This window comes from Eurypyga helias, unplaced genomic scaffold (assembly GCF_000690775.1).
Source record: "Eurypyga helias isolate BGI_N326 unplaced genomic scaffold, ASM69077v1 scaffold22922, whole genome shotgun sequence".
In the NCBI taxonomy this organism is placed as follows: Eukaryota; Metazoa; Chordata; class Aves; order Eurypygiformes; family Eurypygidae; genus Eurypyga; species Eurypyga helias.
Window position 1 is genome coordinate 38,362 of NW_010236888.1, and position 68,129 is coordinate 106,490.

Genomic DNA, 68,129 nt, shown 5'->3' on the forward strand with positions numbered 1-68,129 from the left:
GGGATCAGCATGAAAACTGTAGTTGTTGGGTGAGTAACCTTTGTTTTTTCTTGGAAAAGTTTCCCACTGAGATCATCTGACAGTAAGTTGTGGCAAGTTAGCTTGCATTTTTATCAGTTTGCTAGCAAACAGATAAAGACAGAAAACCAGTCAAGATAGACGCTCGGGCTGCTCACGGTGGGTGTTGTGCTTTCTCAGGCTCGCCCCTTCCTCTCCTCTGCAGGTATTCTTACAGGGCGATACATTTTTTTAAAATTGGAAAAGCCTTTGGCAGCAACTGTTATTTTCAGTAGTGATGGTTGGACAGCACCTAGCCCAGCAGTTAACAGATTTTCTTTCTTTGACTGTCTTCTGCATGTTCTTGCCTCTCAACCTGGATCCCAAGGGATGTGTAGAAGGGTGAAGAGACCAGAAAAGTAGGCAGTTAAAGCTGTCTGCCTCTGGAGCACTGACGTGACATATGTAACTATATTTCTGAATAGAATCAAAAATAAAAGGTGTTTTTCTTCTATTAGTTCAGAGGTTAAGATTTTTTTTTTTTTTTAACTTGTTGAAGTATTATAAAAGTGGACTTTCCTGGAATTACTTTTTTTTTTTTTTAACTTCAGGTTTTTGATAAGGAACCCAAATCTGTGTGGCTGTTTTATATATTCTGTTCTTTTAAATTTATTTTTCACAATAAAGGCAAATTATGAAAGGGCTGATCTTGCAGCAATTTGAGCATTCTGTAAACAACCAACATCTCAGATGACCTTAGTCCCACACAGCTACCACGTGCAACTGATTTTTAAACCTTGGCAGTGTCACTAGGAGCAGATACATTGTTATTTCACAAGGCTGTAGCATTCTGTCCCATTCTCTCTTGAAAATGGTAGTACTGTGATGATTTTTTCTCCTGTTGATTTCCAAAAAGTTAGTCAGCTCCAGTTCTCTTCGGGCAGTGGAGTACTGTCCTTTCATACATTGTTTCTTGGCCAGTCCCATGTCATGGAGCAGAGAATGCAGGACAGATGCTTCACGGCTGGCATACTCAGCTGTTCCTGAGAATAAAACTACTACGTGCGACTGGCGAGTACTGCTTGAGGCAGCATATGCTAGCTGTTAATGTGTGACCTTTTTGTCCTCGGTAACCTGACTAACTTGACTCATTTAGAAAGGAAAAAAAAATAGATAGGAAATATAGGCAACTGAGTTTCTGAATGTCAAGCCCCTGCTTTATAATAAATGTATTTTTGACTTCAAAACTCTAGTTCCAGATGTAAAGCATTAACTGACCAGTGCACAGAGAGGTGGGTGAGTAGCATGGACTGCTCGCCAGGTTACTGGAGTATGTGGAGCTGCAAGTGATTGAATTACAGTGGCTTAAGAAGTTCCTGTCTCCTCAGCTGAGAGTTCTACCGCCACTGAGCTGACACGCAGCTCGACTGATCCTACACGCCCTACCAGACCACTAAAAAATAAGCCAAGTTGTGCTATTTTAGTTATTGCTGCCACAGAATAAACTGGGAGTCGCTGACAGACTGCTTTTCTGGATGGTGCAGCTATTTATGGTTGTCTCAGCCTAAGAGAATTTTGAATTTTGAATCCTTACTGAATAGTAGCGGCCTTAGAAGAGAGACACCTATCTGAGTGTCTTGGTTTGTCTTTCTATTACCCAGTCATCTGCGATGGTGAAACAAGGAAACAGTGTTTTTGCAGTAAATCTGCCTTGCTGAAACATGGTTTCTTCGGGGACAGTGCTGCAGAATGGTCAAATAAATGAATCCTCAGTGTGGAGATACTTTGTACGTGTACAGTACCTTTAACAATTTGCAATTACGTATGCTATAATTTAATTTTAAGTTCAAAATCTGTTTTCCCAAAAGACCAATCTACTCCACCTTGCATCTTTTTGCTACCACTGCTTTCATGGGAGTTAAAGAACTGGATGAAACCTAGTTGTTGAGATACATAGTACAAATTCTTACTGTGACTGGATGTTTGCTGAGCTGTACTACTGAATAATGCTTAAGTGCCTTCTAATTACACATCAAGCTTTCCCTGCATCTTATAAAATGATTGAAGGGAAGAATGAAAATACTATAAATAATATATTCACTACAAATGTAGGATTTATTTACCTTGGACTTGATGCCTGTCTGAAGAATGTACTGTTTGGGTGTGTTTACTTTTCCTAAAGAAAAGATGACAGAGGCATATCAGCATGATTGTGTCCTTTCATTGATGTGATATAAACGAAAAGCAGTAATCATATAGATAAAACTTAGGAGTGCTTGGGATACTACATTTTTGTAGTTTGTTGATTAAATATTGATGTAAAAATCCGTATGCTTTTTGTGGGTGGTTTTGGTTTTGTTTTAATGAACAACCCCAAAGATTTTTCAGGGGATCATGGGTATTTATTTTTGTGGTCTCTTTGTATGTTTTAGAATGTTCCTGCTGGACATTGCACAGGGAGACTTTACACGCAGCGTTGCTCCTGTTTACAGGCAGTGTTTCCCAGCATGGCTGGTCAATCACATGGGTTTTACTCTGCCCTTAGTATTTGTGTTGGTGGTCATTAATGAAGTTGTGTGAAAGAGACTGAAGTGATAGTTGCTGAGCAAAAAGAAGTAAATGTTGGTGCAGTGGCTGGATAACATGTAGGAAAAAATAGAGAGGGTCAATGGAAAGAGAGTGGAAAAACCCACTGAATTAGGTGGACACTGGGTTGGTTGGCAGTCTGTCTGAAAAGGTTTAGGATCTGGAAGCAATTAAGCAGTGCGTGTAGTTGCTGAAGAAACCAGCTAACAGTTGCGTAACTTATGCTTGAGGGCAAATTATGGGGAGTATGACGTGAAATTTTTATTCTGCACCTGTGAACTTCAAACATTTACACATTCATTTTGAAACATCTGCTGAGGATTTTTTGTCTTCTTTATGAAAATAGCTTTGGGATAGACCTCATTTTTATTTCTGACTGTTGGAGTATAGTTTAAAGAACAGATAGGTGAAATTCAGAGTGGTTTGGAATGTAGGTTTTCAGAAGACCTTAATCATCTTTTTATTAAAGTTAATATTTTATGCATAAAACCATTGACAAGAAATACTTCTCTTTCTTTGTCTAAAGCTGCGCAGAGTGAGGAGCGGCTGTGTGCATTTAAGGACCCATATCAGCAGGACCATGGAATCAGTGAAAGCCGAATCTCCCAGGAGAATGGCACAATTTTGTGCATGAAAGGTAGTACCTGCTATGGACTTTGGGAAAAAACACGAGAAGGAGACATACATCTTGTAAAACAAGGTACGTGACATTGCAGTGTACGTGCAGTATTTTTGCTACTCTTCACTTTTTTGTGATCTAGCCAGCTGATAGGAAGATGTGCAGCTGCAAAGCTTGACATTTGGTTTGTGCATTGCACAAATGCCCAATTCGAAACTTTCCCTTTAGCCGTTTTCAATATGAACAGAAAGTGTGTTTGAAATAAATGACCTCTAAAGGAGACCAAAGAGATCAATGCACAGCTGAAGGAAAGCACACTCCAATTGCTTGTTAATTAGGATGTCCAGAGGAAGATGGCTTTCTTGAGTATATCTCAGTGTATGTATTGATGTAATGATAAATTTAGAAATAAGTGCTTCACTAAATATAAATGTATAATCATATTGGCTGGATGTTTGTTTGCAAAGGCAATGACAGCTATAGCCCCAAACTGTCACATATCACAGACTGTCAGTTCGGTGCTATTCTGTGGAGAGAGTGATGGTAGGGAGGGGTGAAGGGTCTTGTAGTTGCTGGAGACGTGTTTTGTTTACCATTCTCAGGGACTCTGCTCTTGGTTACTTGGTCACAAGTTACTGTAGTATAAGGCTGAATGAAAACTGGTATTTACAAACATCCTGTGCAGTTGTACTCAGTGTTGTTGTTTCATGTTTGATCCAGTAATCTGCTGAAAGAAACAGTCTGATCGCTCACCTCTGACCCCACACTGCCTCTAGCCCTTCCAGGCATTTGTGCATAAATGACATTTAACTGCAGTTGACCATACTTGGGAAGGAACAGTTGCTGCAGGGAGAAAGGGGCCTGCCCTAACTGAGAAATAAGTTGTGATCCTGTAGAAGAGTCCAGTGAAGTTGACAATGAGGAAAGATGGAAATTTTAGAAATTATCTAAGAGGCACAAACTATGGACGCAGTCTGTGGCCCAGCTCTAAGGAGGAGACTAGGTCAGAATTTCATTTAGACTGTGGCCCAAGGAGTAGTGATATTGCCTGCGGTATCAGGAAAATAGGGGATGGCATACTTCTGCTTAGAAGGCTCAAGAATTCAGGTTTTGTCATATTGAGGTTGACAGCTGGACACCTCTGATACTGGCCTTCATCGCTGCCTGTATTTCTTCGTCTTGGTAATGGTAAATTCTGATTCTTCAGTTTTCAATTTAAAAGGTGGTAGTTTTAATTAGGTAACATATGTATTTCTGTAGGTGTGTTTAATTGTTCATGCAATAGAATTAATTTTACACCTCCTTTAAAAAGATTTCTGTTACTAACCTCTTTTTACAGGTTGCTGGTCTCATATAGGAGACCCTCAAGAGTGTCACTTTGAGGAGTGTATAGTTACAACCACCCCTTCGTTGATTCAGAATGGAACATACCGCTTCTGCTGCTGTAGTACGGACTTATGTAATGTCAACTTCACAGAAAATTTTCCACCTCCTGACCCTACTGATACAACACCTTACAGTAAGTCAGGCATTTCTATCTCTGTCATTTCATGGTTTAGGGACGTGGTACTGTGAAACACAAAACCTATGACCTTTCTATTTATATGCAACAGAAATGGCAAACAGAGCAGAGCTTTTCCGTATGAGGTTTATTATATTTACATATTCCACAGTGCTCTGCAAAGAACAAGTTAAATGCTTCCGAGATAATTGCTTGTATAGGCAACTGCTGAACGCAGATTCTATTTTTCAGAATGGTTTCTAATCTTGGGTGCTTTGGTATTTGGATGCCCAGCTTCAGAAGCCTGTGTATTCAAAAGGATTCAGACTTCTGTGAAAAACAGGCCAGTAAGTTCGTTAATGTTACGGTGACGTTGAAAAGCCTGGCCTGACTATTCAGTCGTGGTTCGCATATGGCTTTGAGCGGTAGAACCGGTCTTGTATCAGGCTGTTGAGATTCTCTCCAACAGTCTTACAGTGCTTTGAAATCTTTCTTTTGCATATCTCTGATAGAGATTAGCTTTGGCATAACGTTCAAAGAGTGTTAGTTTGAGCAATGTAGTTTTCTTCCACATTAGACTATCTGTTCTTTATTAGGAAATCAGCATAGCTTATGGATCCAAATCAAGGGATCAGACCCCTTAACCTCCTGTTACAGAAGCAAGATCACGACGAGCAGACACACTGTATGCTGTATTTCAAGATTTAAGAGCCTGTAAAGAAGCTGAGTTAGTGGCCTAATCTAAACATTTGGATAGCCTTTTCTAAGTAAGATTTTTGAAAGAGAAGTTGAATAGAGGTGGGTCAATGGAGGCACAACTGTTTCTGTATGTCACGTGTTCTTTGTCAATGGAAAGTGTTTTGTGAAATGAAGATGTCTTTAGTTTGATAGTATTTACAGCTCTAGAATGCAAAAAGAATAGTTTATGTTTAGGAATTACCTCTAAGATAGTGAAAATACTGCTGCTTTCAAACTTAGCTGTAGGATGGAGTTTTGTGAACAGGTTTGGTCAAATTGAGGGCTTGGCGTGCTAAAAAGAAAGCAGCCTTTTACTGGGAAAGTGTGGATGGTATAAATGGTTAGAGAGAGTTGATAAGGCAGGCTGCCTTTTGGCTGATAGCACAATTTGTAGAACCAGTAAATGATCACCATTTGGAACTGGTGCCTGAGCTCAGTACTGTGCATTGCAGAACAGACTCTCCTTGACTCTGATAATAGTCATCTGATTGGGCTCCTCAGATGTGACTGGAGTTAGTGCTATGCAGGGGAGTTAGACAGGAGGGAGAAAAGGTGTACGGGTAATTCCTTGCCTCTTTCTATCCCCCAGAATAGGAAGACAGGGTTTATACAAAACAACTTGTGCTCATGCCTCTCCAAGGGTGGCAGTTACAGGCTGTATTATTAGTTCAGTTATTGGGTGATGAGATCTTCACATAATTTTTAAGTGGAATGTCTAATACTGAAAGATCAAGCTTGACTTGCAAAGTCGGGGGGGGGGGAAATTAAATTTGTAACGCAGTCCTTAATTCACCCAGCTGTAATTGAGTGCTGCAGTATACATTTCTCCTGACGCAAACTGTCCTGTGTTCTTGTGTCACCTTCCATTTACATGATACACACATTTGGCTTTAGGCATAAGCACAAGCAAAGTAGGTTGCTGCCTGGCACAGTTGTCTGTCTGCTTCGACTAGGTTAGGTGATGGAGATTGGCCGTTCCAGCAGCAAGGATGGCCTCATCCGCCACTCTGGTGTAAAGCACTACTGCTACTACATCCCACTGAGATGGAGCTGCTCCTGGCCATGTAAATCATGTTCACTCGCAGCACTGTGGAGACAGAGGATGTTCTAGGAAGCTGGAGGGGTGAAAAAACAGGGAGGCTGTGGCAGACCAACTTGCGCAGCATTACTGACTCCCTTTCCCAGCCCCCTCGACTCCGTCTAGAACCCACTTTGATGCCGTAAGATTTAGTTTTGCCACCTCAACACTGAGGACAGAATTCTTGCTTTGGCAAAATTCAGTTTTTATGGAATTGTTGGGAAGCTTTGGATTACCTGCTGGATACCTTGCTTGGACACACTTGCAGGCTTTCTATTAAAGCTGTCAGAATGCTTTAGGGACATTAGCAAGCTTAGCTGCACAGGCTGTGGCAGTCTGTATTACCAAACAGGTCACAGTCACATGGGAAATCTTCTGCAGTGGGTTATTTCAGCATAGCCTGTGAACTGTAAGAGCATTATTTCAGCTATATTTTTGATAAGGCACTAAAAATGCTGTACATGAATAGTTCTTGCATGACAGAAAGTAAGGTGTGTGGTCTCCTACAACTCCATTTACGATCCTGTGAATTACAGAGCAGGTGTGAGGGTGTATGGTTACTTCTGTGAAGCCTGATGAATTCAGCCAACAGTTAACTAAGTATTTGTAAATGTTCCTCTGCTGATTTCCAGTATAATCACCCAGAATAAAAAGTTCCTGGAACAACAATTGGGAATTCAGTTATAGTTTAAAAACAAAAGAACATGGAAGCACTACTGATGAACCTAGTCAATTTAAAACTTCATTAGTAAGGAAAATTTTTAGTGTTCCTTTAAAACTGTTTCCTTGCAGCTGTATGAAGATCTGGGGAAAGAGCAGAACACAGGCTCTTGAGCTAATTCCATCTAGAAAAATAATGGAGGAATAAGAAAATTATATGATCTTTTGGTTGCATTTTTCTGTAGGACAACTAACGGTGTATTGAGAGATGTAGCTAGACTGTAAATGATTCAGAAAGACTAAAAGTAAGTTAAATAAGATCTTAATAAATGTTAAATATAACAAATTATTGTTATCGTAAAATGTAGCAATTCTCTTAAATGCTACACTTAATTTTTATGTTGTTCTTGTCTTACAGGATGTCAAAACATGTTTATCTTCCAACTATATCTGTGTAGAATGAAATAACTTTTTTTTTTTTTTGTTCATACTTGGTCAGGGCATAATTTTAAGAAATCCATATTATCTTGTAACAAAACTTTTTCTAAAAATGAGAAATATGATTAAGGACAAACAGGTTCTTGAAGCTTTAAATTTAATCCTTACTGCTTCTTAATGTGCAGCTGGTAATTTAAAACAATCATACATCTGAGTAGTCATAATATCTTTCTATTCTATCTTAAAGATAAACCAGGCAGATTTGAGTAGCTGTTGGTTGCAAGTCCCTCCAGCTAGAATTTTGCAAATGCTGCAGGATGGGGTGTAGTCTAGAGCCCACAGTCAGGAGATACTGAAAAGGCAAAGATGCAGATAGCTGTTTCCTGATGCCAGGAAACCTACATGTTGGAGGATGGTGTTTATGTCTTACCTGAAGATTTGCCTGTGGAGTTTGTTGAAGCCTCTGAAGTAGTAGTTCAAAACCAACCTCTCATCCCAAACCTAAGCTTGCACTTCTGGGGAAAAATACACTCTTTTATGCATTGCTAAGTCACTCATGGGTAGAATCATTATTCTTCCATCTTCTGCTTTCACAAAAAATTGACTTAAAAAAAAAATCCCTCTTAGCTTCAGCCAGTATGTGTATATACCCCTTAGCCCGACATAAAAATGACCAATGATGGCTTCCTGGGTAAAGGTTTTGAGATATGTGTTTTCCCTGTTGGCTCTGTCAAATGTTTATTTTGAGACTTGTTAAATACCTGCCTTTTATGTTTACAAAATGATTCCTAAATTCCGAGTCTGTTTTGAAGACAAATTCATTAGTTCTACAATCATTCCTAATGGCCATTTAAATAGAATTTAAGTAGCTAAAGAGGTAAATGATCTCCCTCATTGGTCATAGATCTATTGCTGTAATGAAACATTCACATTAAAATAACATCAAGATGAAAGCAACAAAGCCATTTAAATTTTTTTTTCCTCAAGGCTGCATTCCTGGCACTGCAAATAAATTGATCTTACAGCAACTGAGTGTTAAGAGTATGTTTTTGTATGACAGGTGATGTTATTCATGATGTATGGAAAAAATCCCTGGCAGCAACAGTTGAGCGTTACTGGTACATATTACTGTTGAAGTGCTGTAGGGTTTTTCCTCGTGGCAACAAGTGGTGGCTGCAGTTTTAAGAGGATTTTGAAACTTCTGTTAAGTAAGAGGACTGAGATTTGGATTTAAAGAAACTGTCTCACACAGTGAAGAAAGTTGGTATTTCTTTATTCTAAAACACGGATAGATGGGTTTGTCTTTCCACTGCATCATCCTGACCTGTCTTTGCCAGCCTTCTTGCTACATATATAAAATACGTATATAAAAGTCTGTCTTTAAGTACTCACAGAATTCTGGAATATTTGAGGAAAGCTACCATAAAAAAAAAAAAAGGTACTTACTCATGTGGGTGGCTGAGTCAGGTTAACCAAGGTAGTAATAGTTTTATTTAACTATTGCTCTTGAGAGACAGCAGTTAGACTCATGTTGCTGTGGGCACATGGCCCACTCTAGCTCCCACTGAAGCTGAATTAGATCATGTTAGGCTAATTTTGGAAAGCTGTAACTCACTCTCAGTTGGTATCTTGAGCTCCGTTTTTCCAGAGAGCAGTATCCGATATTCATTTGTAATTGAAATGCATTTACTTCATCTGAGTTCTGCTTGCAGTACCTGATCAGCCAAGTTTGTAGCCAGTGTTGGATCTGGTCTTTCATTTCTGATCTGCCTACTCTAAGAAAATGCTCTGTATATAAACATTTCCCCTTACTTGCACTATAGGTTTTTTTTTCCTGGTGATTTGGATGTGTAGTAAAGGGGAAATTGCAAAACTTTTCAAGGAGCCAGACCTTAAGTCTTGAAAGACGGAGATGAGACTGATCCACATGAAGATTAAAACTAGTACCCTTGAAATGACTGGGAGTCAGTCAGGCACATCTTCCCTTCAGTGAAGAAATAAGGCATTAAATGTCATTAATGTATCTTCACTATATTATAAGGCAGACGAGGAAATACGAAGACAGTAATTAAGGGCCTTAATATCTATTTTTTAAAAAAGTTTACTTGGAGGCAGCTAAGTTATTTGGTGCAGGAGGCCGATAGTGTGCCTCCTGGGAAGTCATTCTAGGGCACTGCAGAAAAGGAAGATGCTGAACTGCTGAAGGAGATAGAGATGAATGTGCATGGAGATTTCTAAATATGTATCTCTGTTAAAAGAGATTATAGGCAGAGCACCTAGTAGAGGGGAAAAACGAAAAGTGTTTTTTTTCTTGGGAATAATTCCTTAAGATACTGACATAATGATGAAATATTTGACACTTTTGGCCAGCTATTTACGTATGTGCATTTTCTTGAAACTTCAGTTGACTTTCTGTCTGAAATATAATGCATGTTTAAAAGGGATCCTTGTATTATTTATTTTTTTCTGTTTATCTGGTTACAGGAAATGAATTAACTGTGGGAGGGGGTTGTGACACAGGGTGCACATTGCTAGATACTTAGCGATAACACTGTGGAAATGTGAGGCAATTAAGGCTATTTCTTGTGTTGTTGCAACTGAAGGAAAGGTGATAGTATTGTGGATTAATTTAGGGGAGAAAAGGTAGAAGTGAAGGTTGTTGCAGGGAGCAAACCAAGTATTAAAGCAATTAGTATAGAAGGCTCTATAGGAATTCAACTGAAAACCTGAATTTCCATAGAATCAGTGGAAGGTTTTGCAAGTCACCCAAGCTAACTGGTAATGCTTGTTGAGCAACTTCAGTTCAGGGATTCTCATTAGAAATTGATGTATCAAAAGCAGAATCTCTTCAAGATTGTTGGTAGCAGCACTTAGTGTTTTAACTTCTAAGACATCACAGTCTCCTGAGGTTAAACTTGCATCTTTACAGAATTTAAAAGTAAAGCTTTGATGTGCAATTGGAGTCTGAATATGAAACATCAGCTGTGAAGGCAAAGCCTACTTAGACAGAAAATTGTACATGTAAATTTTTTCTCTTGCAGAAATGTTTATTCACGAAGGTGAAATTGGAGTGTTTTACTTGCACCGAGATTGAAATGTTCTGGATATGTTTGAAAATATTTTAAAATTTTTATTATGCACCAAACCCACAAAATGCTGAAATGCTAAAGTCAGAACAAACATGTTTGAAGAAGGAGGAACATTTCAAATATTATTTTTACGCCAAAAATGCCCCTCTTTTCCTGAGTACATTTCCTATTGCTTTGTCAAGCTGCTGTTTGGAGTATACTTGACAGGAGAGCTGTACAAGGTAACTGCAGACCTGTGTACTGTGTTAGGACTTGGAGGTCCGAGAACAAAGACGTTGCAAAGTTCTTTTAAAAATCTGCTGCAATCTAAAAAAGAGCTTTTTGGGTGCAAGGTGGGATTTTGTCTTTATCTTGACATTGCAGTAGTGTGTTTGTGAAGTGTTAGAGCCATACCTGTGCTTCGTTTCAGAGGGCTAAAAACATTTTACTTTAGAGATCTCAATTCTTCAAGTAAATGTGAATGTAACTTTTAGCTTACTTGTTTGGTGTGATTGTCTGTTCTGCATCTTTGTTATCTTTGGAGTGACCTGCATATTTCTAGAACTACACAGCAAATATTTTATTCGAGTTTAAGGTCTAGAATGAAGAGAGGAAACATCCATTTTCTGAAATATAATCAGTGATTTTTGCTGCCTTCAATAATGGTGAAAACTATTTTAATCCAACCAGTATCTGTAAATAGGCGATTTGCGGTTCTTGTATCATGTGCTGTTCTTGAGATGCTAATTTGCATCTCTGCTGGAAATTAGTTGCTTATCGTTAATATGCTTTATGCACTTCTGAGAGTTTAAAGATCTGCAAATATCCTTGGGCAATACAAATACAGTAAATATATCTTTTCCACTTCCTAGGAAAGCTGAGTGTTGTCTGACTTTCAGATTGTTGTGTAATAAATTCAGTGTCTTGATATTTGTTGTGACAGCGCACGTTGGTGCTTTACTGTGAATGCCTTAGAGGTGTGAGGCTAAAGTAGATAAGGCTCCTAAGAATGGGACTCTCCAAATACGTTGGTGGAAAAGGTAGTAGATACAGAATGGTTTTGCCTCATCTCAAGGCCAAATGGAGAGCAGGCAAGGATGTTATACTTTTTATGTCTTTATTCAGATGCTGCAGTACGCAATGTAATACATGCATACAGTATGTACAATGTCAGTGTTACTCTAAACAATCCTAGGCTGCTGTTATTTAACAACCCAGGTAATTTGAGCGATAGGTAGGAGCTCTCTGGAAGGCAGGTTGACGTGTCCGTGTGCTTTCCGGGGACATTCTAGATTGACAGGCTTTGTGTTGTGATAGCAGGAATAGGGTCCCAATAACTATTCCGCCTACCCCAAAAATTTCAAGACTGGGTGCTGTAAATTTCGACCCTTCATAGTGAGTTACCACTACACCACCATGGAAGCAATCCTCCTTGGAAGACTTGTGAACGTGGTTAGGTAACTCATCCCAAGAACGCGCACTGGCTGAGTTAGCCAAGGTACTGTACACTGTAGTCATTACTGAGCAAAATTAAAATGCTATTTGTGTTTTGCAAAGGTTCGACTTGCCTGTGTCCCCGTGCTTTTTCGAACAACATGTATTTTCACATCGGCTTTGTTGATCTCCCCCTCTCCCTGTCTTGTCATGCGGAAGGCTATTGCCGTGAGCAGGAGTGGTGGAAATGGCCGTGCGCAGGCTTCTCCGCTCCTGCAGCCCCTGACAGAGGGCATTAGCTTCAAAATGCTACAGCTGCATCTCCCTGGGCAGGCTGGGCCTGCTAGGCTTGCTGAGAAGGCTGCTCCTCATAATCCCCTTCTGCAGTGTTACCCTTGGAGCGTTCCTTGAATTTGATTTTTAGCATGGCTCTACTCTGGTTTTCTTTAACAGAGTGGAAATGAATGGAATTACGATTGAAAGGTCCAAGAACTCGGCAAAGCTCCATTATAAAGCGCTGCCGGGTGCTGCCAGCTATTGCTAATGAATTCCCACCCCATCAGTGGTTTTGTCTGTCCCCAGTACAGTAATGGTGAGCGGGGTCTTTGTCCACAGGCTACAGACGTAGTGAGAGGCAGATGTGGGACTGGGACTGTTAAGCACAAAGCAGAAGTTTGCTTATAAATATTGGATCTGTTGCTGGCTGTTCAGCACTATTAAGCTCATCTGTGCAGACCAGTGTTTAGGTCTTGGAAATTCATGTCGTCTTCTTGCTCCTAAATTAGGCATTTTCACTAATCCTCACTTGTTTCTGTCCTGTGTGCTAAGCTTCCTGACTGAAATCTTATCCTATATCATGGTTTTGTCCAATACATTTTACCCCCTTGATTTTGGAACTGGTACAATTTTGAAAGCAAGCTGTACATTCTTGGCATTTGACATACACTTAGGATAGGCCCTGTTAACCCAGCTGCTTTGAGTCTTACCCGAGTTGCATCCGTAGCTCAGCACCATGGAATTCTGCCTTCTCAGAGGAGACTGAAAGTCCAGACAGACGATTAAAAGATGTTGGCTCTTCAGAGTTGGTCATTAATCACTGTTCCTTTTTGAGCCTTTTTTGGTTAAATTTTTTTTCTTTATCAGGAAAATATAGTTATCCTGAAAACCCATTACATTACTTAACATTGATTTCTGGCTCCTTTCTTTATGGTACAGCACGCAGCGCATCTTCGGAGCAGGCACTGTCTGGAGGTAAAACACTACTGATACTTCAGTCTGGCATAGTCTTAGGAGCTGTAGGTGAATAAAGCATTTGTTTTTGAAGTGTGGTACATGGTTTCTAAGAACACCTGAATTGCTTTCAGACAAAGCATATGAACAGCCGGAGTTACGTCAGGGAGATGTGGGGCAGCTCGTGCAGAGGCTGGAGCAGTGCAGGCAGTGGGCAGAGGGGCACGTTTCCCCCAAACCAGGGAGCTAACGCCGCGGGGCAGCACCATGCCGGCCTGGCTGCTGGGTCAGGTCTGGCTTGCAGGTGCTGCAGTCAGAGCATGAACTGTCTGTGCTTGTCTTTGTATATATGCACAACATGATTGTTCTTTATGTGAGTGGATTTCTTTTTATTTCTTCCACAATGGTGCTGCTGAAGCATCTTCTACTGGGAGTATGGAAAAGGTTGGGAGCTGGACTTGATGTAAGCTATAGTTTGTCTCCCTCCACTGTACAGACAAAATCTCAGCGTGTGGATGGGTTTTAATTGTGTTTTCCTTACAAAGAAAGGCTTATGTCCTTTTTATTAGCAAAGTGAATGGCAAATTCAGGTAAGAGTCACAGGTTCACAATTCAAACACCTGAGGCAAACTCTGTAATTCTGAAGTTTCAATAACTGGGCATCTAGTTCCTGGCATGTGTCCTCCTGGCTATCGATGTTTCCATTATTTCTGAAGAACTGAGCTGTCAGGGCTGTTTTGAAGCCACAGGGATGTGAGGTGATCTTTTGCCTTTCTGGCTAACGGAAACCATGTGCTTGAAAAACAAAGAGTTCATAGAGTATCCAGAGGAGCCAATGCGGACAGAAAGGCATCGCGTTGGTGTGCTCCTTGTCAGGTTACCCCTTGTTATATACCAATTGCAGTTTTTATTCAAAGCTGTTGCTTTCAAGGCCAAATAACCTGTATTGTTGCTGTCCAAACAGGAGATGATGACAGTATATTCACTAAAATCTTCATTAAGATTCCCGTGAATGTAACTGTACTATGGAAAGGCCTTCAAGCAAACAGAGATTCAGGTTGATACCAAAAGCCTATTTACATTTGTGTGGGTTATACAAGCAAGAAAGCTTACTGGTGTTAATAGGGCAAATCAGAGGGAGGGCAATTCCTGAAAATGTTATAAGGAGACTTATATGAGATCTAAAGACTAGTGTTCCTCAATCCATAGCGACTTCTGTATGTCTGTACTGAGTCCTTCTTTGTGTTGTTTCATTTCAGCCTGAAGTTTTTGTGGTGTTACTCTTTTCCAGTCACATTACTGTTCTGTTCTCTTTGTCTGATAGGTTTGGGAATATTCCCTCTGTATGTATTGAAATAGCTGTTGTTGATGTTTACCAATTATTATTTTCCCTGTTTTGTATTTAATAAGTAAAGTGAAGAGTGCTGTGTTGCTATGGACACTAATATCTAAGCATTGGAGTTGGGAGGCTGAGCGTTGTGTCTATTTTTGTGTGTACAAAGGCTTTCCCTTGCTGCAGTTCTCATTAGAACTGAATTTGTGATAGGAAATCTGGATTTTAATGCCAGCTGTTAGAAATCTGCAGTATTTTCTTTTTTGTTTTACCTTCTGTGTTTTCAGTGTCAGAACAGGTGTGGATCTTTCTAAATACTGAACGGCATCAGATTTATGTATACGGTCCATACATTTCTTTCTCAGCAGTGTTTTTTTATTACCAATTATTTACTTTGAGATACTTAGTTATTCTGTAACACATTTGATAAATTGAAATAAATCAATTTATTCATTAGTCTTAAAAATCTAACTTATACAAGTTTTAGCTTATTTCATTTAGTTTGTGTAGTATACTTTTATACAAAATTCATTCATGGAAGAATGCTATACAGATATGTCTAAAGGGGAGAAGTTAGAAATTCAATCTCTGAGAGCAAGGAAAGATATTGAAAGAGGTAAGTGGGGAGACTTTCTATTGCTTTAACTTTTTTATTGTGCCTTAGGGTTTTTTTCTTGTTTTAGCAGAGAGAGAGATTTGATGTTTTCTGAGAGGTCTGAGGAAGAACTTCTTTTTCTGAGACATCCGATACCAGGTTGCATTTAGACTGAACAGAAGTTTGTGATCCGCTTCTTTCAAATTCCTTAGAAGGTTCCAGTGAGATGGGTTCAGTGTTTCAGCACTAAGTTTTATGCATTTATTTTTAAGTTTGAGCCTACAAAATACTGCGTATATGTTTCTTGGCATTAGGCCAGTTATTTCCTGAAAGTTTCTGAATTATCTGTGGATGACATTAGACAGCTTTCAACTTTGGCCTGGATTTTTGCCTTCCTTTAGACTGGTGACATGAGGCTCATTTTGAAACTGCTTGCAGGTCTCTAAATATTTTCTGAGACTAGCAATAAATTCCTTGTTCCAGACATTCACACTGACTTCAATACTATATGTACTTTGAGTAAGGGTAAGGTATTCTTGCATCTTGTACAAAAGCGCTTCTCACTTTTGTACATCCTGTACAAAAGCGCTTTTGTAACACTTGGACAGGCAATAAGAGTGTGGGAGCTGTAGCAGGGAAAGTGATTTCTTTTTTTTCCCTATGCCAGATCAAAATATTTCCATATATCTCTGAGTGGCGGTTCCGTGCCCTGTCTGTTGATCTGTTCACAAACTGGATGCGTGTATCTGAAGGAGTACACATATCATGGCTGACGTGTGCTCTAGGCAGCTGCACCATCTACATGCAGCCACTAAGATCATTGTTGCTAGGTTGTAGTTCTGTTTCTCCCATTACAGCATGAACTCACTCTAAAAGTAGTGATGTGGCTTTAAACCCCAGTGAATTAGTACAAATGTTATACAACACAAGAACTGTTCATATATATATGTCCCCTTGACATGAGAGGTTTTACTGTTTAAAAAAACCAAAACCAAAACAACACACAAACCAAAAAAACCACCAAAAGAAACAAAGCCCAAACTCTCACCCTCCCCTCCCTCAAAAAAAAAAAAAACACCCAAAAAACCAACAAAATAACCCCCAGAGTTGGAGAGAATCCCCACATTCACACCAGGGTGAACTCCTGAAAGGTAGACTTCTAAATGGCAGCAGACACAAATCGGTTTTCGTCTAGTAGTGCTGTTCTCTTTCCTCCATTTCTAGTCCCTGAGGATATAATTGCAGTGAGTAAGGCAAAATGGATGATGCTGACTGAGCCACAGTGAACTACACGTAGCAGTGTTCTTCCTCTGAATGCAGGTCCAGACACCGCTGCTCCGCAGTGCTCTGGGAAAGCAGAGAAGACCTGGTGAAAGCTTGTTGCGAAACAGCACAGACAACCACCAGCTGTCAGTGATAGATGAACATACAGAAAATACATAAACTCGGCTTTGAGAAAGTTCTTTAATGATCCTGAAGAGTAACTGGAGCTTCTCTGCGTTCGTCAGCACAGTCAGCAGCTCAGTCGTGCGTGTTGGCTGTGCGGATGAAGCTGGGAAGTGTCCTCCGCCGCACTGGGCGAGCAGAGCGCTGCACACACCTACGTTAGACGCTCCCAGCTGCGGAGCTGTTCACGGCATCTTCGGAGCAAGCTAAAAATGTGTGTGGGTGAAATAAATATAGACTGTAAACCAACAGGATTACACATTCCCTGAGCGCTGTGCCAGCAGCCCTGGCAGCTCTTGCAAACAGTGCTCGTACAGGCACCCTGGCAGCGAGTGCCGAGGAAGGTGTGGGTAACCCTGCTTAGCTTCGGAGGAGGGTTAAATAGGAGACTCCTTCTGTCCAGCACAAGGGACTAGTTAGTGTGCAGTGGCAGGGAGAGAGGGCATCAAGGGAAAGGTCTGAGACTGATTTGATACTTCAGCTGTATAGCTCAGGTATGCTAACAGGATTTTTTCCTTCTTTTTAATACAGATCAGTTAAATGTGATTTTTTAAAAAAACGTTACTATTTTAATTAAAAGAGAAAAGAACCTCTACTATGAGGAGAAAGTTTTCATAATAATCTTGGCGTGTTAGATATCTGTTATGAAGACAGTAATGATTAGATTTTGCTAATGGGCAAAACTCATAAACTGTGAATCCTTAATTGGACTGAATATTCCAGAATAGACCAAGTGAAATCAGGTACCAAAGATATCCATCTGAATAGCTTCTCCCAACTCTGCTGAGCTTGATCCTACACTGAGCTTGTGTGTAGTAGTATGATCTGTAGTAGACTGCACAGAGCAGGGAGCGGAGGTGAGCACAGCCCTGTGTTTAGAAAGAGTCTGGCTGCGCGGTCACCGTGGTGTGTTTGCAGTGGAACAGAAGTTTCCTATAGCACGGGGGTGTGAAATGCTAAATACTTAATTAGCTGAGCTCATATGTCACCTAAACGTTCATCAAAGACATGTTCATTTTCCGCCTGCACACTTCCATGCTGACTTAGTGGGTTGGTGGGGGAGCATAAACTGGTGAATGGGGAGGGTTTTCTAGCAGTCTGTCTTAGAATCGGAACGAACGTTTCTAGTCATTTAGTTCTGGCTTAAGCGGGACCTGCGGAGTAGCCTGGCAGGTTCAGTGCCGCAGCGGTGCCAGAAGCATGTCATGAATTTCTTCGCTGCGCTGATGTATTTGTACTCACTGTAATGGGTTATGTCAGTAGCAGTGCCTTACTCCCACAAGTGCTGTTGGCACGGTGCTGGCCTGTGCTATGATGGAGCCCTTGAAATGAGATCGGAAGGCAGGCTTTTCATTCATTCTAGATTATTATAAAATGAGATCGTTACCAGGTACGTGCTGTTAGCTGCGTTTTTTTTTTCTTCTGCAGAAGCAAATGCATACTTGCAAATGCCCTTTGAAGCTTGAATATGGGCTTGTAGCTGTAATGCAGCTATATTTTTGTTGTTTGACAGAAATGTGCTCACAGACTCGATGACTTGCTACATTATTGCGGTGAACTGGGCTCCTGACAGACCTTTCCTGGATTTGACATCTTACAGCAAAGGGAGGTTTAGGGAGAAAAAAAGAAAGTGTGTTTTGTAAGCGTCAAAGAAATCGCAGAACAGTTGGATTTGCTTTTTGAAAGGATAGATAGGGAAACAGAAATTTTGCCTAAAACAATAATAGGATGGTACCTGCTCAGAGGCCTATAACTAATGTGTTTACTTGCAAATTGTTGGAAGGGATAAGCAGGAAAAGCAAACAAAACCACCCAACCACCAAACCATAATGCGGGTCGAAAGTGTAAAGTTGATGGAAGTCTTCCCTTTCAATTGGCAACCATAAATCCTCATTTTCGTCCTGATCATGCATTTTCACTTCAATGGAGCTTATGGAATTGCATGTTCCTAAGTCTGATTTCTTTTAAGAGTAGTGCGAGAATGATGGGCAACAAAAATCAGAAGGCTAGTGATTGGGGGTGTCTTAATTTTTTTGTGTGACTAAGCAAGTACGTATTTAAAGTGAGCCACTTTTACAGTGTGTTTGCTGAAATCTAGAAATACTTTGATGGTGTCCAGCTGGGAACCAGAAGTGGCATTTGAAAACCTTGGCTGTGACTGCTTGTATTTTGGGATGTGTTAAAGCAGGAACACCTGCCAGGAAGGAGTCCATCTCAAGTTTAATTTTATTTTGTTGTTTCACAAAAAGGTTGCTATTTGTTTTATGGGAGTTGAGGGTTTTTGCCATTCATTTAACAGGATTTCATGGCACACTCAGGATTTGAGTAAATCACATTGACAGGAGCCTTTTTCGTATTCATTTTTTAAAAGGCTGCTTTTCCTATTCTAATTTCAACAGTATGTGTGTAAATACATGTCTTGTGAGGATATGAATCTAAGTTTTACTGTTTAATTGTAAAGTGCCATTAAACCAGCTGAAACCAATACTCAGGGCTGTGTCAACTTCAGGCATCGATTTAAGAAAATTTTTAATTACAGTGAAAGTGCTAGAACAGTTACAGAAGCTGTATCATTCAACGTGCAAAGGTTTTATTCAATCTGTGAAGTTAATGTAGTGATCATGCAGATTCCAACTTCCTTAGCAAATCAGTTCCATAGGATTATGAAATGTCACCCTGTGACCCATTCAGATTTGTGTTGAAATATTTATTCCTGGTTTGAAACAAGCGTGTTACCTAGGGCAGACAGGGCGTGTTACACAGGTGAAGCTGGCTGTATCTCACATAGACCCGTGGCGTGACACGAATCGATAGCTTTGATACCAGCCTTCATACTTGGTCGGTGTGTATTTGTTTTGGCAGGGGTGTTGCCTTAGATATCATCCTTCCTCCCCTCCCCTGGCCCCCCCGTGTGCTGTCGCAGCCAGCCCCCCACTCAGCACAACCGCAGTTGTGCGGCACAGCTGTCGGGCACGGCTGGGGCGGGGAGAGGAGGCATGGGATGCTCGAGCTGGCGCTTGTGCTGCGAGAAATGAACATCAAACGATGTCTGCATTTCATCTGAAATCAAGTACTTAGATCTGCAGGAGGATTTTGCATACGTGCAAACTAAGGATTGCTATTTATCATTATTGCCTTTTTCATCTTCATGTTATTTTAAAATAATCAGAAGAACCTTTGAAGTTAGGGAAGGTACTGTTTTTCCCATTATATAACTGGCAAATATAAAGTACAGGGAAACAGTAACCTATCTAAGAAGGGGCGATTCTGTATCACATCCAGAAACACAACTCGAGTTTCTCTTTGCTTTGTGTTTCAAGCTCTGCAATTTTTTTATTTCCTTCAGGGAAAAAAAAATGCATGTACACATTCGTAGCGTACACGCTTGTGTACCCTCATACGAGGTGCATTTATCTGTTTGAAGAAGGTCACTCCAGCTGATGCCTTGGAAACAGAAGCTGCGTGTCAGTGGAGACTATCGATCTCGCTGGGGTCCTGCCAAGGTTAAAGCCTTTCTCCTCGCGGGGCCAATCTCACTGGTTCAGCTTGCGCCCCGCTGAGTGCTGGCCGTGCCTCCGCCTCCTGCGGACTGCTCTGTTGGGTTGTCAGGTTTCCATAGCCTTCTGTCCTTCACGTCCCTCTCCCTGAGGGTGTCCCCAGGTAGCCGTATCTCGTACCTATGAAGTATCTTTGAGAAGCAGGTTCTTCCTGCCCAGAAGCCAGCCCAATCTCCATTTAGGCAAGGATAGGGGTAGAGGGAAATAGTCCTTGCTAAGGCCTCCCAGCCAGGGAGGCTTTCTGCGGGAGCCAGGACGGGTCCAGCTGCTCCGCTGGCCTGCGCCACTCCCTGGCATGGACACAGAGCAGTGTCTTCCGTGATGGCACTGTGCGGGGCGGGAGCTGAATGGGAGCGAGAGAGACCGAGAGACGTGATGCTGGCTGAATGGGAGTGCCTAGGGGCTCAAGGAAAAGAGGGCAAGGTACTGGTCACTGTGTTCCTCGGGGACCCTGGAGAGAGATAGGAAGGGGAATTTTGGCTGCCCCCAGATTCCCACTTTCTGCCCCATCACTCAATTCCTTCTAACAATCATTTCATCTGGGAAATGCCTGGGAAGACCAGTCAGTACAGTGTTAGAGGGTAGAGAAATGTAATTATTGTTATCTTGAAGTTGTGAAAGTCTTGTAAAACATTTTTCAAGTCCTAAAAAGAGAATCTGGTAAAAGTTAGAAATCATATGGCCATGTAGAGAAGGTGACTGGGAAAACCAGGAGTGTATGAGGAGGATTAATGGGAAAATGGGACGTGTACTTTCATGCTAGACTTTGTCCTGCTAAATCATGATAGGAGGAGCTGGAGCAGATGCATGCCTTTTGGAATACCACGGGTGTTATTTGAATTGGCATTAGCCAGACAAACACAATCTTTAGTAACCATGAATGTTTCTAAAATGTCAGACAGGTTTGACTCACAGCTCTGTAGCGCATGCCTTCCAATCGGAAATTACAAAAGCTTTTACATAATGGACACTGTGCTGAGTTGTACCAAAAGTAGAGAAAAACATTCTGGAACTGAAGAAAGTGGGAATTACGAAGTTTCGGTACTAAAATATTTGTTACCTTGAGGTTGACAGTATTAAGCTGATTTAGGACATTAGATCTGAAGTAGTGGGACATCAGCCACCCCACACTACTTGGGCTTGGCTCAGCCTGCCCACAGAGGAAAGTGCTGGCAAGGGGGGGATGTGGGTTTGGCAGAGCAAGGGGAGCACGACTGATGGTAGACAGCATTCCCAGGCTTCGGAGCTCTCGAAGGCAGGAAAAATGCAGGCAGGGATCAGAGCTGCCTTTTCTAAAAGGTTTGGGGGTTTGAGGGGCTTGTTTGGTTGCTCACCCATATAAAAACAGGTATTTTAATGTTTCGGTGTCCTTTTGGGGCTCTATTTTCAGTGTCTGGGAACATTACAAACATGAAATATTTAGCTATTGAGCCTGTTGGATTTAAAATAACTTAAAATAGCTTTGAAGAGGCTTTCTGAAGTACTCATTTTTTTTTCCATTGCAGCACATGCATTTTTTGATCCAGTGTTTTTACAGAGGCTGGAAGAGTGCCATTATGTTAAAGCCCATGTTACCATGTGGTTTGATAAGCAGGAAGACCCCGTGTTCCAAGATCAATATAAGGGGATAATGTAAATGTTTTTTCAGCCTTTTTAATAGAAAACATTTTTCTGGCTATTTTATTTCAGTATAGATGTCCCCAATATGTGGTTAAATGCCCAAATTAGCTCTCCATTAAGCTTGAAGGCAAGTTTGAGGTGTACTCAAATGCAGTTTGCCTATAGAAGCAAGGTGTGTCTTTTATCTTTGTAGTAACCAAGTATTTATCTATATACAGGGAACTTCAGGAAGATAATCTAAATTTAGGGTTGGTTTTGAATTGCTATTCCAATTTACGTGCATCATGATTATAAGGGTCTATTCAGTAGATGCCCAAACTCACGGAAGATGCCTGAGCTCAGAGAAGAAGAGGCAGAAAGAGAAGTGTGGGGTTTTTATCAGCTGAGGAATTACTTCCACGAACTTGACAAGCTGCTAATTCACCTCTCTATCTAGTCATCAAAGGAGGATCCTTTAGGGATTGCATAACCCGCTTCCCTGCCAAGGAAATTACCACACATGCGTCATTTTCAAGTTTCATGTATCAGTGTGGCCTTCAGTTTTCAAACCAAACAAAAAAGACGCATCTAATACCCACAACCTGGCCCGGGATCAGGTGCTTGGTGGCAGCCGGTACCCCGGGGGAGGACGGAGGCGGCAGAAGGGATTCCACCCCTCCGACTGCCTGGCTGCAGGGACAGCGAGGCAGCCCTCCTCTTTGAGACGAAGCCCAGAAAGCTCGAATCCAAACTGCCTTTTCTGACAGCAGATTTTCAAAGAGAGATCTGCCCACTGAAACTCTGCCATCACGAATGACTGCCTTCTAGCTGTAGCAAGATTTCTCTGGAGCGTGTTACGGAAAATAAATTTTACAGCCCAAGCAGTATGATGTTTTGAGGCGTCCTCTGAGGAGACAGATGGGATCTGTGATGCATCGTTGCCAGGTCGTGATGTTACTGTAAGTCTCAAGAGAGTCTGGTGCTTTCTTACAGCTCAGGTTCCATACAGCGATGCGATTGTGTGAAAAATGAATTAAAATTTTAGCTCTCCTGATGTGGAGAAAAGCAGGAAAAGATGCATCATAAAGGACACTTCATGACAATAAGTATGTCAGATTTTATATAGAAAGTTAAAATCGGTCAAATATGCTGATGTGAAGTGCGAAGTGGAAACATATTGGTGACTGCTTAAATCTTTTCCTCAGATAATGGAATGATTGGAACTAAGTGCAAATTTTCTGCTTCATCTAAGCCAATAGGCTAGGAAGCAGGGATTTGCGCTTAAGTCCAGGGAAAACACATCCATTTTCACTTATGAAAGAAAATTGCCTTAGGGTTACTGGTTGGCAGGATTAATTTTGTTTAAGAATGTTGCACCATCTCCCATAAAAAATGGGGTTCCCGTTGTGCTTTTCATCTGCGTGAGCACGGTGTGCTCAGTCCTCTTCCATAGAGGTTTCCTTGCTAACTTCATTGTGCATTCAGGTGCCTCCAAAAATTGTGTGTGAAATGGTAGTTCTTACCCTAAATTTGGCTTAAGCGTTGAAGGTGGTCACCTTGATAGGTATCAGATATTTACATTTTATACTACCTTATTACAAAATTTGGACATGAATTTAAACTTTATTAATAATTTGTCAAGCACTTACAGAAGGATGCAGCCTCATTTCAAATTTACAGGCTCATAAAACAGAATTAGGATAATAGTTGTTTTAAAACAAGCAGAAGTTGTTTAGGAAATGCCATTTTTTTCCTTTCATCATTCTCAGCTATGCATAGGTTTAATGGAAAACTGGCAGTGGCTCCTGCTGGAGTTCACTGTACAGGTCTGTGGAATATAGCTTTAAGGTATTCCAACTTTGTAGTTCCAGTGTAACAGAAAATGTGGGGGTTTAAGTGCACCTCGTTAAATTGATGTAGAAGGCTGTGTGATTGGGATTCTTGTTTGCAGATGTGAAAGTCTGACCTATGTCCATGGTATCTAAAAGGTCACTAATGTGTTTCTTCGTTGCTTTTTTTTTCTTTCACATTTTCTTCCCTCCACTGAATGATTTTAAGACTTACTTAAAATAGTTTGAGTCCTTTTGGTAGGGCGTGTTGTAGCGTGATGGAGTCTGAACTCCTGCTGAGGGACAGTGGATCAGGAATGAGGTGGTGGTTAGTTGGTTGGAAAGAAGTGTTGATTACTGTCCAGAAAAGAGGAGAAAAAAGACCTGATGAGGTGTTTTGGTTTGGTTGGAATGCGCCGGTAGAATGCAGTAAGGGGTGAGGGCTTATTTTACACTTTGTGGAAGACTCCTAGGGCATGTTTGATACAAGCTGTGCGTAGACAGAACAGAGAAACAGGTTGCGATCCGTGGGCTCTTGGAGAAGACTGCTGATTGTAAGTTTTTTCAGAGACCGAGATCTTATCGCTGTCATGGAAGTTGTGCAGGGCCATTGTGAGAAGAAATGTGACTTTAAAAGCAAATAGAATTAATTATACTTGGAAAGTGGCTTTTCCAATCTGCGGAGCATATTTACAGTCATCTGCGGCTGAAGGCCACGTTGTCCCCCTGCTTCAGCCTCCCACGTCGCGCTGTGCTGCTGACTGAACCGTAAGGTTTCCCTCACGCTTCTGATCTCGTCCTCAGCATCATTAAGATTCCGTAATGGGAAAGCAACTTCTGCAACAGATTGGCGATGAACATACTGGATCCATCACATCAAAGAAATAGTTGTCGGACGGCGCGAAGACTCCGCTTCTTTTTAAAGCGATCTGTACGGGCAGATCTTGAGTCCCTGTGTAATTTTACCGGCTTTGGTCAGAGTCCATCCAGCTGCAGTTGTTTTGAAGAATCAGATGTTGCTGTTGTGCTGTGAAGGTTAAAGGATGGTGTTTTCCCTGTTCGTTGGAGACTAACATTGCTACTTACTTGGCAGTGTGGTGATTTAACTCATGTTAATGTTTTGGTACCTATCAGCTAGCTGTAAGGCCACTTGGCTTCTGATGCAGTGATACCAGAAATTCTGTGGGAACATAGGTAATTATTTTTCAAGCTGATTTTCGTTTCGTAGAATAATTGTATGTTTCTCTAAAATGTTTTTATACAATGCTTATCTAAACTTAAATACACACATATTTTCTAGACTTATTTACTACTGCGTGACAGAACAGCTGTGAGTCATTTACATGAAGAGTAGGCAGATTTCTAAAAATTGAATGAAAAGCTTTAATAGCAATATAGAAAGCTTGTTGAAATTTATGTGCCAGTGTCCTTTATTATGTGATCACCCCCCTATAAATATATAGCATTGAAACAGCATTTCAAAGCCTAACATTTCATATGCAAACATTTAAGACCAGAAGGAAGCGATGTCATTGCTTGCACAGTTTTAAGGCCATCTCCTTGTCTGTGTGTCTTGTGATACAGCCTTTAATTCTACGGTCACATTTTTCCCCGTGGGATTCCTCGTTTTTCAACATGGCTGGCACTTGTTGCCTTTTCTCGTGGCGATCTGAAGGCATTGTAACAGTGATCTCTACGGTGCCCAGGGAGCTCCTTGGCCATTGTGGCGTAGAACCTTTGCTGTGGTGGTAGAGAGGAGTGCTCAGGGCAGCTTTGAGCTGCTCTAAGGAGGAGACTGCCCTTCCTTCTCTTTTCCCATTCCATCCACTTCATACCTTGTGATTTTAGTAACAGCATCAGGGGCAACAATCTGCTGAATGGTGAAGTAGGAAATGTGGGTCCTCCCCGTTCATCAGGCTGGGCGATTTTCCCTCCAGGGCCCAGACTTCGCTGCTTGAACTGACGCAGTAACGTTGGTAGCGGTGGGTTAGTTGATGCTTTATCTGGAGCAGCCACAGAGCGAAGAAGATGTGTTGGGGTGGGGGGAAATAAGGGGGTAGCTGCCTGCAGGTTTCACAGAGTTTGCTGATGGGAAAGGAAGATATGGGAATCGTGCATTCCCTTTCTGGCTCCCAGGGAAGAGCCCTGTGTTTACAGACTCTTGCCGTTGGCCATTGTTGCCTGCTTTTGTCTCAGTTTTCTTTGATTTCTCAGGAAGTTCTTTGGTAATAGGATAAATGCTGATTTTAAAATACAGAAGCAGGAAACATACAAAAGAGGCTTTCATTTTTGAAACTTAAATTACAGAGAAATAAAAAAGCGGCTTTTTCAAGCTGCTTTTCAAGCATAGGCACAGATCGTAATACGTTGGCATTAATTAATATTACAAGCTTATGCTTATAGTAGAAAAGCTAATTCAAAGGGAAAAGATTATTCCTCCTGATGCCATTAGCACTGTCAGCATTCTTCATTCCGTGTCATTCCTGGGGAAGGTCAGGAAGGCACCAGAAGACACCCTGTGTGTGGCAATATGGAAGCTTAATTTTAGAAAATTAATTTACCAAAGATATTGTATAAGTGTTTGGAAACTATGATGACAGCGATGCCTGAGAGAAGAGAGAGAAATCCCTGATGTGGTAGAAGTGCCTGCAGGGAGTATCCGAAGCGCAGGGCTGGGTTCAGCCAGATGACTCACGTCTGAGTACTACAAGCGTTCCCCTTCACAGTTTGCTCTGAAATACATTCCCAGTTATTTGTGTGCACCTTTGACAAAATTTTCTCCTTACACAGGAGCTGTTGTACGCGGGTGTTTGGAACCCAAAAACAAGCTCTTTGTTGACGGTGGGGTCAGGGCACTTCTGAGAATGGTGGCTTGTTGGTTACCAGCTGCTCCCCAGCCAGAAAGACGTCGGCGCTGGTTTAATGAGTCGTGCTCCGTTTCTTTTTCTTATTTAAAAAAAAAAAAAAAAAAGACTTACCCTGTTTGCTGTGGTATTTCTTTCTGATGGGATTGGTGGGCTTCAGAAAAAAGGTGATTGGTATCAGGTTGACTGGCAGAAATGTTTCGAGATAGAAGTGTGTATGTGCTGGGGGCCTTCTAGCTGGCATCCTCGCGCTGCTGCTTGAAAAGTCAGTACCCTGTGAGCAGTGCTCCCCCCTTCCCATCCAAGTGGGGTAGGAAGTTGGCTCTAAGCTGTTTGGAGCCTTACAGCAGTTTCTGTTGTTTGTAATTTTTTGTTTTAGCGGATTTTAGTTGAGGTCAGGGAGCCTCAGCGGAAGTTGGAGATAAAAACCTCAGTAGGAATATCAGTGGAACAAGCGGGGGCACTGACCTCTGCTTTTGGTTACAGGAACAAGCACTTGAGGAGGCTTTGCCGACACCTTCTGTGTACGGGTGTAGGTAGAATCTGGCTCGGTAGTTGACTTCTCAAGCATTGTATTTTCTAGAGGCTGCAGTTTATTCTGCTCAGCATATGGTTGCTTTTTTTTTGTGCAATACATGGGTTTGGGGATAATATTGAGAAACTAATGTTCCCTGTCTGAAACTGGAAATCAGTGTTGGACAGGCTTTTTTCTTGTTCCATTGGTATTTGTCACTAAATACCAAATATTGGTAATGATCCCGAAGACTCAAATGAGGTTGTTGAGTAGCAGTTATGCATGATTGACTTATGAGATGATGAAAAAATACTGAAGCTGTAGGGAAGGTGACTTGTCAGGGTAAATTTGGGGCTGGGCCTAGTAACAGCTTTAGACCAACAGTCTTACACCAGAAAATGTTGTTTGTGCTCTCTGATGCATCTGGAGCTGCTGATAGGAAGTGGAATATCAAATGAACTTTCATATTGAATTTCCTAATCTTAAGGAGTCATGGCTGTTTCAGACAGGACTGTAAGTTCATGGAAGAAAACATGACAAGAAATCTGTATATGTGTGCATTTTACATTCTTTATTTAAAAAGTGTCTTGCTTAAAAGTCAGTAATTACATTTTTTGATTACCACACTGATGTGCCTTTTGGTGAGTTAGTTAAAATGCATCTCCACATAATAGCAAGAGAAATACAGCTTGTGTGCCTATATGTGTATGTATAGAAACCATGTATTATTTCACTTAAAAGTAGGTAACAGGAAATGTAAACCTCTGCAGATGCCTTGAGAAGGTCTCATCAGGTTTTGGCTTCACTTGCATTTCCCATCTAGGCATTTAAAGGCAAGTCAGCAGCTGGTGTGAAAGGCTAAAGATTAAATATATTCAAAGAATGAGATGGAAGGAAAAAATGAGTGAGCTAGTAAGAGTCACATTTAGCTTTGGAAGGTTTTAAAACTGGGTCAATAAGGGACATATCCTTTTTGTTCCATTTAAGAAAGAATGATAATCTGACAACTTCAGGAGTTCTTAGTCATACAAAGCAGGTACAGGGCAGGTAGAAATAATTATTTTTGTGGGGTTTGAGGGGCCCTCTGGGTGTTTTGTCAATGTGTTTGCTTTGTGCTTTCCTTTTTATGTACATTTACAAGTAAAAAATAGTAAAATTGTCCTTGCTGGGAAATGACTAGCCATTATGTGCCGTGTTTTACCCACCCATATTGCTTTGGGCTGCACATTACCACTCCATTGAGATGTTCAGTCACCCTTATTAAGAAATTTATGTTATTCTTACATCTGTTACTGTTGCTCAACAAGCTGATGGTAGTAACTCACACTGTGGGACTGACCTGGCTGTTGGAACGTTGACAACATTATTGTAAAAGGTTTATAGAAATTAAAATTCGGTTCAGGATAAGCCGATCTGAGATATGCTAAGAAGGAGCTCTGCTTTAAAAAAATTAAACCATTCTTTCCTGTTGAAGGCCAGGGAAGTTCTTTGGCCTTGCCCCACGGCTGCATCGCTACCCACTGAAGAGAGAAAGCCCCCAGATGGGATGGTCTGTCAAGGAGTGAGAAAGCTACGATCCTTTTTCTCTGCATGTTTTTCTACTGCAGATTGGCACAAAACCTTGTTATTGGGAGATTTTCTAGTAGCCCTCCAGCCTGCACAATGCCACCATTCACGGGCTTCCACAGGGGAGCAAGAGCAAGCGTGCCAGTGCAGCCAGAGCTGCGAAACAACCCGGGTTGCTCAGGGTGCCCTTGCCCTGGCCACGCTGGGGGTGAAGGAGCAGCAAAATCCTGGCCCCCCGCTATGCTGGAGGCACGTTCTTAGCCCTCTGACTGTAAGAACAACTGACGTGGAGCAACCAAACTTGGGCGTTAGGTAGCATTTGGCACACAGTGGCGGAAACGGTTGCTGCGCGTTTGGCGTTGGGAAGGTTGTAAATGGCTGCACCCTAGTTGTGTGGTCAAAGAAAGAAAACACAGCTGAGATTACAGCAAAAAGCTCAGTCCATCAAGACCTGCATTTTCTTACTATGTACTAGGCACTCTCTTGAACTGATGCAAACCCCACCATATTTAATACGTATTTTAAAGGATAAGCCAATAAAATGTAAATTCCATTCACAAAAATATGTCAGAATTACAATTTCCCTGACAGCAATTACGCAGCTTCTTACACTTGTGTACTATTTCATATAGCTTTGTATAACGTAACAGTTTCCTTCATTACGTTCTGTTTTTTATAATACAGGTATGTATGTATACGTTCTGAATTCATGATTTACACGAGAACTGAAACGGGTATCTTTTAATCTCCTCTCAATGGAAGTCACAGCTCTTCCCCCGCAGTACAGTGCTCTGTGGCAACAGCCTGTTTTCTTAGTGAAACTTACTTTACCAAACCAGGAGTGATAGCATTTCTTTTGATAGAACAAATTTAAATTTGATGGCGTCGTGATTATCACAAGCTCCCACTTATTTAAAGGGTTTATCAGGCATTACCTGCATGTTATTTTTGGTGGGTGATTTTTCACATGCTTCTATCACAGCTGAAACTCTGGCAATTTGTTATACCAGCTTTTTATTATTACCTCTTACCGCTATGGTTACGTAAAAATGGAAGCTGTTGGCTTTTAAATTTGCTTTCTCTTCTTATCTGGTCCTCTTGTGTCTGGGAATTGGAATAAGTGAAACGCGTTTAATTTCTTTTAAATGCAGTTCAAGCAAAGGGAATTTGTCAGTTTATTCAGCTGGTGTAGACGGGGATAAATTATACTTCAGTTTCACCTAAAAATGTACCCAGTGTTGAAGCCTTGTGTGCATTTTATGTTTTGTGGTTTTAGCATAGTTAGCTCTCATTACAGTCTTCTAAGGAGAACTTGTAGCGATCTGTAAGACAAGTTTAAACATAGTTCCCAAACTTGGGTTTGAAGCCAGAGTAAATGAGGTCTTGTAGTGCCACATTCCAGTGATTCTGACATCAGAGGAATATCTGCAGTAATAATTTTTAATATTTAAAGTGGCTGAAGGTTTAGGTGCCTGCAAGAAGCAAGACTGGGCTCTGACGTGGAGAAGCATTAAGCCAACCATTCAAGACACCAACACATTCTCTCATGAAAAAGTTTTCCTCCCCTGGAGAAAAAACCCAAAGAGCAAGATACTTACATTTTTACAAAAAACAAGTATTATTTTAAAAGAAGGCTCAATAAAACTAGTGATTTAATTTTGTTTAGTGTTGTATTGTTGTTTCAGGTTTCCTCGTACTCTGCTGCAGTCTGTGGAGATATCTTTGCCTTGTTGTGAATTAAGGAGTGAGAATTATGCTAAAAACTATCTGAGTGCTGACACGAAACTAACCAAAACCCAAAAGTATTTTGAAATATTTTCAGAAATGGACTTGTATGTAATGTATGTCGCAGACACTCGAATACAAAACATGTGGTATTTGTCACATATGCAGCATTATTACCAAATGTTGAGATTTTCATTCTGGGAAAAATAATTTTTAAAACCTCCATGTTGTAAAGGTTACAAACCTGATTCATACCAGGAAGCTGTGGATTAAGGCACAGATAGCAGAGCAGAACTGCATCAACTTGGCCTTGTACGGCTGGGCAGAGCTTTGCCAGCTAGAAAGAAGGTTCACTTTCTGCTCTCGGTGCCCCTTTGTACGGCGGCAAGGGAGGACTGGGAAAAGCCTCAATGAACCTGTGCTCAGCTGTGTCTGAGCTGATCAGCTCCTTTGCCATCCCTAGATTTTAAGAGGAAAAGATTTTAGTAGAGTACAATTTTTTTCCGTCGTTGTAATAACAATGACATATTTTATAGTGCTGATTCTTTCAAATTTAAAATTAAAGAGTCTTCATCTTGTTTTCTTTCAGGTTCTTCTCACGCTTTTCATCGAGATGAGACTATAGTTATTGTCCTTGCATCTGTGTCTATACTGGCTGTTCTGATTGCCGCTCTGTTCTTTGGATACAGGATGCTTGCAGGTACACTTATGTCTTCTGTTCCCCCCAGTCCCTAACAGGTGTTTGTACATGGTGCTCCCCTTTCTCCTCCGTGACGCTTTATGGTCGTATCCCTTCCATAACAGTCCAGAGAGATTTATGATTTCTCCAAGCTGGCATTTTGGGACCTATTTTTCTTCAACAAATCCTCTGCTCAACACAGCTTAAGTGAGGTTGTGAACATGCTTTATAGTTATTGCTGGTGACATTCAGTTATCAAAAGCGCCGTGTAGCAGATAGCCTTAAGTATGTAGCTATCGGCACTGACGGTTTTACTGGCTCCGAGAAGATTTTACAGGATTCCTTTTTACTTGCTATGTCCTTGCCTACAACGTGCATTTCTGCCAAGTCCCAGGTAAGTTGTATTTTTTTCGCTTGTAGTGTTGCAAAAAAGGGAAGCTGTCTGATTTCCTCCCCTCCCCCTTCCACAGGAGACCGTAAACAAGGTTTGCACAGTATGAACATGATGGAGGCAGCAGCATCAGAGCCCTCATTGGATCTGGATAATCTGAAGTTGCTGGAGGTAAATGTTCAGCTCGGTCTCTGAATCTTCATTTTTATTCAGTGTAACACTTGTGGTTGTATCACCTCCCAGGAGTAGTTACAGAAATAAATGTGTCCGTGCTCCTGTAATGTGTTCTTCTAAATCACAGTTTAAAGAAGAAATGAAAGGGGAAAAGGGAAAAAAAAAAAGGCCACTGCAGTTACATTTTGCCTGGTTTTGTTAGTAATATTGTTGGTATTAGCTAGAACGTGTCCTACCTTGAGAAGAAAATACTAAACACTGGGAGGTTTTGGGGGAAATTGCAGTGTGCTGCATGTCAGCCCAACATCAAAACATCCATCTTTTTGCTTGACAGTGATCACTTTAAATACAGTATCCTACTGTAGTCGTTTGAAATGCTTTAGTAACACTATTGGAATATAGAATTTACTGCAGCTAGGGCAGTGTATTTCAGTAGTGGTGCATTTATGTATAGTCACTCTTCACAGTGGGGTACTCTCTGTCTCCGTGGCAACTAGACTCCAACCAGAACTTTCTACTCAGCTTGGTATTAGACGTATCATCAGAAAACGGCAAAAATGTTATGCTTTCAGTTGGTATGCTTGATAGAACTTAGGGGATTTTTAAAAGCTTTTAGGCAGAAACAAACCAGTAGAATGACTGAGAGAGATTCCGAGAGTGCGACTTTTCTTCTTTTTGCCCCTTAGAGATGACACCTAGAGCTGCCGACATGCAGTGTGGTCTGGGCTGATGGTGACAGCAGGCTAACCAGCACAGCAGCTTGGGTGCCTTCTGCCACCAAAGAAGTACTTGAGGCAGGGTTTACAAGAGCATAAGGATGTGTATTGGACCAGCGTGCAAAGCCCCAGATGAAATTGCTCCTGCTGATACAGTCTTAGACAAAGCAGTGACTTGGTGGGTGGAGAGATCTGCTCTGCGGTCTTCTGTCCTCTTTCTTAAACCCAAGGAGCTGATTCCTCTCCCCCATCCTAGGGTGCTGCAGCACAAATGGTCTTAACCTGTGCTTGCCCTTGCACATCTCTGTGGGCAGAACACACGCCGGGTTTGTACCTGGCAGTGACTCGCTGCTGCTTTGCAATCCACTGACACGGAAGGACTGAGGAATGGAAAGTCTGTCCGCTAAAGGATACTTTATCATTGGAAACTTTCCTGATAGACAGTTTTATCATCTTTAGAAGCATTACTTTTGTAATCCCTTCTGCTTTCCATTCCTCCTCTATTTTGTAAGTATTTAAAAAGTAAAAAGGTAGTGGTCCATGAAATCCTTACAGTTTCATGTCTAGGTCTTCCTGAAAATTATTTGAATTAAATAGGTGATTAAATTCTTACATAGTTAGATTTTTTTTTGAGTGTCAGAAATTAGGACTTGGCCTGAAGGTGGTTTTGGTTTTGAGCAGAGATCACATCTTTCTTCAGTTGCCATGGAGATGGGAAAGGCCATTCTGTGAAGACTGTCTAACACAGTGGGGGCTAGACTAAAGATTCACAGGTAGTATGGAATTAATTATTCTTCTCTGTTAAAACCTGTTCACCTCTTTTGGTGTATCTATTTTGCACTACAAATGCATATACTGTTACTACTAACCTAAAAGGTACAGCTTATGAAGGTATCCTAAACCTAAAATGCTCAGCTTAATGCCTGTGATCTCTGGAGTTAATTAAAATTGATCACATAAGAGCTATAAATGTTTAGTAGGCAGAAGTTTAATAAGAGAATTAGCAGTACGAAACACATGGATGTTATTGATTCTGTATATAAAACTGCTGAATAGGTTATTTGTGATTTATTTACTGGGTATTCAGACTATTGATCAATTTAGTAAGATCTAAGTTGGCCTGTGCTGAGGTTTCCAGCTCCAAAACAGCTTTTATGACAGCATTCTAATTCAAGTTTTTGATACAAAGTATTCACTGTGTTCACTGTTCTTTATAGCGTAGGTCAGTATAGAAGTTGGCGTACAATCTTTGTACAGTGAAAACTTGACTTTTGTCTTCATTTATTATTTAGTGAGCGAATTATTTACTTTTCCTTTCGCAGCTGATTGGCCGGGGCCGATATGGAGCAGTGTATAAAGGCTCCCTAGATGAACGTCCAGTTGCTGTGAAAGTATTTTCCTTTGCTAATCGTCAGAACTTTGTCAATGAGAGGAACATTTACAGGATTCCACTGATGGAACACGACAACATCGCCCGCTTCATTGTGGGGGATGAGAGATTCACTGCAGACGGCCGAATGGAGTATTTATTGGTGATGGAATATTACCCCAATGTAAGTGCTTCAAATAAATCAGTCGGATTGGTTTGGATTCCTAAGAATAGCCACATAAAAAGGATGTACTCTAGTATTTGTCAGTGTTTTTCATTGCTGCTTCTTGCACAGTAATGTAAAAATAATCCATATAAATTACAATTTTAATGAACCTTGGTGTGTTTTACTGTAATAGCCTTTAAGATTTCCCAGTCAGTGCTACCAAATGTAGTCTTACCGATTCCTAGATTCAGTATCTGCTCTTGGTTATGGTGCCGGATTTTTTAGTCAACTGTGCAGGTCTCAAGGACATAATTTGAAGAGTTGGTTTTGCTAAAAAATAATTTAATAAATAAAAAACTTCTAATCTCTGTTATGGCAGTTATGACCTTACTCAGTAGCTGTAAATGGTGGGGGTTTTTAGAGTGAAACATAATAGATCCAATACTGTTGTCTCAGCAGTTTGTGGTACTATAAAGCATGTTGTCTTTTTATCGTTATTCTTTAAAGCTTCCTGTAGCATACCATATCTATTTTGCTGTACCATATATTGATGTTGTAGGACAAGTCTTAAGAAGGCAGCCTTACTTTCCAGAATCATATCTTCACATCTCTTTAGCTAAGTCTATGCTTACATCCCTCAAATTCATTGAGTTGAGTTCCTGGTGCTCTGTGTCTGTGTACCCAGGCATAGAAACAAGAGTTTTAAAAACACACAGCATGAATGTGAATTGCTTTCATGAAAAATCATAAAATGTAATGTATATGGGGACTATATGCAAAAAAAGAAAAATTACATTTCATCATTTATCTTGAGGGGTTTTTTGCTAGTGTATGGGAACTTTAATTGTTCAGTTAATTTTTTTTTTAATGAGCTTTTTGGTCTCAAGTAAGCAAACTCATATGGTATTTCCCCCACTGTGTAAAGGTGATGGCTCAAGCCTGTTGTGGGGACAAGTACAACAGAAGCTGCTTATTCAAGTAGCAAAAAGAAACAGAACAGTAATAAACAGCAGTAATGATGGCCGGTCGCAGGGTGGTTTAGGCTTGTGTTGAAAGTTAAATGCCTATGTGTATATAAATATCTAGATACATAAGCAGATTTAAGGCAATATACCACTTCACAAACATATAAAGAGTATCTCAGCTGGAACTTGTAAGTGCGAACACACTTGATCATGTCAGCTTGTAAGAGATGGGCATCTAGAAACGACCTCAGGGAAAGCTCACAGTAGAGGGACAGAGGCAAAGCACATCAGCTCTGGCCTGCTCTGGCAGGGTAGGCTTATTTTCAGCAGAGTTAAGTAAAATCAAGTGAGTAGTCTGCTCGTGGGAGGGCACAACGTAACTGTCTTAACAAGTGCTCTGGTTTTGCTGTTTTCTTGAATGAAAGGATTTTCGGCTCAAATGTCATTTGGTTGAAAATTGTGCTCGTTGCTCATACAAACAGGATCTGTTAACGATCTGATTGAATGCACAGATGAGGCTTATGACGTATTATCAGATTCTTCCTCAAGATGGTAGTAAGAACAGCAAGATTAGTCTGAAATCACCGCACGGGGGGTTTGGAAGTCATGGGAAAAAGTGCACAGCAGGTGCAGTGACTGCACAGCATGCCCCTTAATTCAGCGAGCAGATGTTCTGCTGTCTGTGGGGCTAACCGCAGAGACGGAAGCCTGCTGTGGCAGCCCTACTAAGAGGGAATTGCACCGTTCAAACTGGATCCATAAATCTTCTTTCAATAAGGAGTAATCCATACAAGATGTGCAGGTGAAATACTCCCCGTGCAAAACATCATTCTCCCTTCAAATACTTTCCTTCTTGGAAACAGGCATACACAAACCAGAACATTTTCACACAGAAAATTGTTCTTGGTGTTGCCTCGGTGAAAGCAAGACAGCTGGGTTTGCCCTGGGTTGTGTTATAATCCAAACATGCCTTCGGACCCAAGAAAGTAGGCGAGCAAGTAACACAAGGCAAGAGATGTGTATTTATCGGGGAGTGAGCTGTTCTGATGGTACTCTGAGGTGTGGCAGGTGGATAAGCAGTGAGTGAGCTGCAGGGGGATGACATAGCAGGAAATACATAACAGCCACACAATTGTCCCACCAGTAGTCAGTCATGTCTTTTTAGAACAAAAGAAACACTGTTGTAAACCACTTACAGAATCTTACGGTTGTTAAAATAAAAACGTCAGTCAGAACAGATGTCCCCAATTTAACAGGTAATGCATGATGCTGAAAAGAGTAATCTTAATTACAAATATATCTCTCTCTAAATCTTGACTAAAGCTTTTCCTGGTTGTCACTTATGTTGAACTTCACTGAAAGCATAAAATCACAGCCCTCAGCTAGCTTAAAAATCATGTGGTGGCTAGCAAGCTCTGCAGGAGAACGACCCTGAAGCTGGGTTGAGATCTGTATAGAGTGAGTGTTTCCCAGTTACACCCTGACAACAGCCCCGTGGCCACCATTGGAGTGGGCTGGAATCTCAACCCGCTCAGGCCAAGGCAGTCTGTTACCACACACAGTTGCAGTTGGAGGCTAGTAGGAGTGTTTGTAGTTCTTAAAAAGCTTTAAACGGTAGGAAAAAAAAAAAAAGAATTCTTTAACTCATTCCTAGGTGGATTCTCAGCTCCTATTTTTTTTTTAATTACCAAAATCTATTTGAAGTCCATACAGCAGCATTTCAAAGAATGAAAAGGTGCTCCTGTAAACCTGTAGGAGTGACGTGTGGCGAGTGCTTTCCCCGAGGAGGTTATCTGTTTTTGGGTTCCGTGTGCTGCACGGGCTAAGTCTGAAAAGCTGTAGGACTTGTGTAATTCTGTGAAGGAGTGTCAAGAACTTGGTTTTCGTTTTAGCATTGGATTAAAAAAATGTCTGACGCTTCGGTCACTTCAAATCCTGGTGTCTGCGTGCCTCAGTCTGCACTCTGCCTGCATGACGTGCCTGGATGTCGACTCCGGATGGACTCAAATGGCTCGTACCAGAGCTGCTGGAATCAAATGCTACATGACTGATTTTGCAGTGAAGTGTTTTCAGTTGCGGCTGCCATCAGCTGTGGCGCATCTTTAAGATTACAGGTTTAACTAGTCGAACCCAGGGTAATTTGTAGCCATAAATGTGATACGTGCGCAGGGACAACTTGTGCTTCATGCGTGGGGACTTGGTTTGAACGGAGTACGTTTTCCCTGGAGACTCTGTGCATGGAAACTGCTCAGAGGTGTCACAGGTTGCAGGACCTGGCTCTTGCTTCAGGCAGCAGGCTCAGTTTCTAGAATATCTCACCTCATATCTGACATCCTTCCTTCTGGTTTTCTTGCAGATTCCCCACAAATTACTACAAAACCACCCTTTTTTTCACATTTAACTTCTCTTTCAAGAAAAGGGAATATGACATTGTTTTTTTCTTGTTTCTTCAGTGCGTGTGGACTCGCTCCTATTCTGAATTGCCTTTGGGTTTTTTTGTTTTGATTCATAAATTGGTTATAGCTGGGGAGATGGTGGGGAGGGATGCTGAGTATTCCTCTGTAAGTGCTAGAGGTTTGGAGGCCACTACTTAGTAACCCAGGCTGTTATGTCTGCAGTTACCTTTCTTCTGCTGTTGTTCAACAAGCCTTTTTCAGAAGAAGAAATCAAGTGAATGCTTTGCTTTTGGTTTATAATTAATATCATAATTCCTAAAGGCAATCCCTGTTGTTTTGTGATAAATCTTCTGTTGCACTGCTTTAGATGACAGCACTAGAAATTAATGAAACTTTGGTCTGACCTTGTGTTTTTCAACGTCGGAGTAAACACAGAAGCAGTTGCAGTATTACACCTTTCAGGAGCCATGGATGAAGCTGACTCTCCTAAAGATTTTGAGTTACTCAACTGGACAATGATTTTAATCCAAGTTTTTTGGTTTTTATTTTTAGGGTTCTTTGTGCAAATACCTGAGTCTCCAAACAAGTGACTGGGTGAGCTCCTGTCGTCTGGCACACTCTATAACTAGGGGCTTGGCATACCTGCACACGGAGCTACCTCGAGGAGGTAAGGGCAGGAGGGGATGCCAAGATGTTCAAGATAATCTTATTTCTGTCAGGTAGTAGATTCCTGCCTTTCTTTTTTTTCTCTGTGACCATTCAGTGAGTAGGAAATGATAAATGCAAATAGAGATCACTCAGAACTTCTGGTGTGTTCTTTCCTTCCGAACAATGCCACGTTGTGGGCTGCGTCTGTGACGCCTGTATGAAAACATGGAGTCAGAGCCAGCCAGCAGAGCCCCCGAGAAAGGCAGGAGGAGGAGGCGAGTTGTGCAGTGCTGCTGTATCATGGCAACAGATTACTGAGGACCTGGAGCGCTGGATGTCTGTCTAGCGGAGAGCAAGCAGATGGGGTGTTCTGTTTGTTTTTGCAGTTCAGACACAAATCACTAAAACAATTTTTAGTTTGTGCGTGAACTGTGTACACAAAGAGAAATAATTAAATCTTCCAACTCCACTGAAGTTTTATTTATCATATTGCTTGATTTTTGGTTAAGGCTGTGGACCTAGTCTTCTCTGTGTGCAAAGGATACTGCTGGACTTCTTGTGTTTTATTAGAGCACCAGATGTGACAACATACTGATTTCTATCTTTAAATCGCTGCTTGTGTGCTTCAGCCAGCGTTTCAGCAGCAGAAGTTATCATGATTATAAGGCAGATATTCTGAGAGCTGTGATGTACCAGGCTGCAGAATATGGCCTGGCACTGAAGTGTTAGCTTTTTGGCAGTAAAGAAAAAGATGATATCATTGATTCTCCACTCAGGTGCTAATGTTTGCATTAAAGTTTCAAACTATGTATCTCAAATGTTAAGCATCAGCTATAGCAAAGAATGACGACTGAAGATGCTGTTAGACGTGTGAGGCTGAAAGTACCTGAATCAGTATTCCCATGTGCCATTGAAACTGCAGCTATCACGGTAATTTCACCGTTCATAATGTGCAGGCGGGTGTGTCCATCAGCAGCCAGCAAATGTGTAAACCTTCCATCAGAAAGGAAGAGACAGCCGTAGGCCAGTCTGCGAATGCTTGGAAGGAACTCATGGAGAATAAATTCCACAGTAAAACGGGTTCTGTAGTGCTGGCTGCTTTACTAACAAAATGAATTGCATATAAGATAGGAACAACTGAGATTATTCTTCTGAAATGATCAGATCCCTTGCAAGATGAACATCTTCAGACTCTCTGGAATAATATAGTCTATATATCTTCTGCGTAGGAGCCAATCCCAATCATAATGTAAATAGTGCCATGTTTGAGACAGGAGAGTGGATATGAGAGAGAGCATTTGGAATGGCGGTCAGGGCTGTGGCAGCAGGTCTGTGCTTAAGTACATGGTGTCTCCCCTGCCAAAATCATGCTGAAATATCCCTTGGAAAGAAGCTTATTGGCAAACACTGAAACTGTGTATAGCAGTAGCCTAATTGATTGTATAGATAGAGTGAACCCCGAATGCCAGTCAGCTGCCTATAGATGGCGTGCTGTGGGCCTTAGTATAAAGAAGCAAAAATGCTAGCTTTCTGAAAGATAAGTTGATTTTCTGTTCATAATAGCTGAGCAGACATAATGAGGTTCTCTCGTTTTGCCAAACAGTCTCAGATAATAACAAGCACTTCCCTATGTCCAAATAGACCATTACAAACCTGCAATATCCCATCGTGACTTGAACAGCCGCAATGTACTGGTAAAGAATGATGGAACATGTGTAATTAGCGATTTTGGACTCTCCATGAAGTTAACTGGAAACAGACTGGTACGCCCAGGTGAGGAAGATAATGCAGCCATTAGTGAGGTAAGTACAAATTAAGATCAACCAGTGTATAAAGGAAGACCAATTAGTATGGAAGTAACACCGAGAAGTAGTAGTTTCTGTTGTAATGAGGTGAATGTGAAGGTGGTACAGTTCCTGAGAGGGGAAGTTGCTGAAACCTCGAGAGAAAGAAACTGGATTTAGTTTCAGAACACTCAGAACCAAACCTGGCATTTTGGAAGGTGATAGATTGGCAGCCCTGGAGGCTGAGGTTTTCTGTGCGCTATGAGAAGATGCAGGGTAGGTTTGGTTGCCACGTCATTGTGATGATGTGGTCCAGGTCCCTTCAGTTTTGTACTGCAGGTATTAGCTGAAGAGCAAACATTCTTTGGTGGGTTTGGTGTTAACTTTTCCAGAATGGGGGGACAACCGCATTCTACATTTTAGAACCAGTTCTGTGTGTCTTCTGTGAGTTTCTGGACTTTAAACATATACATCTGGGACAGTAAGTGCATATAGGGAAGACATGGACCAACTGAGATAGAACAGGGGCAGAATAACAGGGGATGCTTGAATGAGTACCTCGTGGGAAAAGTCGAATGAGGGTTGTTTAGGGGAGTAAAGACAGACAGGTCTTCAAATACCTCAATAGCTGCTGCAAAGAGAAAGGCACAGACTGGTTGCATTTGGTGTGGATAGCACAAGAGGTAATGGGATTACGTTGTAGGAAGGAAAACTTTGTTACGAGGAAACCTTTCTGATCTGTGGAAGGCAAGCAGGGTCTGGAATGGACTGCTGAGGAAGGCTATACAGAATTTGTATCATTTTGGGAACCTAAGGAACAGATTGGGAAAACATCTGCTGGGAGTGGGTAAGAACGGATTCCGGGTAGAAAGAAGAAACTAATTTCTTAAGCTTTCTTTGTTTATGATGCTGTGATTCAGAGGGTGGGCTTTTTGTTGCTGTTGTTCTCTTTTTGGATAAGCATAAATACACTGATACCTGAATACAGGCTGCTGAAATATGGTGAGACTATTTTAAATGAAGAGTGAAAGTCCCCAGTGGTGCAGTACATCTGTCACCTTTGTGTTTTTACAGAAAACCTTACGTTTCAGTCAGAGAATGTCTTTCACGGTGCTAGTCACCTTCCCTTAGAAAGCACGTGCTACATTAACAACACCTAGTGCATAGGTCCTCTTTTTGGATCTCCCCTTACTGAACAAAGAAACAGGGAAACCGCTGTTTGAAAGCGCAGGGATATGGACTAGTCCTGTGACAAAATCCTGTCCCACGAGAACTGATGAGTGATTGTTCTAATGGAACACACTTCCTAGTGGAAATTAATAGCTATCTTCCAAGGCTGTTAACAACCTTTGACCATGGAAGATGTAAGGGGAGCTTTGCTGACAGTCCAGGAATAAGAAGAACCTGTTCTTTGTCCAGCAGCATCCTCTCCCATTATGATACAAACCTTGGTGTTTTACAGAGTAATTTCAGGAAACAGACGCATTTCTGCTATATCACATTGCGTATGAGAACATGGAGTAAGGGGCAAAATTATTTTGTTACATACAAAACGTTAGAGAGTAGGGGAAGGGTTTATTATGACGATAAGAGTCTGGAAGCTGAGGACATTGATTAGAAAAGAACTGCCTTTTCCTTAACAGTAGAAAATAACGAAGTAGGGTATTAAAGAAAACGAATCTCGGTAATACATTGAATTTGGAAACTGCTTCCTGATTTGAAGCTTTGATTTTATGTTTTTCCAGGTCGGTACAATCCGCTACATGGCCCCAGAAGTGCTTGAAGGAGCAGTGAACTTGAGGGACTGTGAATCTGCTTTGAAACAAGTAGATATGTATGCGCTAGGCCTTATCTACTGGGAGATATTCATGAGATGTACAGACCTCTTCCCAGGTAACTAAAAGAACTGGAAAAAGCACACGTCCGCAACCAAAGGTACTCCCTAGCCGTAGCTTTTTAAGTGAAGAAGGGAAATAATTGTCTCACTCGTGTTTGCCATTAAGTCGGTGCCATCTAGCGTTCAAGGCGCTTGCTGTCAGTACAGTGTATTTGTGAACCATGGCTCGTCCTGGGATGAGCTGATGGCAAGGGCAGTACTTCCGCTCTTAGGAACTGACAGAAGTGCCTGAAGTGTCTTTCAGACTTTGCTCATGAAACAATGGATGGGAAAGTGCTGTGATTTAATTTAGCCTTTAGTAAGTTGTGCTTTTGTTTATGCTAGTGACATTGAAAATTCAGGGAAATCCTCCACACCTGTAACATAAAACAAGAGGAAGTAGACTTTTAAAATTTATCACATGAGATTGTGTCACAACCACCACTTTTGTCCCAAGATACAGCATGCAGAGTTAGTCTGACATGCAGCATTCCCTCTGTAGCCAAACAGCCACACTTCGTGTGCAGAGACGTGTAATCTCCCTGGGCTTCCTCCCAAACAAGTACATGAATGCATTCAGTCAGCGACCGTCCACAGAAATTAGTGTCACCCTCAGGCCCTAAGACGTTCCGAATGTGCCACGCAGCCAGCAGAGTTGGAAGATGCTCCTCTGTGAGAGGTTGTGGAACAACATTTAATTAATTTGCAGTTAATTCAACTCTTTTTGTGAAGATAGACTTTGGGGGAAAGTGGAGAGCAACTCTGATACTACCGTTTCTCACCTGAAAGCCCTTGCTCTGCCTTTAAACCTGCATTTATTTTATGTTCCCCTCTTTTTCTTTTGCTAACAGGGGAATCTGTGCCAGAGTACCAGATGGCTTTCCAGACAGAAGTCGGAAACCATCCCACTTTTGAAGATATGCAAGTCTTGGTATCTAGGGAGAAGCAAAGACCGAAATTCCCAGAAGCGTGGAAGGAGAACAGCCTGGTGAGATAGAATACTTTCAAAGAAACAGTATTTAACCAGCTACTGGGTGTACTCACTTTTTAAACAAACTTTTCGAATATGTTCTTTCTTTAAATTTTTTGTTAGTATTTAAGGATTGGGAGCTGCTTCTTTCTGGACTTCTTAACTATGGAATTGAGTTTTCAAAAAGCCATTGACATGAGAGCTAGGTTTCTTTTAAGGAAAAATACTGTCATCATTATGGCGTGCTGAAGTGTGGTACACAGGCGATAACTTGTTAGGGTCACTGTTAGTGCCTGTAGCATGACACATGAAGTGCCTATGCATGCTCTGGATGAGAAACATAAAGGGTTTTCTGCCTTTTGACATCTTAAAAGCCAGCAACACCCTGAAACAGTTGGCAAAAATGTAAATACTCTTCAAGAACTAAAATCTATAAACATTGGACTAAGCTTTATCTGAAGTTGTGTATCCTCCGAACTTGCAGAGGCTACAGCTCCTAGCGATCCTTTCACTACAGCTACATTAGAAATTTCATATGGCTTCATTTGATCTGCAATTTTTATTTTCAAGACCATAAACATAGTAATGTTGTGTGTTGTTTTGAATTAGTATAGCTGTGGCTTAGAGCCTTGCTTGCTGCTGCAGGCCAACAAGTTAGGGCAAGTCGGCTGAACTCTGGTAAGAGTCTGTGTGCTTGCTTTCATCTGCAGCAGCCGTGAGGTAATGCGAACCCCCTTGGCCTAGGGGGCGGTTCGTCTCTTACTACAAGCAAAGTGAAATGCAAACACTTACTGGGTTCCACCTGATACATGGTAACTTCCTAAAGCTCAATAGCTTGATTGAGAGTACGAAAATGGGGTATTTGACTCTTACTTAAAAAGATACTTCTAGTTATTCTCTTACTTAAATTATGCCCTTCAATCGTCAGAGACTTTGGTAGCTGATAAGTACATAGCTCCTGTGCAGATAATGGGAAGCCTAAGGCCCCATCTGTGCTGGTACTTGTGAATATGTACGAAATCGTGTCAGAGAGGAGCATAGCCTCCAGTATGAACACTGTTGTAAAACATGTTGTGACTGAGTTGAGAGCTTCATGGAGGAGTTCTTTTATTACACAGTTTTGGCCAGCCTGTCTTGGGGGGTGGGAGGGAAGGGGGAAGGGAAAAAAAAATCCATGCCCAAATTATATAGGAAATCAAGCCACAACTGTTTTAACTATGGCCATGTTGGCAAATGCAGTGTTAGAAGAACCAAAATTGACAGCTGTTTCTGAAGGCAGTTACAACTAAAACAGTTCAAGAAGGTTTGGTTTGGTTTGGATTGCGGACTAATGTTTTAAATGTTGATTACGTTCTAACAAGCTGGTAGGCTCCAGCATTATTAGACACTGAGCTCGTAGCGATCCCCGTATTTAAACTGCCTAACACATTCCTTGTGTTGTCACTAATCTTTTTGCAAAAGTTCAGAATTATGGTGAGGATAGTTCAGCTCTAAGGATGGACCTATACCACTGCTTTAAGAGAAAAGAAGAATAAATAAACCACCTGTAACCTGTAAACCCAGGTCCTAACCTGCATCTGATGCATGGGATAAAAGACTATTGTCTGTTATTTAAAGCTGTGCTGACATGTTGGGTTATAACACTTTTATGCAAATTCATGTATTAGAGAAATGTATTTGCCCTTTTCATCTGAGAAATACAAATAAAAAGCAATGATTTGGTTTTTAGGTCACATAATTAAGGCACCGAAAAGATGCTGAATCCTAAATTTATGATTACCTATGCAGTCTCAGTCTGCTTCCTGAACACGTGTTACGATACAGACCTTGATTAGCTGTATTGTTTTACACAGCGTGTGTCAACAGTCTGAGCAGATGATGGGCATAAGATAAGGGCTGTAAACCGAGCTGGGATATTAGCAGCATTCTCCTCTCATTTGCCAGAGCAGGGCCCAAGCTTGACGGCAGAGGTGAGGGCAGAAGTGAGGACTGAAGGACGCTGGCCGTCTTCAAGGCCAGGCTGGACGAGGCTTGGAGCAACCTGGTCTAGTGGAAGGTGTCCCTGCCCATGTCAGGGGGGTTGGAACTGGATGGTCTTTAAGGACCCTTCCAACCCAAACCGTTCTGTGATTTCCTGTCCCCTCTATCTTTTTTATGAGTGCTAGGACTTCTAAATACTGCATTTTAGTATAGAACTCTCTGAAAGTGAAATTAACAGAAAACACGTTACTGCGGTAAACGTGAAGCTCTAGAACTTCAGTTTAGTTGACTACCTGTACAGTCATTGCTGTGCTCCTTTCATGACCCTTAAACCATCAGAAGGAAAAGATCTGCTAGAAGAGACACAATACTAAATTATACACTGATTGAATTTACTGCTGGTGAAACCTGTAGGGGAGAGTCTTACAGTGGGGCAGGACAAGAGATCAGGGTGTTGCCCACTGAGAGGGGTGGCTTGATTCAGTCACAATTTTGATACAACAGCCGAATTAAGGCTTTTTATTCTAGGAGAGAAAACGGATCCAGTGCACTATCCTGCCATGTCCCTGAGGGTGCTTTGACTCGTGTCCCTCAGCGGAGAGGAGTGTGGTTGCTTAGCCCTCTTCGATCCACTGTGGGAAGGGAGATAAAAGATCTCTTTTCGTGGAGCTTATCCCCACCTGTGCAGCCAGAGCTGCATCACTGAGCAGCAGGGACTTGCCAGATGGAAGCGATGCCAGGAGCCCGCACTGCGGGCGAGGAGCTCTTGGCTAGCGTGCAGCTAGCCCTGGCTTTCACTGCCAGAAGTGAAGGTGGCAGGTCTGGCACAGAGGCCATCAGCGTGGCCCACTGCATGCCTCAGTGCCCAGCTGGGCCTCCGCATGCTCATCAGTGCTGGAGGGGTTAAAGCTGGGCTGTAGATGTGAGATGTTCTGGCAAACCGTACCCTGTCCATGGGCCATGGAGTGGCAGCAAGGGCCAGTGTTTCTCCATCTGTAAAACAAGGGCAGCAACAATCTCCTCCCCTAGCACAGACAAATTCGCTGGTGGTGTGAGGCACTGCGACGTTACAGTACAGAACAGAGGAAGAAAGGCATGACGGATTGAGCAAGGCCGTGCTATTTGCATAGAGGGCAGGGAAGCAAGGCAGGGACCGTTAGCTGAATTGTGAGGATAACAATGACAGCATCTCCAGCACATCATCAACCCTTAGTACACAGCCTTTGTAAGGCAGGGAGTGAGTTCAGCTTGCGCACCGCAGAGAGGGCTGGCTGAGGCTTGTGTGGGCAATGGGGAATGTAGCTTTTCCTAAATAACTGTCTTCCTTCAACTCTCTTTGAATAAAACTGTGTATCTTCTGTTTCTGTTTCTCACCAGCTTGTGGCTGTTTCCATGCATACAGAATGCTGCCATAAAGCAGTAAATTAGAAGCACAATATAAAGGTAAAATAATATAAGGTCTAGTGGTTTGTTTTTTGTCTCCTGGCAGGCTGTGAGGTCACTTAAAGAAACGATTGAAGACTGCTGGGATCAAGACGCTGAAGCTCGATTAACAGCGCAGTGTGCTGAGGAGAGGATGGCAGAACTCATGATGATTTGGGAAAGAAATAAATCAGTTAGCCCAACGGTCAACCCTATGTCAACTGCCATGCAAAACGAGCGGTAAGAAGAGAAAGTGTCTGCTTTTGGCCCGCAGCGAATGCCCAGCGCAGCGCTCAGCTCACTCCAGGAAGGAAGCGAGAGCACATTGCTCACTTCAGTCTGCACCCGTGAGCTAGGCTGCGTATGGGTATTGTATGATGCGATCCTGACTGCTTGTGGTTTTAAGGTGTGCTTTGAAGACCTCCGGTGTGTCCCCAGAATTCAGACACCTTTTATGTAAACAGCTGTTCTTCTTACAGAGGGACCCTTTAAACTGAACTTAGGCAAATGTTTCAAACAGGCTTGCAGAGATGGGACATGACAATGAATTCTTTAAGGACTCTTGGTAAATGATGTGTAAAACTTCCATTTAAAATGTTCTTCTAAAATCTGAGTTTGCAGGCAACATGAGTTCAGGAAATCGCTGAGTCTCAGACCGGTAGCTTTTCAGTTAAAGAACCGCAGGGCCGTTGTTTAAGCCATTGTTATTCTGACCCCAGGAAGAGAGAGAGATGCTGTGCATTCTCTGCTTAGGTATGATCAGAGGGAGTGAGAATTTGCAGAACTGACATTAGTACTTAATAGTATAAGCTAGAAATCTGGATTTGAGAGAAGAGTAATGTTGCTGTACGTGGCAGTGTTTATTGTAATGAAAGAAATGATGTTCAAATCATAGAATACATAAATAGTTAAAATAATAGATTTTTCGTTGTTTAGAACCTTGTGACTTTTTCCCAGCATCACTTTCTCCATCTTGTGTGTGGAGTTCTTGTTGCCCGACCTTCAGCATCACTTCTCTGCAGCTAGAGCAGTACCTTAGCAGTGAACTGGACAAAGAGCATGTTGGACAAATAGAAGAAAACTGCTGTTACCCGACTTAGTTGTGTAAATAAGATCCATGACAAAATCGCTGTCCTAGTAAAAACATCTTCCTGTTACCCAGGATTTTTCAAGGAAGTTACTGAACTATCTTGGTTTGTACTGTATCTGCCCCTAGTTTATGCATGAAAGGACAGACATTCAGCTCTCTTAAATGAGGGGCTTTATAATATGAGGTGATTTTTACATATATGATCTTAATACCACTTTTTTTTTTTTAAAGGAATCTGTCGCATCATCGGCGTGTGTCAAAGATAAGGCCATATCCAGATTACTCTTCCTCTTCCTACATTGAAGATTCAATCCACCACACTGACAGCATCGTGAAGAACATTTCTTCTGAACATTCGATGTCCTCTACACCATTGACTTCAGGGGAGAAGAACAGAAACTCCATTAACTACGAGCGGCAACAAGCACAAGCTCGCATCCCTAGTCCTGAGACAAGTGTCACCAGTTTGTCCACCAATACGACCACCACCAATACCACTGGCCTCACTCCTAGCACTGGCATGACCACCATATCCGAGATGCCTTATTCGGATGAAACAAACTTGCACACTACAAGTGTCATGCAGCCAGGTGGGCCCACCCCTGTTTGCTTGCAGCTAACAGAGGAGGACTTGGAGACAAATAAATTGGATCCAAAAGAAGTGGATAAGAACCTGAAAGAAAGCTCTGATGAGAATCTGATGGAACATTCGCTTAAGCAGTTTAGCGGGCCAGATCCTCTCAGCAGCACTAGTTCCAGCTTGCTTTATCCACTGATAAAACTTGCAGTAGAGGTGACAGGACAACAGGACTTGACACAAGCTGGCAATGGTCAAGCATGTTTGATTCCAGATGTCCCATCTGCTCAGGTCTATCCTCTGCCCAAGCAACAGAACCTTCCGAAGAGGCCCACTAGCCTCCCCCTAAACACCAAAAATTCAACAAAGGAGCCACGGTTAAAATTTGGTGGCAAGCACAAATCAAACTTGAAGCAAGTGGAAACAGGCGTTGCCAAGATGAACACTATCAATGCTGCAGAACCTCATGTCGTGACAGTTACCATGAATGGAGTGGCTGGGAGAAGCCACAGCATAAACTCTCATGCTGGCACAACCCAGTACGCCAATGGCACCGTGCCGTCTGGCCAGACAGCCAGTTCGGTAGCGCAGAGGGCCCAGGAAATGCTTCAGAACCAGTTCAGTGGAGAGGATAGTCGGCTGAATATTAATTCGAGCCCTGATGAGCATGAACCCTTGTTGAGGCGGGAGCAGCAGGTTGGCCATGACGAAGGTGTTCTGGACCGCCTAGTAGACAGGAGAGAGCGACCGCTGGATGGCGGCCGAACCAACGCCAATAACAACAACAGTAACCCGTGTCCAGTGCAAGACACAGCTACAGTCAGTATGCAGAACATAGTGAGAAATCCTGGGCAGACCCAGACTAGAAGAGCACAGAGGCCTAATTCGCTGGATCTATCAGCCACAAACAGTTTGGATAGCAGTAGTACGCAGTGTAAGTGCCTGCAGGACTTGGACAGTCTCACTGACGCTTTGTTACTTATTAACTATGTATATTTGCTTGAATAGAAAGTACTCGTCTCTCCTGTCCCTCCCTTTGCTCAGCTTTAGCAAGCTTACTTACTAAATCCCATACAAATTTAATTTCTCTCAGCACAATTTCAATCGTGTCGATAAAGTCCTGTCTCCATCAGCACAGCGCATTAGTTCACGATCTCCCTTCCACATACCTGGAATAAATCTGTCCCTTTATAACCTGTCTGCTCTGACCCTAAGAAGGGAGTCATTTTTGACTTCATCATTCCTTGCAAGGCACCTACCTTGGCAGCTGCGAAGCGTATTGAAAAACTTCCCAGCTCTTCCTTCAGGGACACATGATACCTTCTTTATTTTTCCTCATTCTCTGAAGAGTAGCTGGCTCTAAGATGCGTTCATTAAAATAATTTATTATAATAGCTATTTATATGCTTCATTGCTTTTAAAGCAGCTGGTTTTACTGTATCAGCCCAGCCTAGGCAGAGGAACAGCCCTTCTGTATTCTGCTGTCTGAGCTCCAAAACGTACAGCAATCCTTCGTCAGCTTATCATGTGCATATTAAAAACTAATCAAAGTAGTTAGAGAAGGAATCAGTTTTAATAGACTCCTTCAGAATAACTGCCTTAAGTGTTTTACAGCCAGAGATTTTTAAGTGGCTACAATGTAATCACGTAGGCAGATGAGGTACTTCCTCTGAGTTTGTCTCTGGGCCTGCTGGAGCTGCTGGAGAGGCTTCCTAGTGTGCGTTTCCAAGAGAATCTATTTCTAGAACGCACTGTAGGCTTTGAAAGGTGCTTGCAAACCACTGACTATGTTTAGACAGACACTGTGATCCTAGTGAAATAACCTGGAGTGCCAGGCATGTTTGGAAGGAAAAGGATTAGAAACAAAGCAGAACATATCTTTCAAGAAATGTAGTTGAATATTCAGCACCGGGATGTTTTAAGCCTTCCTTTTAAGTAGGAAACCTTAATTTTTGTCTTAACATGTTGACTTGAGTTGAAATCTTATTGAGGGAAAGAAAAAAGATTAGTGCAGTAACTTTCTTTAATTGAAGGTTAAGTTAAAGGGTTTGAAGGTTATGTGACATGAAAGGTTTTAACAATCAGTTTTCTACTGTTTCTGCTCAAGCTTTACCACGATAAAAGTTGGTTTTGCCAGTCTCACAACCCAGTGTCCCAAATCCCGACTTAGGATGTTAAGAGAGAATGGAGCGTGTTGTCTCCGGGTGAAGTGCTTTGCCAGCTGCAGTAGGATGAGGGGACCTATGGTTTAATTATCTATTAAAAGTGTAGCCTTTGCCGTCCTGTAGTAGCGACATTGTTTTGTACCTCCCATTACAGGTAATTTAAGATACTATGATTGCAAAAGCCCCTCAAATGTCTAATGCTGATTCTGCTGTTTGATGCCAATGTGCATTCAAGGTAACACAAATTACTTCACTGAAGTAATTTATGACAGAGAACAGAATCTGACCCCTTGTTTTAGTGGCAGCTACTGTGGTTGATACACCTGTCGTGCCTCTGCCACACAGTCGCTTTTGCGTAACCAGATTTTGTTCTTTTGTTCTGTTTTGCATGAGTAACAACCCTGGACTCTCCAGTCTAATCTTACCTTCGTCGTAATACTATTTTCTACTCTGTTTTTGTTTTTTGTTTGCGTTTGTTTTTTTTTTTTTCTTTTCAGTAGGTGACTCCTCACAGGATGGCAAATCGGGCTCAGGAGAAAAGATCAAGAAACGTGTGAAAACTCCATACTCGCTTAAGCGGTGGCGTCCTTCAACGTGGGTCATCTCCACTGAGCCGCTGCACTGCGAAGTCAACAATAACGGCAGCGACCGGGCAGTTCACTCCAAATCCAGCACTGCTGTTTACCTTGCGGAAGGAGGCACTGCCACCACGATGGTATCTAAGGACGCCGGAGTGAACTGCCTGTGAAATCCTTCCCAGGCCCACAAATGACCTTTTTTTTTGCATTATTTGAAACAAACATGCAGAAGACATTTTAAAAAACTGCTTTTTCCTCCTGTCAGCAACCCCTACCAAGGACTCGCTTTAAATAGATTTCAGCTATGCAGAAAATTTTTAGCTTATGCTTCCATATTTTTTTATTTTGGTTTATTTTTTGAACGTTTTTGCACTTTTATTTAGTATCGCTAAAGTTAAGTCTGTCTGTTTTGACCACGGAATATATATATGTGTATCAAAAATGTGGTCTCAAAATATTTTTTTAAAAAAAGTAACAAAAAAAGGTATTGCTGATAATCAGTTTGGACCAGTTCCTTAAGGTCACTAAGATCGTAAGCAGACTATAAGACAGGTTTGACTGAAGTGGTGTCTTGTAACCATGTTTTGATTTCTGTGCACAAGCTAGTCTGTATATTTCTATGTTACAAAGTGTATTCTCTTTTGAACCCCCAGTTTTTCTTGTCATGTTGAAATGTGCAATAGTCTAGAGTTCACAGTATGCTTTATTGAAAAGTGTGTTTCTAAAACTGCCACATGTTCCCCTCTTTGTGTTTGTTAATTTTTCCCTGACAGTTGAGCAGTCAGCCAGTCACGACAGTGAACTTTGCACACCGTAGCCAGCTTGAAGCAGCTGCCTCTATCACATTGTGCTCTGAGGTGACAATGCATGAATTTTCCCCAGCTTGAAAGGGCTTTTAAAAAGAAAGAACAACAATGAAAAATTTGAGATCAGTACCTTGCCTTTGATCCTTCCAAATCACAATGTGTTTCCTTTATAGCAGTAGATGCCAGCCTGTGAAGTTCCGAGTAACAAAATGTTGAACAAATGTAAGGAAACAATGTCAGCCATTTTTTCAGGTTTCTTTTGTGTGCAGTTTCACCCCCTGGATTTATGTAAGACCTTACCTAGATCACGAATGATGTACACCAAAAACCACATTGTACTCAGAAATGTTAATAACCATCAAAAGCTGTAGTGAAGACGGGTTGCAAACCTATTTTGGTTACACAGAGTCAAAACCATGAATCTTACGTGGCACAAAACAGTGTTGTGACGAGTCACAAATCTTTGCTGATTTACCTCCTTGCAGACAGTCTGGGGCAAGATCAGCCTGATGACTTACGCAGGTAGGTGGGTGCATCCTAATTCACTGTTGTTGCTGAGTTGAGCTGAAACTCATTCTCCCTTCAGAGTTTTTAGAGCCCCTCATTCATCTTGTTAAAAATTATTGCATGCTTTTAACATTCATGGTTATGAGTGTTTGCGGGGGAGGATTGGGGGTTTTTCCCTCTGCTTAGACCCTTTCAGTCTGTGTGCATGTGGGGATTAGGTGTCGGTGAACACGAATGTACTACCTATTGACATAAATCTGTTCTCACCCTCGCAAGGAAGCTGTACCTTTTTTTAGAATGATTGTTTTTACTGTCTACTGAAAGATAATTAATTTCCTTATTGGTCAGGTCCTCCTTCCACCTGAGAAATAGTCTTTCTGATTAAAAACACTTCAGTAAAAGCAATTTAGATAAAAAAAAGATGTAACACCTGTCAGTCTTTGGTACTGAGTAAAGTTTTATCACTGTATCTGAAAACTGGTGATGTTCAAAGAAAGAAAATCTATTCAGTCAGCCTGCCAAACTCCTATGGCAGGATACTGGCAGCAAACAATTGCCTCCCCCGGCCTGTCTCCTTTCAGCTGACTGAAACAGATGCTCTCTGCTTTCAAGCTCATTTGTTTCCTTGCTGTTATATTATTTTTTCCCCCTGAGGTAAACCTTGCCAACCCTGTTCTTCTATATCTGATGATATAACTAGCATAATATATGCCTCCCTACATCTGATTCTTGCCGTTTCACAAACTCCCTTGTTTATGCTTGATTGCTATGATTTTCTCTTGTAATGCCTTCTTAATGTTTCTTAGATTCTCCTAGATATCTCCAAGAAATAACTCTCTAAGTCCAGGCTGTGATTAAGTGTAGTTGTAGAAATACAGGCCGTGAGACCCATTCTGGGCTCCCTCTGCTCTTTCAGCACCAGTTCAAGTAGCACCTCTCGTCTCTGAGGCGTAATTCCGTTATCCGCCTGTATAAATACACAGTTAGATCTCCCCTCTCCAAAATACAGCCTTTCTCTGGTTTTACTTTTAATGCAGTCCCCAGCTTCCATCTGCTGCAATCTCGCATCCCAGATGTTGAAAACCTGCCAGTTGCTCAGCTGGGTTTCAGGACCTGAATCAGAATTTTTGGCATTCTGCTCATAGTGCTGGCTGTGGTTTTCTTCTCTTTTCTTCTCTTTGCGTCTCCATTTGAAGTCGGGTATGTTGGGTTTTGGTGATCGCCGTATCACAAATATTGAAGATTCTTCACTCCTTTCCCAATGACTTTTTGCTTTGCCTTGCATGTATCATCCATCAGCATTTCAGAATGTGGGCTGAAAAGCGTATTTAGGACGCTCTTATCTAACTTGAAACACTCTGGGGAGAGAAAAGTTATTTGCTCTGACTACTGCTGCTTTCTGCTGAGGCAGATTTGCACCAGTCTTCTAGCCTTCCTTTTCAGGCCAGTCCTTTGTAAGAAATCCAACTTCTTTGTGCTTAATGCAGTCAAAATCATTTTAGTACCAGATGAAAATGTTCTGCAGTTTTCCTTAAATGTTCTGGAAGTACACATAATAGTTTCGTTTCCTTTATTTCTATCACTTGCCTTTGGGATGAGTTTTAATTAGTAGAAAGCACTGGCTTTGTGATCTACTATGGATTAATACAATTTGTAACATCGCAGAAATATGTACTTTATCACAAAATACCTTCTAGATTAAGTAGAGAAAAACTATTTATTTCTAAAGGCTAGTCAAACTCTTAAGTAGGTACCAAAACTTGTAATTCTGCACAGCTAGATGAGGTGAGATGAGCAGTTTGGTTGTAATGCTTAATTTAGTAATGCCCTTTTTCTGCTCCCAGCACAGAGTTCAGTCTCCACAGAACCCATTCTCTGTAAATGAAATGGTATTGAGTTGTATCTCATACCGTGGGGAATCACCTTACCCAAATGAAATACGTGCAAGAGAGAGAATTCGACAGACCAGACGCATGGATAGCGGATACGTGTACTATAATCAGGGGAGACAAATGTGGTTTGTTTCTTTGTGGGCTTTTTGGTGGTGGAGGTGTTTTTGTCTGGTTTGTTTGAAAGAAAAAAGGATAATGAAAGTTTATAATTTTCTATCAATTTCTCATGTATATTGCAGACAAGATAAATACAGCAAAATCAAAATAGAATGATAGTGTAAATACCTATGAATCGTGCCACTGTCAAATAGGCAACAGTAGAATATTTGCTATGGTAATTTATAATGTATAATGCAAGTAAAACATTAGAGCAAACATTTGTGGTGTTTGTACATATAAGCCAAAATCTAAAATCTTACTGGTTTTAGAAAATGATTGCTAGTAGAAGCCAGAAGACTTGCTTAGGTTAACGCATTCTCTCCTTTTCTGTTTCCTGTAATAAGAGATACTCTCCAACATGGTTTTTAGGATGTGAATCCCAGCCATTTGAACAGATGTGCCTCATATATTAATTTTCTTCTAAAATTGACGTTTACAAGTCAGATGATCTCCAACACTTACCCCGCACTTACTTACAATGCTCTACAGCTTCATGTGCTAAACAGTATTGAAAATGCCGTTCTTGAAACTCAAAGTTGCGCTTAAAAATTGCACAGCTAAAGGTAAAGGAATTGCTAATTTAAAAGAAAACAATTGATAGAATCATCATTGGAATATTCCCAGAAACAAAGAACTTGCCTGTTTGTGTTTTGCTTTCTTACTGCCTTTCATTCGAGTCGTTTCCGTATAGATTACCTCATTTTCCAAGGCAACACGGTCTCATGTTGTTCGTTACGCTGGGGACGAAGAACAGTGCAAGATGGATGCTGGCAGGTTTCAGGAAGCAAACAACACAGCCCACCTTATAAATACATTTAGAAAGTACGTGTCTTCCCACCTGCCAGCTTTCCTCAAAATGAAACTGTAAACCCTACCTGCCTCAGAAAGGAGAATAAGGAAGGTCTGTATTTTTATGGAATAGATTATTGGGCCAAAGTTGTTACTTTAGAAATATATAGGTATACATTGCATATGCCATAGTTTCAGTGTTCACTGCATTTTGCTCTGATGAGGTTCCTTTTTTAAATGTTAAAAAAAACCCAGTCCACTTATCTAACATTACTGAGTTTGTGTTCAGATTGCAGTTTTCTTTCATGGAAAACACTGAAAAGGCCACAGACATTCTGCCATTGAAACGTTATTACGGAACGTTCCAGCCTAATTAGGGAGAATTTTAAAATTCACATACAGGAGAAATTAATTATCCTGCAATTTTTACTTGTATAAAAATGATGGCCGTTCTCATTGCCTAAACAGGCTGCTCTCAAGTCATAAAAACAGTAATTGCTGGGCACAGTAGCGTATACGTGACCCGATGTCTGACTGGCACATTTGGAGCATCTTATCAAAGAAAATTGAAATGGAATGTTGAGAAGCGGGATGATAGGCTTGGCATCTAGTATTCTGCATACATTTGGATTATTTGATGGTCTTCTGTCTGGTCTCCCACCATCCATTTTAACAGGTAACTACTTAACCTTTCTTTACTGCGCGTATTATTCTTTGTTCAACGCTAAGCCTTTCTGAAGTGAAAACGCTATACATACTGCAGTGAAGCCAAATGCATCTTTTTTATGTAAACTCTGTATTTAGATGCATAGGTATGTTGTGCATAAATTTCGGGATGAAGTTCTGTGAGGAGCAGCATCAGACGGTAGCACTGGTGGCAGGTATCATGTTCCTTCCCATGTGGCACTTTGAAGCTGCCTTTGGCGCGTCACTGAAACTGGGCTCACGCTGTGACACACCGTCCAGTAGCGCAGGATGGCCCGTGACAGACTGGTCACTGGCTGTTTAGCTGGAATGGGTTTGTGAGAGAGAGCGAGAAAGCTGGGAATGCACATGCCAAACGTTGTCTGAAGCCGAGTAATTTAAGGTACCTCTCCTATAAATTAAAAAATAACCCCAAATACTTAATAGATGGTAATTTTTACAACGCCTTTTTATGCAGTGGCTGTAGTTACGTGTGTGGTTGCCAGTTAAACACAGTGGTTTATTCCATTAAATCCAATTACGTTTTAGGCTTCTGTATCATCATATAAAACTGTAGCTGTAGAATACACCCCTTTTTCGATCCCTCCCTCAAGCAGGTTCAGTTTTGATGTGAAATAATAACAAATCAGATTTCTCATCTTGAGCTTTCTTCTGAGCTGACTAAAACTGGTAGCAGAACTTCCACTTCTGCAGGTAACAGATTTAGGGACTCCTGCGACCCGGGATGGGAGGTGGGTTTGGCAGACACATCTGGGGGAATGAACATCTGGTCGCTAGCGCCTGAGGCGGATGCTGTTGAAGCCGAGGGCCAGTCTGCCAGTGAATCCCAGCAGCAGAGGGTTGGGTCCTGCTGCAGCGGCCTTAAAGGTTTCCTGCGAGGATTAGGCTGGGGAGAGCGAAGGTGGAATGTGGGCCCACGTGGGCGAACCCTGGCTGCTGGGGTCTTGGGGGTGTTAGCTGCTGCCTGGCTTGGGGCTGGCGGGCTGGTCAGTACCCCTGCAGCGGTGGGTGTTGGCAAGGAGGGGAACTGCGCCGGGGGGAGTGGAAAATCCTCAGCTACGCCAAAGCCCTTGATCTGGGCTTCGTGCAGGTCTGATTTCGTGGCTGCTGTGGTGCATTACTAATATGAATTATGGCCATTTCTATTTATTTCACTGTGGGTGAACAGACGTGCATAATAAGCAGGAGCTAGTCAGAGTTAACGTTCATTTATAACGTAACTGTCAGCTATTTTTAACAGCCTGTTGATGGGCAGTGGTGTGAATGTGCAAGGTGGTTAATTCAGTGCATACGTCATGCTTCAACGGACACACTTACCCTCACGGTGAGGAAGGATTTATTCCAAGTTCTTGTTACAGGAGCGTACGTCTGTCAGGGGCATAGCATCTTGCCTGGTCACTCTTTTAAAGCCTTTGTAACTTCCTAGTTTTACGGCCTCCCAAAAGTCAATTTTTGTAGCCTCTTCACTTATTTTGGAGACAGAGCAAAAATGTGTGAGGCTTATTATAAGAGCACTTGGTTGACTTTTTTTTGTGCTTCAGAACCGTGCCGTGAGGTATCACACTTCAATCTTGTTCATTCAGAAGGAAAGGAAATAGTTACTGTTTCTGTAGGCTGTAAAAAGTCACAAGAACACAGAAACAGGCAGGTCCAAGTTCGAGCTGACTTTTGTTTGTCACTTTTGAATTTCCTGATCTGTGACTCTTCTCCCTTTCCCACTGTTGAAATGTATTTAAGAAGGTTTGTATGTAATGTTTCTTGTCTGCTTTTTGTCTCTAGAGGAGAGTGTGCTCTATTCACATTTATATAAGCTGGAATCGTATTTTACAATCGCTGTTGATTATTTTCCCCCCAAATGCAGTGTAAGAGGAAAATGAACGCGGCAAAGACTGATTTCTAGGGTTTGGTCTTCTGTAGAAGCTGAAATGAGATGTGAAACTGCCATTTTCCTTATGAAAGACTGCAAAGAGAGCATTACTTTCTGAGCGAGCTTTTCTGGGGAAGGGGGGGAGAAACCCTGGAATACGGAGTCTCATCAGAACCCTCTTGTTAACGGGTATTTTTGGTTTTTCTCTCAAATGACTGAGGAAATATCATGTATGAATTTATAAATAATTGCTTTCACTTATTTCTTTTGTATAAGCTGCCCAATACCCTTGCTATGCTGTATAAGTTGTGTTTCATGGAACAGTGCGAGTATGAAATAAAAAGCTAATTTTTGTTTTTTTAATCATCCGTGGATGCCACTATGAAAGCTGACATTGTTAAAGCCACTACAGAGTTTTCTATGAATACTTGTAAGAATTGCTTTGTTATATATAAACCTAAATAAAGAGATTGTATTGATACAGAGACATTGGATAAGAACATTTAAAAGGCTATTCTTTAGGTCTAAAAGAAAAGGCTTGCTGTAAAATGGTGCATTATTCCATTTATTAAAGATCATATTAATGACAAAAAGCGTGGTCTTCTGTGGGTTTTTCAGGGCATTGTTAGCCATGAGCAGTAAGATGCGCTCGCAGGAACGAGAGGAAATCCCCTGTTGGAGCTGTGTTTTGTTGGCCGAAGGATAAGGAACTATTTCAGACACCGTAGGCACGCGACAGATCGCACCCTGCACTGTTACCAGACGGCTGTGTGAAAGAACTGGGGCTTGCTGTTGCTGCACTGGTGCGTTGCCTCTGCTTGCTTTTTCACCCGTTCTCACTGGTCAGCCAGTTCAGGTGCTTGTACTGGCAACTACATACGGTTCTGTAGGCGTTTGAAAGCAGTGAGCCTTACGTAGCCTCTTGTCACATCTTGTCTGTCTGCTTAGTGTTTCAGTACAGAACAAAACCAGCAGAAAGAAAACAGGAGAGAGAGGCATTAAACTAAATACCTTTTCACAAACGATGTCAAGGCATTCTCATGCGCAGGACCTCTCCCAGCCCAGAGCTGCTGTGCTGCCCAGCAGAACTAGAAGAGATGGCTCAAGACAGTAGGACCCTGCAAATTTCCCCCACTGACTGGCCGGTCCCAGGAGTTCACTCACTGTGCCCCCTGAAGGTAAGGGGCTGGGAGGAGACGGATCCTTTTCCCACTGCAGGCTCCTCCATTCTGTTTCCTCGTGTTCTGCAACCCCCGATGCAAGAACTTAGTTTTGAAGGAGTTGTCTGGGATTTTTTACTTGCAATGAAGAGCTCTTCCTCTGGTTTCCCTTCTTGCAGTCATGCTTGTGGAGAGCTTCCTTACCTGGGATCTCCACCATACAACTGGTAGATAGGCTGTACCCAGGGGATGCTGTTCATCCGATCTCACCTCCCCAGAGACCGTTGGTAGGTGTGAGAGGGAGTCAGTGCTCCATGGCCATCTGGTTGCCTCTAAGGCAGGCATCGGGATGCTGAGGCTTTAGGACATGGATGTTTGTCCATGTGGAGAACAGAGGGAAATTAAAACAAAGCAGTCCCAAGAACTGAGTATCACCCCCACTGTGTCACCTTCCCTTCCTGACCAGAAGGAAAACATTAAATCTTCCCTTTACACAAGAAACAAGCCCCATCTTTCTTTCTAGCCATCCAAACACTAACTGAGCTGAAGCCATTCTTCCTGTGCATGTGGAGGGAGCTCCGTTCCCCTCGGTTCTCTCTGTGGAGCACAGACTGAGCCCCGACAGCTTGGGTGGTGCCACCACCACACGGCAAGCTCCCTCGGGCAATGGTCAACACAGCTTCGAGACAAAGTCTTGCATGAACTGCAACTCAATGCCATGTCACCAGACTGGTGAGCTCGTCTTTTCTTCGGTTCCACTCCCAGCGTTACCGGGTTTGTCTCGGCCTTGGGAAGGGGTTGCACATTAGCACCAACTCTGTAGCGTGGGACCTCGCTGGTTCCAGCGCTTTCTGTTGTACGCAGATTGCTGGGATCCATCCTGCACCTCAGTTACTTCATTGTCTGTATCTCTCCTTACTCAATTCTTGTTAATTTATTTTCTCTCTCCACAGTGATGGTTTTTGCAGGCAAATAAGAAAGTAGTGCAAGTCTTACACCTCTGTGCCCAAGTAACTGCCTGCTAAAAGCAAAGAAGGGAGACAAAACGAGGGGCTTCATTTCTTGCAGTCATAAATAAGGAGGAAGTAACAGAGTCAAGCAGTGTATGGCTTGAGCGTGTGACTATGGCAAATCACCCTGGCCTCACAGAAGAACCCAGAAACCCCTGGCTACAGCGAGAGACCATGGCAAGCCTCACTTCCCCTGTGAGCAGGAGGCAGGCTCCGTGTTCCAGGCTGGATTTGCGGCTACCTTGGTGGTTTTTGCCTCAGTGGGACAGTTACTGACAAGGAGAAGGTCCCTCCCTGTAAGAGAGCACTGTGCTGACAGGCAGCGGCTTGCTCTTGGCTCAAGATGGCTAAGCAGCACCAGCTGGCAGGAAAGAAGAGGCTGGCCAGGTCTTACTACCTATGTGTGGGGCTTTAAGGACAGCTACAGAGCTCTTTGTATCCAGACATCTCCATGACATTGGTGGGAGCCTGAGACCTCTGAAATCCTCCCAGGAACAGCTCAAAAAAAATCAGATTTCCTGGGAGGTTGTAGCCAGGGAGAGTCAGCGGGGGCCAGGGACACCAGGAGTGCTGGGAACCACATGAAGCTCTCATTCCCTGCTGCCCTGCATGGCAGCCCTGCCTCTGGAGTAGGGGAGAGAAGCCGGTGGCAGCACTGCTGCAAGTCAGGGCGGGATCTGCTCAACAGAGAAGTAACAAGGGTTCCTGCATGCCCGTTCCACCTTCCCCAGTGCCCTGGTTGGAGGGGCTGCTGCTACCGAGGAAGGCTGGGAGCATTGAGAGGGAGGCAGCTGTGACAAAAGAAGTAGACGTGCCCCCCCAGCAATTCTGACTCCTTGCTGACAGCAAGAGCAGCCAAGTGCTGCCCTACGCTGGCAGGTGTGGCTGGGGCTTATCCTGGGGCATCTGAGAAGCCTTGACTGAGCTCTGCAATAGCAAAGTGTTACTAGTGAATTTTACTGATAGTTTTTACTGGGTATGTGAGCTACTAGGGCTTAAGAAATAGTCTCCTCACAGATTTTCCTGTGTGACCTCATATACTCACCTCAGCCAGCTCTCTCCTGCAGAAATAACAACCACTTTTATTTGGCTTTTGCCTGGATAATGGGAAATGAAAGTAAAACAACAATAATTATATTCCCTTTGTTCTAGAGCAGTGATGCAGCTGCAGAACGTACTTTGTGGAACACAGCCACGTCAGTCTTCCATTTGTTTTCGTTCAGGGTTTTTTTCCCCATTTACTTCTTGCTAATTCTGATGTTATGGAAATTCTCCACGTGCAGGAGATTATAGACATCTGCTCACTGCCATGACCCAAAGCATGTTCTATTAGATAAGAAGGTTAATTTTCCACAGGCAGGAAAACTCGACTATACCAAAATGTTTGTGTCTCTATAAATTCAGCTTTTCATGTTAGGCTGAAAGGCTGTCATTCTCCATCCAATGAGGAGTTAAAGTGGTTTGATTCCTAGAATTTAAATGGCACACTTGAGACTTCTGCTTTTATGTCATGGGATCTTCCTCTTTTCAGCTCTCAATACCACGAGGAAAGTCTGCGAGAAATCCACAAATGGTGACCGGAGCCCAAGGCATGCTCTGGGGATCACTCATGGCGCTCGTACAAAGACAGCAGATACCGCTGCCCGAGGACAGCTGGTAGACTCTGGGGCAGCCCTGTCTGTCATGAGCGGTCTGTGCAAGATGATTAAGGGAGGCAAGTCTGTATTCACTGAGCAGAGTCTGAGCAAACGGCATTTCTAGATGGGGCTCGTATGGGCACTGGAAAAATATTAAGGATGCAAATACTGAGAAAGGTTAGAAACACCTGATCCAGGTGCATTTCAATTTCTGATGGGAAGGACAGGAGCTTCCAAAGACCCTCTATCACGATCCAAGCACCTCTTGAGAATGAGGATGTACACCCAGTATAAAGCAGGCATGGTTTGGGCAGATAATGGGCAAAAGCCAGTGGGCAGCATCTCAAGTGAGTGTATTTGAGGAAAGGGAAGGAGCATGGGGGGAGGGTAGAAATAACTTGTTTCAGGCATCAGCAACATGGTAGGACTCATCATTTGTCTTTGGCCCTATTTCTTTGTTGTCCCTGCCAAGTGCTAATAGGAAAGGATAGCACAGGGCATTGTGATAAAGAGGGTACAGAGGTGGTGTTCGCTCATTTTACTTGTGTCACTGCTTGCAACAGGCCTGCAAGCAGCTCCTAGGAGCAGTACAGGCTTTTTTGCTTTCCCCTGTCACTACTAAGCGCACTAGCAGCCTTTGTCTGCAAGTAGTTCACACCACGCGCTATCGTATTTCCTCATCAGAATGACCAGAAATATGGTTTTCATAAGGTACTTTAATGTGCATGGAACTGTGTGCATAAGAAGTGAGGTTAGTTTGTTCTCTGTTCCTGGATTTGTTACTGACAGTCTGTATTTTTTGCAGAGATTAATATTCTACCAGTCTGCTGCGAGATTGAAATTATGCCTATTTTCTCTATTTCTTTCTCCCTCTTTCTCCCCCTCTCCCTTTCCTCTTATTGGAAAGGTATTAATTGAGCCCTGCAGATACGATGCAAAGAGTAACTCCTAGCACCTCCAGGCCTCTGGACCAGTTAAAAAATCAGATCTGACACAAACCACTGTAGCACGTTGTAGGTCTGACTCCAGTCAACAAGGTGGGTGCTGCTGCTGCACACATCAGTTTCAGCAGTGCAGCTGAGCCGTGTATGGGTGGCCAGAGAATCTCCTGCAGCACGGAGGCCTTGCTGGATCTCTGCTGAGGTGGAAGGTCTTTATTGGGAACCTGCATTCTGTTGCCATGCCAAGAATTTTCTTGCAGGACCATTAAAAATTCTGAATCAGTCCTCAGAAACAGCTGGCTTAAATTCACTATTAAGCAAGCTAATTTAATTTGTTGTCTGCTTCTGGAAAACCAGAATGGAAGTAAATCATGTGTTTGAGCTTTAGCCTGTGATCATGAGGGATAGAAAAGTGCTTTTAAGGCACAGGCAGGCAGAAGTTCCCATCTGCTTACATAAGCCATGAACTGAGACTCTAAGTGAAACATGAGGCATTTGAAGCCAAGCAGAAGCAAGCAGCACTATCAAAAAGGCTTGACTTGGGCACCGTGTTAACTCTAGCACAGCAGCCAGCCACAGGAGATACTCACAGGTCCTCCTCTTGGAAACCAGCAGCGGCCAACAAGCTGCAGACTTAGGGAGCCTTCCCCTGTCCCAGGTTGGGGTGCAGGAAGCAGGCAGAGGAACTGAACTCTGCTAGGGGAGGGAGGAAAGGATGGTTCTTCATGGTTCGGAAAGACCCCAAGTAGACCAGGTCTGAGGATTTACTGGTCTCTGCTCCAAGGACATGAAACAACCTGCAGGCTCGTCACTATGAAGGCCTAGCCACGCCAACCGTGACTGCTGGAGACGTCTGCATGCTCCTGCGGAGCAGCGTGAGCCTGACAGCCTGGCTGAGCATTTGGTGAGGCCTTGGCCGCTAACAGCAGTGGGGCTTGGGGCATTGCCCAGCTTTGCTTTTTTCATCATCTCGAAGATCACATCCTCTCTCTCCATGATGGCTCTGGCTCTCCAGCAGGCAAAGTCAGGCTGAATGTGAGGTGCAGTGCACGAGGACAGGATGGCACAACTGAAACAAACTGATGTCTGTTTGAGGTGTAACCAAACTAGTTAAAAGCTCCCGTCCCCCATGGCTGAATGCAAGGAGGATTCAGAACACTGCTTGCTCCATTCTTCCTGAGTAGTTTTTTTCCTAAATCAGAGAACCCATGCTTCCACTTCATCACACACTCTGCTACAGTTATTTAGTTTAACTACATGGCTAGTATATACATGTGGAAAGAGAAGTAAATAATTTTGTCACTCCTCTCAGTGCATGCATAAGCCATGACAACATGCTTTTCACAATCTCTTTAGCTTTTCTAAATGTTATAAAAACAAGCAGAAATGAAGCAAGATTGTAGGCCTGAATCCAAAGGAGCAAACTCTCTGCTCTCTCGAGTGTCTATAGTTATATGCCTCTTCATCACATATACAGGATGTTTATCATCCATAATATGGCCATAAAATCTACAGTATTGAAAAATTGTCATTTATCAAATTAATTGATAATGCCAACAATTGAAACAACTCATTTACAGTATATAATTCCATTATACTCACAGCACAGAAATTGTACTGGTGGCTTGTAGGAGCTCTCAGTGTTTAATGTTTGTAAATCCAAGTTCCCTTCTGCAGCTTGTACACATTCTTCTGCCCTGAGACTAGAAATACAGAAACGCATGTTACATCTCCATATGCAACACAAATACAGACAAATCTCTGCATTATATTTGCAAGCTCTGTAAATACATGCTGAAAACACTATGGTTTTGGAAAATAATCTTGAAGAAAAATTAACTGCTTCCTAAAAGGAAGGAATGTTTTACTGTTAGAGAGGAAGAATTATGTGCAAATTATTATTCAGCATCTTTCTTGCAGAATCTCCTGGGGAGATTAAACTGTGTCTTGCTTAAATGAACTAGGCCACTTCTCTCAATGTTACCAAAACCAAAGATTCCGAAATGCCTTTGCTGCTGCTCATTCTCTTCCCTCAACAGAACCCAGGAACAGTTGCACTCTCGGCTGGTGAGGGCTCATGTTGGTGAACCAAGCTTGACTCCAGTTGCCCCTCTCCTTCAGCAGCTGGACACCCACAATGAGGTTATTGCTTAGTGCTGCTGCTGACACTTAACGCGCGTTCAGAAAACTGATCTGTATGCATGGAAAAATGCGTTGCGGGTAGGTGAACTTAGCACTGGCTTCTAACAAAACTAACCCCGTACTTCTCCCAGGTAATGATGCGTGCCATGAAGGCGCGGGGGAAACACCGCTCAAGCCTGCGCTTAAGTGTTTCATTGAGGAATGGGCTTTGCGTGTCACAGTGTGTTATCTGACTGCTAGTGAGGCATTGAAGCCTCAGGATGTTATTTATATTAGAACTTTTCTTAAAGATTGTTCTTCATAACATGTGCCAAGAGCACATTTTGCTTTGTCTTTTGCTTATCACATGTAGTTTGATTTATGCCCAAGGTCCCATCTGTTGTTTTTTATTGTTTTAATCTTAATACCTTATTTCAATCTGCTTGCCTCCTCAAATCCCCTCAGATATTCTGGAATATTAACTAGGATCTTACAGGTTTTGTGTGAAGCAAAGTCTATTGTATTTGTCCTATTTTTTTTAAATGTCTTTTTCTCCTGTTGATGTTGAACACCCACATAAACAAGCAAACACACGCTGCAAGGGATATATAAGAAATGTGGTGAAATATCCTGGGGCATAATCTAATATTTAGATTAGATTCCCAGAATCTGTAATATTTCAACCTTCAATATCTCTTGCAACAACTGTAGGTGAAGCGATTTCAGGCAGTATATTGTTACTTCACATGTGCTGCTTTGCATACATTTAATTTTGGAATAAGACAAGAACATATTTGAAGCCACTTGGAGCACAACAATTTTCCATCATGTTTGCTATTATTACTATTATTTTTAGCAGTATGTTTTTCATAATAAATATTTTTGTGCGCTGTGAGCAATTCTACTCATAAACCTCCCACCCATACAACAAAACTCCCTAAGTATTAGTTGTTTAGCTAGCCATACAGTAGGATTTGGGCCTCTGAACTTAGTTAAACCTCTTTGACCCTTGTTTCTTTGCTTTTCATTCCGGATTACTATTCTGACCACTTCCCTGACTTGTTTACATCCCCATTTTCAGCAGGCTGCAGATTTGCTTGTGCAGGTCTGTGTGTTTTATCAGTCTGCCTTTGAGAGCACTCCTGATGCGCTTCCAACGTTTGGATTGATTTGTTTGTACCTGCAGCTTTTACTACACACCCTATTTTAAGAAAGAAACAACACCTGGCATGTAAGGGGATGTCTGCAACACCTAGATTTAATCTCCCCACAATGCCTGTGAAGCAGTACATTTTGGAAGGCCTCTGGTGAAGTGCTGAGTGCCGTGGGAGGTGGGTGTGCTCAGCACCTCTCCCGGGTGGCACTCTGCGTGGTATGTAAGCGTGCCAGTATCTGCTCAGCTCCTGCGGGCCAATGACTTCATTAAAATACCAGGTAGAGAGGGGCTAAAGATGCAGGGATGGGTCTTGTGTATGTGGGATCACGCGTGACTCCTGTGAGTTTGGGGTCACTAAGGTGACCGAGATTGCTAACAGGCATCTTCAAGTGATACTGGCTCATAGCCCCTACACTGACAGTGAGTTCCCTTCCTGTTTGGACCACTGTTGCACCATTACATTAGGTGTTCTGGCCAGAGTAAGGGCATCATGGTTGTGAAGAAACCACAGCCTAAAGGTTCTGCGTGAAACCGTATGAAATGCGTTGTTCAGAGTTGGCCTAGACACTGTTTGGCAAGGTCCGAAGGCAGTAAGGAGGGTAACAGCTGCAACAAAACCCAGAGCTTGGGAGGTGTGAATGACATGGGGAGTCTGGGGGCATCTGGATCCAAGTCACTGGGGGCTGGGATTCTGTTTGGGGTTTTTCTGGTTAATTAAAAAAAAAGTTTCAAAACTGTTTTCAAGTAATCCATAATCCTGCATGAGTTGTTTCCATTATTTCCGTGAGGTGTAGGAGTAAGATCCTGTCGTAACACATTTGTTACAGTTCAAACAAATTAATGTGTGAGGTACATGGGTGTTAGATTAGGTATGAGTACATGACTTTACATGTACAACTTTCACGTCTAATGCATGGAAAGCAATACAACTGCTGCTGAGCAGCATACATAAATGCTTTGCTTTATATTCTCGTAACAACTGTGTGGAGCAGTGCCATTTTTGCAGTGTGACAGTAACGTGGGAAGTACTATAATTGTCACAGATATCTTCTGCATTCAAAGTCGTGACTTGGCTCCATAACATGCATCATGCAGATAAATATGAATCAATACCTTTCATTTTTGGCCTTTTCAAAACATTAACGGGAATTAGAACGTGGACAGAGTAATTTATGCCTTAAAAATATCTTTACGGCACACTGCTTCCAAACCACCCCAGCAAACTGTCCAAAGGGATGAAAGCCTGCTGGCCAACTGTACTGGGACTGGCTGTGGGTGCTGTCACAGCAGGAAGAACAGCAAAGAGGATTGCATCCCCTGCTCTGGACTGCAAATTGCAACAAAGTGAATGAAATGCTGCATATGTTAACCTGCTTTAGGTTAGCTGTGCCGTCTTGGGTTGCCAACAAAGCAGCAGTCAGGTTCCACTTATTTCTCCAGACCTGCTGGGGTGCTGGTTTTCTACCTCCCAGGCATTTTACCTGTGTAGCACCATGAAGCACAGGTTCTCTTTTTCAATATATACAGAGTCACTGAGGGAATTACGAGATCCCTTCACCTCCAGTACTGGTGGTATGCAGCCCATGCTGTTCTTTGCCTCTCAGCCATTCCTGGTGATGAATGCACTATCTCCTGGATATTTCACTAATTAAGCAGGATGCCTGGGATTACCATGCTTTGCTGCATTATATGAGCATGGCTTGTAATGGCTACAAGAAAAGGACTGGGAAGTGGCCCTATGTGTATGATTTATAAGGCAACTTAAATAAATTGCACACTTTAAAAAAATGGATACAACACGACTGATGGTGATCTGCCAGGCTTCTGGTTCCTTCCCTTGACATGGACACTTTCAAGGATAGCCCAGGATAATTCTTAAGAGTGAGCACAGCCTCTCATAGCCAGTTTTGGTTGACCTATCCTGCAGGTCATATCACCAGTCTTTACCTGTGAACAAACATAATGTCGTTCAAAAGAAATTTAATTAATCCAGAATGCAAGAGCTAAATTCATAACAACCTCATCACCAGAAATGCACCTGTCTTATTTTGTTTTGCCAGCCTGATTTCTCAAAAAGCTCTTGACTCCAACAAGAGCTTTTTACCTTCAAGGCTTTTTACCTTTTTTACCTTCAAGGCTTTAGGTAGACCAGTGTCCAGGCATCCTTAAGAAGGGCCTGTGCACACAGACTTGCTCTTCAGGTTTGTTAAAATTGGCAGCCATGAGGATGGAGCTCTTCAAAGGGGAAGTTGCGGCTTTTTAAGTTAAGACGACTTCAATCAGGAACAGCAAAGGAGAATGCAGAAGGGAAAAAAACAAACCCAAGCACAACCAGGCTGAAGAGAGAATGGTATGCAATTTGTTGTCACACCATTTGTATCATCGCAATGGTATTCAATTGCAACACGCGACTTGCAGAGCAATATTGAAAAGAATTTGGGCTAAGTTCTGGTAGTCCAGAACTGGCGTTTGCAATAGACATGGAGAGAGGATTTATTCCTTCACGTCTTGAAGGTGCTACAGTGTGCTTACCTTCCATCTAAACAACCCAAACACGCATGCGTTCACTTATCGTACAAATCAGGTTAAGAGGGTGCCAGCAGTTATCAAGTATTTTTAAAAGATTGCAGTGAGGTTGTAACTAATCTGATGGAAAAGAGTAAACACTGCAATTAAGGGAAAAGGGGGTCAAGTCTGCCTGGATATTACCCACGTATCTGGTGCCACCGTCGGTAATGCTAAGCTGGTGGCAAAGCGATTGGATAAACCGCTGCCGAGGCCTCGTCCTCTCGCACAGTGCATTTAGAGCTAAAAATAACTGAGCGGCCCTGCTTTTAAGGTACAACCGTTTCCTTGGGATGGGCTCCGAGACAAGGGCGAGCCAAAAGCGCCCCGCCGCCGCCCCCCCCGCCGGGTTCCAGGCCTTCCACGTGACCGTGGACACCTCGCCTAGGCCGGGCGCTGCAGCGGGACGCGGAGCGGCGAGGAGCACCTCCCGCACCCACCTCGCCCTTCGGGGGCCGGGTCGCGGCCCTGTTTGGCCCCAGGGAGACTGG

The 68,129-nt window shown here is 42.3% G+C and overlaps 1 protein-coding gene across 1 annotated transcript; it reads left to right on the forward strand.

The window, feature by feature from the left end:
* Positions 1-3,052: 3,052 nt before the first annotated feature.
* Positions 3,053-50,493, forward strand: BMPR2 (bone morphogenetic protein receptor, type II (serine/threonine kinase); the record flags this gene model as incomplete). Its single annotated transcript, XM_010147263.1, has 12 exons — positions 3,053-3,283; positions 4,542-4,721; positions 30,967-31,077; positions 31,527-31,618; positions 33,660-33,890; positions 37,786-37,900; positions 39,523-39,683; positions 41,411-41,558; positions 42,393-42,529; positions 45,981-46,153; positions 47,235-48,514; positions 50,243-50,493. Coding segments are annotated over 12 exons (3,110 nt in total), but the record flags the coding sequence as incomplete, so codon positions are not given.
* Positions 50,494-68,129: the final 17,636 nt, after the last annotated feature.